The sequence below is a fragment of the Helianthus annuus genome, chromosome 12, assembly GCF_002127325.2.
Source record: "Helianthus annuus cultivar XRQ/B chromosome 12, HanXRQr2.0-SUNRISE, whole genome shotgun sequence".
Lineage (NCBI taxonomy): Eukaryota > Viridiplantae > Streptophyta > Magnoliopsida > Asterales > Asteraceae > Helianthus > Helianthus annuus.
The window spans coordinates 58,823,269-58,895,357 of record NC_035444.2 but is presented as its reverse complement, the minus strand read 5'-3'; the positions used below and the strand labels follow the sequence as shown (position 1 = coordinate 58,895,357).

The 72,089-nt window shown below is 36.7% G+C and overlaps 3 protein-coding genes, 1 long non-coding RNA gene and 1 pseudogene across 10 annotated transcripts; 3 read left to right on the top strand and 2 right to left on the bottom strand.

Moving 5' to 3' along the window:
- The first annotated feature begins 2,151 nt into the window (after window positions 1-2,151).
- Window positions 2,152-8,318, top strand: LOC110895043 (RNA-binding protein 48). 7 transcript variants are annotated; one of them, XR_002566876.2, is made up of 10 exons: window positions 2,158-2,494; window positions 3,040-3,222; window positions 3,323-3,406; window positions 5,463-5,543; window positions 5,742-5,881; window positions 5,980-6,070; window positions 6,906-6,978; window positions 7,501-7,563; window positions 7,645-7,871; window positions 7,964-8,318. XR_002566876.2 is itself a non-coding variant. In XM_022142302.2 (9 exons), exons 2-9 carry the CDS (start codon window positions 3,161-3,163, stop codon window positions 7,717-7,719), a joined length of 669 nt encoding a protein of 222 aa, XP_021997994.1. In that variant the 5' UTR covers window positions 2,155-2,494; window positions 3,122-3,160; the 3' UTR covers window positions 7,720-8,293. The 7 variants fall into 7 exon arrangements, 4 of the variants coding, with proteins under 4 accessions (XP_035836475.1, XP_021997994.1, XP_021997995.1 ...); XM_022142302.2 differs by having other exon boundaries at window positions 2,155-2,494; window positions 3,122-3,222; window positions 7,645-8,293; XR_004874142.1 differs by lacking the exon at window positions 5,463-5,543 and having other exon boundaries at window positions 2,157-2,494.
- A 96-nt stretch (window positions 8,319-8,414) lies between these two features.
- Window positions 8,415-9,278, bottom strand: LOC110895045. Its single transcript, XM_022142304.2, has one exon. The coding sequence runs from the start codon at window positions 9,144-9,146 to the stop codon at window positions 8,574-8,576; it is 573 nt and encodes a 190-aa protein (XP_021997996.1). The 5' UTR covers window positions 9,147-9,278; the 3' UTR covers window positions 8,415-8,573.
- A 12,252-nt stretch (window positions 9,279-21,530) lies between these two features.
- On the top strand, window positions 21,531-23,238 carry LOC110896739. Its single transcript, XR_002568129.2, has 3 exons — window positions 21,531-21,670; window positions 22,196-22,262; window positions 22,982-23,238. It is a non-coding gene; the product is annotated as an uncharacterized LOC110896739 (long non-coding RNA).
- A 12,013-nt stretch (window positions 23,239-35,251) lies between these two features.
- Window positions 35,252-36,941, top strand: LOC110892939. The gene is made up of 3 exons (XM_022140069.2): window positions 35,252-35,701; window positions 35,782-36,031; window positions 36,103-36,941. The coding sequence occupies exons 1-3, from the start codon at window positions 35,252-35,254 to the stop codon at window positions 36,939-36,941; spliced, it is 1,539 nt and encodes a 512-aa protein (XP_021995761.2).
- A 19,361-nt stretch (window positions 36,942-56,302) lies between these two features.
- Window positions 56,303-70,664, bottom strand: LOC110892938 (annotated as a pseudogene).
- Window positions 70,665-72,089: the final 1,425 nt, after the last annotated feature.

Below are 72,089 nucleotides of genomic sequence, written 5' to 3'. Positions count from 1 at the left end.
AGTGTTGAGTTAAGTTCACGTACAAAGTGTCTTATCGTACAAAATGTATGAAAGGCATGAAAAAAGCCAACAAAAAAAAAAAAAAAACGCGGTGGTATTTTCGTAATTATTTACTCGTAGAGTAATTATCAAAATTATCCTACCAATGATCCTGTAGAGTAATTTTGTAAAATGTTCTTGTAGGGTAATTTTGATCTTGTATAGTATCATAATTACTTTACAAATGATCTTGTATGGTAATTTTGATCTTGTAAGGTAATTTTGTAGAGTATCATAATTACTTTAAAATGATTTTGTAGAGTAATTTTGAATTATATGTTGTTTGAAAAATTGCAGAGTAATTTTGATACACTTTTAGAGTAATTTTGATGCAAAGTAATTTTGATAATTACCCTACAAAATCAAAATTATTCTACAAGATTATTTTACAAAATTACTCTAGAAGATCAAAATTACTCTACATGATCATTTGTAGAGTAATTTGATAATTACTAATAATTACGAAAATGCAATCACATTTTTTTAGCAAAACCTTCGGTTGGTACATTTTATACGTTAAAGTTAGTTGTATTTGATCTGTGTTTATGCCTTCTGTTGTTTACTCCCAATTCCAAATGCACACACACAAACGCGACCACTACACACAACACCCCTATCTTCCACTCCAGCCACCACGCACGTCGTTCTCCTCCATCCAGCTGCCGCTCGCCGGAGCTCGGAGCCTATCCAGCCCCTTCTCTCACAATTTACTCAGTCACTCTCTTCAGGTTTGTTGATTTTTCGATTTAATATGTTGATTTTTATATTCAATCAATGTTATATCTTAGAATTTATTGATGTCAATTCTTAAATTTTTGCATTGAAACTTAGAATTTAAGAATTAGCAAAGAGAAAACAAAAGATGGGAACCTGAATTATAAGACCAAAGTTCTGAATGGCTTCATTAAGAGGCAAGCCTCTGAATCGGTCAGAGGCTAGACTGTTTGGTTCACAAAACTTCACCTCTTAAGACTATCTCCAATGGGCCCTTGGAGACCAAGCCCTTAGAGGCCTTTGGATGCCCTTACCATTGGAACACATCCATCCTTAGAGGCCCTTAGGTGAGATGCCCTTGCACAAGGGCATGTGTTTGTCTTGGTTTATGTGATGAGGTGGGACCAAAGTAAAAAAAGAAAAGTTTTATTGAAATGTTGTGTGTAATGGGTAGTTGATGAGGTGGAAATTAAAGAAGATAAGAATATTTATAGGGTTGAAGATAAAATAAGGGTTTTAAGGATTTGTAAGGATATTATGTGGCAGATGACGTAGCAGCTAAAGACTCTTAAGGACGCCTTTAGCATTGGAGATAGTCTAATGAAACCATTCAGCTCTGAATGGTTGAGCTACTTTTCATATCTAAATGAAACGTTTGACACCCATACCTAGGGGTGAGTAGAAAACCGAAATAACTGAACCGTAACCGAAATAACCGAAAAATTCGGACCGAAACAAAAAGCGACGGTTCGGTTTTCGGATTTTTAATAACCAAAAATTTCGGTTCGGTTTTCGGATAATCATTTTCAATAACCGACAATAACCGAACCGAACCGATAAGTTTAAATAGTATACCAAATCTATATATTTTTATGTTTAAGTTGTTTAAGTGTTTACCCATGCTACTAAGAATTATTAATTTTATTCTTGTTTGTTAATATTTATAGTAAGAAAATTACCATGTTTATTTATCATTAAAATTATCCATTGTTTACAAGAAATAACAAAGTTTAATATAAAAATTAAATGCTTTTCAAAGTATTATAAAAAAAAACCGTCATAACAAAAACTTTGGAGAAACATTAAAATAGATTAGAAGGTTAGGTATATGTGAATAATATTAATTTAAAAGACTAAATATATTAACTTAAATGTAAACATTTAAGAAAGATTCTTAAACTTTGAATTATACTTTTAAGTTTTGAATCTTACATAATTCGTTTCAAAAACCGAAAAAACCGAACTGAACCGTTGCTAAAACCGAAATAACCGTAACCGAAAAAACCGAAACGGAACAATTTTTAAAAACCAAAAACCAAACTTTCAGTTACGGTTTTGATTTTACCCAAAAACTGAACTGAACCGAACCGAACCGAACCGAACCATGGACACCCCGTTCCCCTAACAAAACAAACATCTGCCTCTTCTCAATACATAGCGACACGATATTTCTCCTCCATAGCCACCATCATCTCCTCCTCTCCTCCACAACTCCGTCGCCTTCCATCACTCCGCCGCCCATCTCCTCTCCACAGCCCCATCTCCTCTCCACAGCCCCATCTCCTCGTCGACAGCCCCATCTCCTCCACAATCCGCCGTTACTCCTCCACAATCCGCCGGTCTCCTCCTCCACAGCCGCCCTCCACATCGTCGGCCTCCACCACAGCCCCATCTCCTCCACAATCCGCCACCACTCCTCCACGCTCTGTTTCATTTCAATCTCTGCCGACGACGACTACCTGTAAGTGTCTGACCTTATGTTCCATCTTTTACATTCAATTGATGCCCTAGGGTTTCATCGTATGTGCAAGTTGTAGGATACTGGATATCGTTGTTTATGGTTAGGTATGTGAAATCTGAAATTAGGTATGTGCGAGTTGTAGGATACTGGATACCGTTGTTTAGCACAGTAGTTCAGAGGGGTAAAAATGTCATTTTACACAGTCATTCAGGGGTGCAACCAAACAGCACTTTAGTGGTTCAGCACTTACAATAGCTCCTAGGATAGCAACCTTGGTCTCATGAATTTCGCTATATATGACTAGGTTTTATTTTTAATCACGTCTTGTATGATATTAACAGTGACAAATTAGAGAAATTTTGTAGACCCATGTTGGTATTACTATAATAGTTAACATCTGGTTAAGCTCTAATATTAGTTAATTAAAATTTGGGTTCTAAATCTTCTGATTATTACTTTTTGGATCTATTTTCGTGTTTTTATTATGTGATGAACCTTGCCTGACCTGAACCGTCAAACCGACTAGTATTTTTTTTTATGTTCAGACATATGATGTTGGAACATTTAAAAAAGTGAACCCCTTGGAAAATTTTTTGGATCCGCCACTGCTAATCTAGTTTCAATCAGATCAAAGAAACGAATTCCATAGTCGTTCTCGTTAACACAATGCGGCGCAACAAAGACGAGACGCCTGCGGTACGTGTATATACCGTTTGCGACGAATCAAAGTTCGTATACCTATCTATTTCCCTAACTATCACTCGAGTTTTCCTTTATTTGTTATCTGAGCCCTAAAAAATTCTCTTGTTAATTCCTGTTCTGAATTAGGTATTTGATCGTGAGGAACGTTCCGGCGTTAGGTTGTGGTGATGAATTGCGGAAATTGTTCGGCGGATACGGTGAAATTGACGAGTAAGATACTTTTTTCTCAACTGTGTTAATAGCAGACGACTTTAGTCGATAATTGTTTAAGCGAATTTCTGCTTGTTGGTTGATAATTGGCATTCCTTACCTTAGCAATGTGTCTCGATGAGTTAGTGGTATGAGCATAGGATGCAAAATGAGTGGGTTGGGTTGGGTTGGTTGCCGGGTTGGAATGGGTTTGGGTCAGGATAGGCTGATTAAAAAAAGGGTCAGGGTAGGTTTGGGTCAAGATGGGTTTAGGTCAGGATGGATTTGGGTCAAGATGAGCTAAAAATTAATTACTATGTTGGACATAATTTCTATTTAAAGCCAACAGCTTCTATGCAGTTGGATAACCTCAATTTTACACAACAGAACTAGGCCTGGCAAACGGGTCGTGTCGTGCGGGGTTGGGTTGCGGATCAAATCAAAACGGGTTTATTCAATAAAGGGTTTTTTGGTTTGGGTCGGAACAGGTTTCGGGTCGGAACAGGTTTCGGGTCGGGACGGGTTTGTTTAAAAATGGTTATTTTGAATATTAGTGTACCAACTTCTAAGTTCTGAGTTTCTGGTTTTCGGCACCTGTTACGTGCGATCATGCCTCGTTTTACACATGTTTAAATGCCGGTTACACGTACCAGGATCTGGAAGCCCGCGTCTGCCGCCAGGTTACTCGGCGTCGGTTACACGCGTTCAGGCATCAATTACCTGTTTTTACTCTGGTTACGCATACCCGATCTGGGACACACGCGTAACCCAGCCCTGGCAAGCGCTTAATGCAGCACTCGACACGAAACCAGTTTTGCACAAGTAACCGACGCCAGTTACGCGGGCGCCCTTAGTTACCCGTGTTAATGCCTGTTACGCGCATTCCGGTGTCGTTTCACACATTTAGGTGTCGGTTATGTGCGCGGTGTTGGTTATGCGTTACTAAATGCAGGTTACACACTTACGCGTACCGGGGCCAGAAATCACCCGTTCTACGTACGCCACGTAACGCGCGTAACCCAGCTTTAAACACGCTTAACCCAGCGTTCAACGCAACTAATCGTCCATGCACGAGTGACCGGCGCTGGGTTACACACGTACCAGGTTGCGACTTTAGATTTGTATGGATGTTGCTATCTTCTATCTCAACTTATTAATTGATGCGCACAGAATGAAATACACTGTTTTCCCCAGTTAGAAAAATGGAACCAAACCATGCTGACCTGTTTGAAAAATAGCACCAACCCATTCTGACCCATTTCATAAGAAAGGGTTGTCTCAATTAACCCATTCTGACCCGTTCAATAAGAAACTGCTACCCATATCAACCCAATTTTGGGATGGCAGGTCAAATTTGCCAGGCCTGGATATGAGGAAGACTATATGATGCAGAAACGCGTAGCAATCAAATGGCTAGAAACTATAACATTAAATTAAAAGCTTTAAGTCTAACCGAATGGTTTAAAGAGACCTCAAAGGTGTCTTTACAATAATCAAAACTCAAAAACTATCTTAAAAATAAACCCTAGACCCTAATTTATTTAAAATGTAGGAAATATAATTCAATTAGGAAACAAAATAACAAACTATGAAACTAAAAATCATATAAATGATAAAAGTAAAAGTCTAATTCAAACTTGCAAAACAGAACCGCTAGACTCGCCACAGGAGGTCTCTCTGTGACCACCATCTGGCGGGAGAATCAGTGATTTGTAGAAAGCGAAAGTAAGTATTAGAGTGATGGGATTAAGTCAAATTCTACCTTGTAGGAAAAATATAGGTATTAATTTACATTGTTGACCTTTGCTGGTTTGGACTTTGGACCCTTTTTTGATCCCATCCGAATGTCACATCGGTGGTCCCCAACTGATTTGTCCCGTTACATTTGTAGTTCGGTTTTGTACTCCGATTGTTTGTATTGGGATGGTTCTTAATGTTTGTGCTTACTATGAGTCATTTTCCTGTTTGTGGTTTGTATGGCCGAACCTTAGGTACGGCAATCGGCATAGGGTGGGTTGGCCTATCAGGTTGTTACCCCTTCATTCGCATAATATCATTTTGTGTTTCTCTTTTTTAGATTTGTACCGTTGGATGATGAAGATTGTGAACCATATACTGATGTTTATTGGATAAAGTTTCATCAAGTCCACAATGCTCGGTAGTTTAAACAATTTAATTCATTTTCTGTCATATGACATTAGAATATGTTATATATATACATGTTTTGCCCCTTTTCAAGAAATTCATATTACGCCTATTGTTCTATATACATTCACAAATCGCGAATACTCTTATTAGTTGATTAAACTTATCTGCAAAGCAAGCCTCTTATGTAATGAAAGCTTCTATTATGTAGGTTTGCCAAAAGGAAGTTGGATGAATCAATTTTTATTGGAAATCGGATTCAAGTTTCATATGCACCACAATACGAGAGCCTTGATGACACCAAGGAGAAATTAGAAGGAAGAAGAAAAGAAGTTGTGGCTAGACTTACTCGTAAGTCATTTAGCAACTAACATTATCCTATATTTATTAAAAAGAACATGTTTACTATATGAAAGGAGTGCCACTATGTTTTGTCTTGGTTGTTTCAGCCGGAAGATCGAAGGGTCCTTATGTTTCCAGTGCAGGTTCTACTCCATCCCACAATAATTTTGTTCCGCAGCCATTAAATATTCAACAAAGGTATACATCTAATATGTATTGTTTTCTCCTGAGTCATTGGGCGCTAGTCGAGGGGTGGGGTACTGACTAGTGATTAATAGGATTGGAATTTTATATGTTATTTTTCAAACTTATATATATATATATATATATATATATATATATATATATATATATATATATATATATAGGGAGGGGCTCATGCGAGAACCACCCTTATTGTGAGAACCTTGAGAACCAATGTGAACACAACCTAAAATAGCTAAAAAAACCTAAAAAAACCTAAAAAAACCTAAAACCTAAAAACTAAACCCCCAAAAAACCTAAAAAACTAAAAACTAAACCCCCAAAAAACCTAAAAAAAATTAATTTTTTTTAAATATTTTTTATGCTCAAATCGCTACTTTTAGTGGCCAAAAAAAAAATTTTTAATTTTTTTTTGCTTCGAAAAGTAGCGATTTTTATATAAAAATAAAAAAAAATTAAAAATTTTTTTTGTGTGATTTTTAGCTATTTTTAGGCATTTTTGGTGTGTTCACATTGGTTCTCGCAGTTCTCACAATAAGAGGTGGTTCTCGCATGATCTTCTCCCTATATATATATGACGAAATATTTTTTAAAATTTTGTACATAATCTTTCAAAGTTATTAATCAGACTGATTTTTCATTTACTTCAAAGATTTTGACCAATTTTGACCGACTTACTACCGATTACCATTTTTGGTTCTACTAGGTGAAGTTTAGTCGATGAACTACCGAGTTACCGATTATTGCTGATTAATCCCGATTTTTACAACACTGATTAAACATAATACTTAGTTCTTTTTGGAAACTTGATTATATGTTATTGTTACAGCGACCCAAGAGAGACGCAACGCCAACATACCGTCCATAGTCGAAATTTACCTTCAATGGTTTCTTCTAATCAGGTGCAAACCTTTAGATTATTATATTGACATATCATCAGAAAATATGAAATTCTCAACTCTCAAGTCTGATATGATATTGCATTGTATTTGCAATTTTCGAATGAACTGTGTCATGCTGATTGAATCTGTGCAGCATGTAATCCACTAAACATTTTTTTATATATGAAATGAAGACGCGTAATATTATACTATCCGAATTTCCTTACATTACGTCTAGATTGTAGTCAAAGTCGGGAGCCTAATATGCAATACTAAAAGTTTCTTCAATTTGTCAATGGGGTGGTGGTCCATTGACAAAGGCAAAGCCTTTAAACACTTTGGGAGGGGGAGGTCTTGGGTTCAAGTCCCACAGACAACAGGATTAAAAAGAAATTTGCCGTTGAAAAAAAATAAAAATAAAAAGTTTCTTCAATTTATGTGACTTAAAATCTATGTTTTATGCTTGTATCGCTGAGTTAGCTTATGTGTGCCACTGTGCTGAGTGCTGACTCACAAACATTTTTTTGTTAATTATAATATCAGGATTATTTTCCAGTAGAGTCGATGAATCAGACGGTTCGACTGGTCAGGGAAAAACTCAACAAGGTGTGTATCGCTAATCAACTGTTATCCTTTCACTCTGTCAGCGGTCTTTTATAATCTTTTTTCTTTTTTTGTATTTTCTAGATCGAGTCAGATGTGGACGCTTTGAAAGCAGGGTCTTCCAAGAGACCACGGAATGACAATAGACGAAGAATTTGACAGCCATTAGCTTGATTAATAAACTTCAGTCGTCAATATAGAGATATTAGCTGCTTATTTTCCCTGGTTCATAATTTTTTTAACCTGAAGCTGGGCATGCTTTTGGTTAAACCACAGCTTAGCCTCTTGTGCCTATGCAGAGCATTTTATTGGTGATATGAAAGAAAGGCCTTTTTTCTTTCTTTTTTAGTTTATTCAAGGATTTAAGTTCGAGATTTGTAATGTTATTTCGACTTTATTGAAGGTGTAGTGAAAGAAAAGCAAAATGGATGCAAACGGGAAGCTCATAGGAAGGCCAATTAGCCGATTTTAAAGTAATTGAGGCAAGGCTTTAAAATATAGTTTCATTTGGTATGAAAAATAGTTTTCTGAAGGGGTATTTTGAATGTGAATGGATTAAGGAGATACACTTCCATTAGAGGTGGCAAAAACACAAAATGGGTAGGTTGGGCTAAATTATTGGTACGGGTCGAAACAGGCCAGGAGAGATTTTGGGATACTTTGTTCCCAACTTTTTATGGTTTAAATGAGTATGAAACTTCTCAATAAATGTATAATCTTTTGAATGAAGTGATTTAGGAGCTTTTATATTTCAAAAATACACTTTATGTGACCTTATGTCACAAAAGCCAATCATCAGGTTTATATCTAGGAAAGAAATAAGCAAAGCTTGAGTAAAGAACACAAGGTACAACTTGAATTTAAACCTTCATTAAAGTGAAGATGTTAATTCCACAACCACTTCATAATTAATCATATAATAAGAAATAAGCATGAACACCACCACCACCATTAAAGAACATCTACTTGACCAAACTTTGGTCAAATCTATCATACAACGAGGTACTCTACATTCAATAAATTTGTGGTCCTTTACCAGATTTGAAATTCATTTCATGATCCTGATTACCACCGAACCGCACTTGATCATCTCTAAATTCACCCTTGCGAAATGAGTTAGGTCTTCCCATAGATGGTTCTCGGAACGAGTCGGGCCGGCCCATGTTTGGCCCCATGTTAGGTCGCCCCATGTTCGGGCCCATGTTAGGTCTCCCCATGTTTGGGCCCATGTTCGGCTCACGGAACGAATTAGGCCGACCCATGTTTGGATCACCATTTGCAGCCACCTTAGCGCTTGATAACCTCTTATCAAACCCGAACTCAATGTCCCCATCTTTAGTTTGGAACGCATTACGGCTAGGCTTCATATCCTTCTCTTTGGCCGGTCGACTATGCTTAGACGGTTTCATCTTGTTATGACGCTTATTACACAACCGCCCAAGAAAGCAAGCAACCGCTGATATGACCACGATCACAGCCAATACTATGAAAACCGACCCAAACGAGCCATTCGACTGGCGGTGTGTGGGCGGGTTTGTTTCAGAAACCGGGTAAACTAACGGCGTTTGGTCCGCAACAATAGACATTTCTAAAAACTGTTAAAAGAGAAAGATAGCAAGAATATGGGCAACGGGTATGGTTTAGAGGGGTTGTTTGAGTGTGAGCAAAGTTAAGAATATGAAGGAAACAAGCAAGAACAATAAGAATAAGTGTGTTGGGGTGGTTTTATGTTGTGAATTTAAAAGCAATGAGAATTGCTTTAATAAAGAGACAGCTAGTAAAGAAACATATTCTGACTGAGTGGTATTTATTTGCTTTGTTATAAGAGAAAGCAAATTTTTGGCTCCTTTGAACATTATCTCAAGGCCCCATTCTTCATTACATACACACTCTTGGGGTTAATGCACATCAATTATTGTCTCCATAAACCATATGTTTCTTATTATCATATCAACACTTTATTGCTACATTCGTCATTCTATTTTTTAGTTAAATAAATTTTGGTACTTAACAAATTTCATATATGTTTTCCCTTATATAATTCTAATTGTTTTAAAATTATAGCTAAAATCGTGTTTCTGGCCTTTCCCTGGGTCTCCTATCATTGCCCACTGGTGCCTCACTTTGCACCAAGTGGGATTGAACCTGCATCTCACAAGAGAAATGCAAGCCTTACACCACTTGATATAGAGATCATCGGCAACGTGTAGGCTAATGTAACAAAAAAAAAAAAAAATACATGGTAAAGCTTTAATGAAAACACCAATGGGATGGTGGTCCATTGGCAAAGGCAATGCCTTTAAACACCTTGGGAGGGGGAGGTCTTGGGTTCAAGTCTCACAGACGACAGGAGTAATGAAATTTGCCATTAAAAAAAAAAATGCTTTAATGAAAACATTAATTTAGTTTGAGAATGGCCAATGATCTCTAGATCAAGTGGTGGAAAGCTTGCATTTCTCTTGAAATATGCAGGTTCAACTCTCACTTGGTGCAGAGTGAGGCACTGGTGGACAAAGATAGGAGACCCAGGGAAACCTGGGTTGGATTCTTGAGCCAAACGGGTTTTACTGGTAATTTCATTGTCGTGTTTATGGGCGGATGAATTACTGGGTTTTCTCCGGAATTGGTGGTGGACTCAGGTTAGTCTCGGAGTGTTCCGTTTGTCTAGTGGGTACCCCAAAAATACTCAGGATTGATTATGTTGGCCGTTAAAAAAAAGTTTGAGAATGATAAGCAAGTTTGAAGGCATGTGGATTTGCGCTTGGGAACATGACAGTCAAATAAAATTTCTCGAACGAAGCTAAAGTTGATTAATCGGGGTCACTTTCAAACAGATATTTGTTGGAGATGCGATAAAAGGGAAAGCAAAAAACATGTCGGAATATAAGACATTATTGTTTCCAATCGGTCTCGACTTTCACTTTCACTTTTATTTATCATTTGTTTTTGAATGATGTTACTAAGGTTATCAAAGCAACCAGTCTGAAAGTAGTTTAAATCGTATTCAAATATATAAAGTCCTCAATGTCTTTTCTTTTCACTTATATTATTACAAGTACACATTAAATATTTATTAAAATTTAGTATACAAATAAAAAATACGTGCGCTGTGAACATGTAACAGACAAGTCCATAGTTGCACACCTAAATTTATGAAAATATCTAATAATTTATTAATGATTAAGCAAACTTGACATTTATTATAAATATGTAGAGTACAAGTCCATAGTTGCACACCTAAATTTATGAAAATATCTAATAATTTATTATTAATGATTAAGCAAACTTGACATTTACCTATATATTAATACTAGGTTATAACCCCGTGTATTACACGGGTCGAATAAATGAATTTTATATAGCTCATTATTCATTTATTTAATTAATATAAGAAAACTTTGAAAGTGTGGCAAGAAAATCATAAAATAAATGCGTACAACGAATGATAGGCGTCACACATTAATGTTTTATTATATAGTATAGTATAGATATATATTTAGATTGATATAAATAGATTATTCTATTGTAGTAAAATTTGTTAACGAAGTCTTAGTAAATTTAACCCTTTATTTAAAACTTGTAAATGTAACAAAGTCTCAATAAATTTAACCCTTTATTTAAAACTTGTAAACGTAGAAATGATAAATAATATTAGTTAATTTTATTTTGAGTTTCGTAAAATCTATTTGATACGCCATGTCTTATGGATAATTTTTTATTTTAGTTTAATCTCTTCTAATTAATTATAAATAATCCTCCTACTAAATATTATTTGGTCTAATTATTACTTTTATATTTATCAATGTACTTCAAATTCAAACTTAGTTATCTAATTTGGTATTAGAGTAAATTACGATTTTAGCCACTGTGGTTATATCACTTTTACTCTTTTACCCCAAAAAGGAATCTTTTAACATCTGAGCACTTAACGTCTTTTTTTTATAACCCCTTTGGATCTCAACGTATTTTTTCTAACCCTTTTGGCCCCTAAAAGTGAATGGATGGGATTAGTGTTAGGAGCCAAAAGGGTTAGAAAAAAGACGTTGAGGACCCATATGTTAAAAGATTATTTTTTTGCTAAAAGGGTAAAAGTAATATAATCATAGGGACCAAAATCGTAATTTACTCTTGATATTAATATTTATTATTTAGTGTATTCTCTTCTACTAAATATTATTGTGTAGTACACATGTATTAATATATATAATATATAAACAAAGAAACTTTGAAACAATAATATAGAAGTTTGAAATTTCAGAAATACGATTTGACAAAATAGAAATTACGTACCGATCATATTAATTAACTATAGATAAATATAAAAGTAATAATTAGAACAAATAATATTTAGTAGGAGGATTATTTATAATTAATTAGAAAAGATTAAATTAAAATAAAAATTATCTATAAGACATGGCCTAATATGATGACAAGTGTCCCCATAATGGTTTCTTTTATTATATAGTATAGATTAATGTTTAATATTTAATATTTAATATTTAATATTTAATATTTATTTAATATTTAATATTTAATATAATATTAATTAATTTTAGAATCAAATGAACAGTAATTAGTAATTTATCTATAGATGGACATAATGAACAATAACATCCTCAAGGGATTAGTAAATGGTATCGAGTATTGGGTACCAGTATCAAATATCAAACCGAGTATATTTTTTGTTCCGAATTGGTATCGACTTTTGACATTTTCCGTATCGGTTCGGCACCGGTATTCACCAGTTTTTACCCTCAAATACCGGTACCGTACCAGTACCAAACCGTACCATACCAGATATATTCGGTACCGGTACCCACTTTTTGGGATTTTCCTGTAGCAACGTAGCAATGCAAGTAAACTGCACCGTTTAGATTACTTTTCATACACACTGTAAGTAAACTATATTTCGTTTGAATAAGGTTCTATATACAAAACAACTTATTTTGTTTTCTTTTTTTGTCTTTTTTTTCGGTACCAGTTGGTACCGAGCTCATCAAATCCTGTAGCAACGTAGCAATGCAAGTAATTGCACCGTTTAGATTAATTTTCATACACACCGGAAGTAAACTATATTTCGTTTGAATGAGGTTTTATATACAAAACAACTTATTTTGTTTTTTTTTTGTTAACTTGGATATTTAGATTATTGATAAGCAAATTATATCAAATCCTGTAATCAAATCGATATCGTATCGGTACCAAATTTACTATACCAATCATTTTCGGTACCAATTTGGTACCCACCTTTTGGCGTTTTCAGAATCGTTACTTTCGGTTCGACACCGGTCTAGCACCATACCTGCATTTACTGATTTTTACCTTAAAATACCATACTGTATGGTACCTAGCATTTTCGGTGCCGGTACCTAATTTCGATGATTTTCCGGATCGGTACTTTCGGTGCCGTTACCGGTACCGAGCTCATCCATATTTTAACGTGTTAGCACCGTAATAACTAAACTGAAAACAACCGAATTTCCAACGTGTAGGACGTGTGGGTCCTATTATTATAATTAGATTATTTAAAATTGTTTTTTTAGGAAGAACTGACTATTGTTAACACGTCATTTTTTATATATGTTTTGATATTTGGTATCTACTTGCCGTTGCCGAAACGCGTTTTACAGACATTAGGTCCCCGCCGCAAAGCGAGGGCGGAAATTCTACTAGTTTATTATAAATATGTAGAGTTTTTATACGAGAAGTGAAAGGATTTTTTTTTTTTTTTTTGAATTTTTTTTCCCAATCTTGTCAACCACGTATTTTAGTCCCACAATCTAAAAAAAATCGTGTATTTACACTAGCATAATAATTATAATCACTCTAGAGTAATTACACATAATTACTCTACTAGAGTAAATACACGATTATTTTTACATTTTGCAACTAAAAATCATGTTTAGATGGAAAATAAAATTTTAAATAAATAAAAAAAAATTACTTTACTTCTCATGTTAAGACCTATTTGTATGTGAAGACCGGTCATTTCATTACACTAAATATATAAACATACTGAATTTGACATGTATTATAAATATGCAAACATATTTAATTCAGTAATTTTAAATGTGTCAAAACAGTTTAAGTTTATCATTTTATGCATTATCGGCATGAACAAAATATTATTTTCTGAAAAAAATAAAAATATTATTATTAATAAAATCAGTAATTTTATTTTTTGTAACATGTTTGTTTTACTTATTAGAACACCTATTGCACCTTGGCGCCCTCACCACTTAGGCATGGTAGTGCCTCGAAAACCGATACGTTGGCGCCAATGGAGGGCGCCAACAACCTCCCCGCCAACCTGCTAACGGGCGTTAAAAAAGTATATTTAAAAAAAAACTTACAAATTTTTACCTATAAGGTCATGTGTAGTCATAAAGCCTCTTTGGGGGGTGTTATGCGACAAATGACTAAATGCGTAAGAGAGGGGTTTTATGGGGCTTTATATCACGATAGGGTGTAGTGGTAAGAGGGTTATATAACCCTTCAATTATACATACATATGTATGTATATATATGTGTGTGTGGGGGGGGGGGGGGAGATGGCGCAAATGTTCACGCTGCTATCTCTATCGCGGCTCTAAGATTTTTCACCCCCATAGTGCCCCCTGTTTTGGTGTTGGGCGGCGCTATGGCCCTCTTCCCCGTTGTAAAACGCCCCATTACACATGCTCTAAATACCCCCCCCCCCCTTCATTTTTTACCTACAAATTTTTACAAATCTTTTTCAACCAATCTCACAGCAACATCAAAAAACCGAACATGGTGCATTGGACGGAGGAGGATGATATCGCACTTGTCACATCGATCGTCGATGCACAGCGTACGTTACAACGTGGTCAAACCGCGTATTGGGGACAAGCGTTCTAGCTATACCGACAACACGTTGGAAACGCTCGTCACAATTTAAACGCATGCCAACACAAGTGGCGTGAACTAAAACCAAAGCTGGATCGGTTTAAAGTTTGTTTCGACCGTGTCCCTGTGGGGGACCTGAGCCACGACGATCAAATGGAGATCACGAAGATTGAGTAGAGGCACGACAGGAATCCGGAATTTAAGTGGGTTCCCCACTTCAATATTTATCGAACTTTGTAATTTTTTAGGAATTATTAACTACTTTTTTTTTAATTTTTTACGATTTAATAAGTAGTTTTTTTTTTTTTAATTTTTAGGATGTTATGTAACTTTTTTTAAAATTAATATAAGTTTGTGTTTTATTTTATAAATCTCAAGTATATAAAAAATATAAAAAAACCAGCATGGACCACCAACGCCGCTAACCCACGCCGCTTCCACACCCCACTTTTTTGGGGGTGGTCTGGTGAAGCCCACAATCGCACGTGTTGAACAAAGCCCCCAATCCAATCCCCATACCCCATAGATTAAAGGTGTAAAGTGTGTCCCGATAACATCGACTAGTGCACTCACCTGAATACATGTATAAAGGTATATAATTTGGGAGTGGTGCGGTGGGTGGAGTTCCCAATCATGATTAGAGCAATGATAGTTGTTGGATCCTATTAATTTGTTAACTCTTTTTGGTAATTATAATTGAAATATTAATTATAACTAGGTTATAACCCCGTGTATTACACGGGATTGAATAAATAAAATTTTTATACTAAATAAAAAAAGAGTTAATTACACCGTTAGTCCCTGTGGTTTATGGAAAATAACAAAGTCAGGTAGTAATAGTTTAAAATCACATTCTGATGTTCTAACTTTTCATTTTGTAGCAACATGGGGTATTAACACTAACTTTAGTTAACTTTTCTGTTAAGTTTAAATGAAATTACTAAAATACATTTTTTTTCAACTACAAGGGCCATTTAAGTAATATTAAATAACATAATAAACTTGTTAAAAATTAAAAACTAACCACATCCATCTCCCCCACACAAACTTTCCAGCCACCGCCACCATCCCTTTCACTACCATCCAGTCCTAAACCCACCCCTTTCACCACCCTCCTATACCGACAACAACCTCCTCACCACCACCGTATATAGAAGGTGGAAGCATCTAGAAACAGATCTGGGACACTTTCGTCTCCTCCCAAAACAACCTCTGCAATAGCCACTGAACCAAAATCTGTCTCTGATATTCACCAGGTTGAACATGGAATGATTAATAATGGGGTTGAAGAATGGGATTTTGAATCTCTCATGAGAGAAATAGGGCTTTACACATCTGATAGGGTTGTGCTTTCAGATCTCTTTGGGGTTGTGGTGGTGGGCGGCAGGTGGTGGGAGCCGTAGGTGTCGACGGGTAAAGAAAGAGGTGATGGTGGTGCTTGTTGGTTGCGGTGGCAGGTGGTAGTGGAAGGTGGTGGCAGGTAGTGAGGGAGAGAGACGAAAGTAAGTGGTGAGAATTGCGACAGGGGTTTAAGGGGAATCAGTTTTAATGGTGGCAATGGTGTGTTATAATTGTTCTGACCGACCACCACACTAATGAGACTCCCACTCCTTTTAATTTGGTTCGTATTTTCCATAGAGGGGAAAAATATCATGGTGGTAGATCAAGAGGCAGTGGGGGTGTTGCGGTGGTCACCGAAAAAAATTCAAACGTTTCAGGTTGTGTTGGTGGTGGTGGCCGGATAATGGAGGTGGTGGTTATCTGAAATTAGAAGTGGGGGTGGTGATCTGAGAGAGATAAAGAAAGTTTTTAAATGTTATTTTTTGGTAAATTACAAAACAGTCCCTCATCAACCATATAGTTGCATAATTAGTCCATTAGATGTAAAATGACTTAACTGCCCATGAACCTAACAAAAAAACTAACATTGGTTAGTCTTAATACTCTAGGTTGTTACAAAATTGAAAGTTGATACCCCAAAATATGATTTTAAACTATTAGTACCTGATCTTGTTACTTCATATAAACCACAGGGACTAACCATGTAATTAACTCATAATAAAACAATATATCTTTAAAAACCTCATTTATTGTACGGGTTGAATAAATATAATTTTATATATTAAATAATAAAAAGTTATATATATAAGAACCATATTGTACGGGTTGAATAAATGTAATTTTATATACCAAATAAAAAAGTTATATCTTTAAAACCACGTGTATTATACGGGTTGAATAAATGTAATATTGTTTACCAAATAATAAAATAATACATCTTTAAAAACCTCATTTATTACACGGGTTGAATAAATGTAATTTTATATACCAAATAATAAAAAAAAATTACCTCTTTAAAAATATGTGCATTACACGGTTTGAATAAATATAATTTTCTATACTAAATAATAAAAAATATATATATCCTTAAAAAAACCCCGTGTATTATACGAATTAAATAAATCTAATTTTATATATCAAACAATAAAAAGTTATATATTAAAAAACCTCATGTATTACATGGGTCGAGTAAATGTAATTTTGTATAGTGAAAATAAAAATATTTAATATATTAATACAAAGTTCGGTTTTCGTGATAAAAATAGATTATTCTGTTGCAAAATTTGTTAACGAAGTCTCAATAAATTTAACCCTTTATTTAAAACTCCGTAAATGTATAAATGATAAACAATATTAGTTAATTTTATTTTAAGTTTCGTAAAATATATTTGATACCGAACTAAACAAAACGTTTAAATATAATTAATTCAAATAAATAATATTATAAATGAGAAGGAGATTAAACTAAATAATAAGTATCAATAAGATATTAAACTAATAATATTTAGTAGGAGGGTTATCTATAATATAAGATATTAAACTAAATAATATTTAGTAGGAGGATTATATATAATTAATTAAAAAAATTAAACTAAAATAATAATTATCTATAAGAGATGGTCTAATATGATGACAAGTGTCCCTAAATAGTATAGATTACATATTATCAAGATTGGTTTCAAAAGGAGATGCGATGAAGTGAAAGGATAAAGCTTCTTTTGCCGTTTAAAAAACAATTATTTGAGGAGGCCTGAGATGATCTCACTACCAATCTTAGGGGCTTTGATCAAAAGCAATATTTGGGTATATTCGCAATGGTGTGCATTGTTGGTGAGGTGACGAATCGATGGCGTGACAACATGTAAGTTCATGGTTCAAGGTTCAACAAATATTTGCCTTTTTCAGTGGTGTGGCAACATGTAAGTTTATGGTTCAAGGTTCAACAAATATTTGCCTTTTTCAGTAGTACGGGATTTGTTTGAGCTGCACAAGATGGTTAGAAAATATGAGAATAAAAAAGAAATATTTTATGGAATCATTATAACTGTATATTGGTGCATTTGAAAGTTGAGGAATGAGGTTCTCTGATGTAGTTATGTTGTAATATGTTGTATTCCGCTTGTTGATAAAATTTTGCCTTCTTAAAAATTGCTGGAATTGAATACTAATGAATATTTTATTTAAGGAATAATGTTAATTTCTTTTTAGTTAAATAAACCCTGATGAAAATAAGCTTGAATCTCCATAATGTGTTGGTAATTTTAGTATTATCAACGTATTTTCGTGATATGGGATTAACTTGTCGACCAAGTTAATCTTGTTAATAATTGGACAAGTTAGGAGATGCTGGAGTGCATGCTCGTGTGATATTAACAAGATATGGCGTATTATCGGTTTTGATTTTATTTATAAACTTGTAAATTAAATGTATATATATTTAATAACTAATCTTGGGCCTTTATATAATTAATTGGTTTTATTAATTTCCATGTGGGCCTTAGATTGCATGGATCAATCTGATGGGTTCTTAAAGACCAAAACAACAAACCGTTGGGCTTTGGTGGAAGGGTCCATGTCAATTTGATAAAAATGAAATATAATGAACCGATGTTTTTTGGTGTGCACACAATGTACACGAAAAGGAAGATACAATTTTTTTTTTCTTGGTTGAAACTTGAAAACTGGTTCGAACATACGAACAGAAAAGGTACGCGAGTCAGCAAATCAGATTATTTACAACAAAGATCAAACATTTTCGTGGTTGTGTTCGATTGAATTGATTTTCGGTTCGATTTGCTGGGTTTCGTAGTTGATTACGGATTTAGTTACTTTGGGTTCGGTTCTTCGGAAAGTTCAACATTCTTTGTTGGGTTTTCTGTTGATGGATTGGGTTCGATTAAGGGTGATGGTTCTGTTCTTTGGTCTATTAAACTAGTTCTATACCCGTCCGGTTTCACGTAATAATATGGAAAACTGACTTTCTTTGAGTTATAAACAAAGTCAAATAAGGTGTCAATTAAAAGCACAACTCATTAAGACAACAAAAAAAATAAGTGAGCGTAACAATAAAACCACAAGACGATAGCTTTCACAGCATTCTTTAATGTTTTTTTCACATCACTTTCAAGCTGAAACAGAGCATGTTTATTGCAATAGCATTTTCAGCCAGCAAAATATAATCAGAATAAAAAATAATGTAGAAATTGTCTTCAAACCAAACACATATCAAAGGAAAATTTTCACTCGCCTTAATACTTGAACTTCTTGCAACGTCGATAATACTCTTGTAATCCTCCATATACTACACACCAACATCAACAAAAACTGATAGATAAGATACTTACTTCTACACAACCTTAATTATGCAAAGCTGAGGGTTGAGACTTGTCCGTCGTTGCTGATAACAACAAGCTATGTTCCAACACCACTGATTTTGTGAACAAACGATATAAGCATCCAGGAGTTCTCGAACCTGAAACCATCGGCGATGCGACTGAGATGACGGCGGAATGATATGGAAAACTGACTTACTGATTTGAAGGGTATTTTGATGTGCATTTTGAAAGTGATTATGAGATTTTGAATGATTAGAATTCAGATTAGATAGCCAACCTGATCTAAATAAAAAATAAAATAAAAAAAGAAATGATCTAAATAACCAACCTGATCTCGATAACCATCACTTTTAGTGTTATTCAGCTGGTGCTTCCTCAGTTCCACAGGAGCATATGAGATCAGCAAATGGCAAAATCCTTTCTTTTCCTAAGCATGTGAGATCCACAATGTTGTTAGAACATAAAATGTGTCAAATTCCTTTTGTTATCGTAATACAAAAAGGACCTAAACATCATTCAAAACTTAGAACATATACAATTTATTTAACAAAATTGTAAGTAAGAGCTTATGTGTAAACATTTAGTTCAAAGACAAATGCCGTTACGGAACCCTAGATCAATCGGGCAGCGTATCTAATACGTAACCGGGGTTATGATACTTACAACGAGGCAGGGCTTCGCTAATTAAGGGGGTATTATGCCCGAGTATAATGTATACTACGTAGAAATTGAGAGAGAACGTGAAAGACTGAACGATTTGCAATTGAAATTGATCGACCCTATTTATAGTTGTGATCCGTCCATCTCTCGCGCCCCGCGTAGACCTAGAGGTGGTCTTACGCGGCCCGTGGCATAGGGTCCGTAGGGCCTAGCCTGGTCCGATCACCGTTCTAGCTTCGCCACGTGTTGACACGTGGCGGCTTCCGGGGTGTGCCTCTTGTCCTCTCGCTCGCGGCCCGCGTAGGATGAAGAACAAGTCTTCGCGGCCCGCGAGAGACTAATAAAATTGATTTTTATTTTATTTTTAATTATATAAAGGTGTTTGGGCTCGGTTTTCACATATGGGGTGTGTTTTAGGATGTATAGGGACATTTAAAATATACTAGGGGTGTAGGGATTATTTTGGAGGGTTGTTATATCCTCCCCACCTTGTTTTAGAACTCGTCCTCGAGGTCTACTTGTTGGTGTATACATCTGTCGACTTCGTCTTGTATCGAGTCTTGTACTAGATTGTTAGATCAGGGCACGTTGTTCGAGAAAATAGAAGATTTAAGTGTGAAATAGGTTGATTTCGCTTGAATGAGTTGATTCCGCTTGAATGTGTCATGTGCAGTTTCAAGCGAAATCAGCATAAGCTATTTCTCTTGAACTGATATCTGTCACACTGAAGCGAAATCACATCATCTATATATAGCATTCAAGCGAGATCATTTAAAAAAGGATTCCAGAATTTGATACCGAAGTGCTGCCGGTTTATTTTCTGATTGTAAACAGTGTTAGATTGATATAAAAGTGTTTTAAAGTGATTTGCAAGCTGTTTCGAAGTCTGTTTCTCTGTTTCCGCCTTTGAAATAGATTAAAACTCCTCTGAACGACTCGTTTGGGTCACAAACCGATCCTACAAGTGGTATCAGAGCTCAGGAAGAGGAGTTCTTACCGATTCAGCTCAAAATTTCTGTTTTCTACACCTTCTTTTCAAAATTAACAAATTTTTACGGTTAAAATCGGCTAATTTTCTCACATATTGTGCGAAACTACGTTTTAACAAACCCTTGAAAATTTCAGACTAAAATTCGGATTAAAAGTGACAAAAATGGACCTAAGTTGTGATTCCGCTTGAGCGAACATCCTGATTTCGCTTGAAATAGCCTTATTTCGCTTCAATGGGCTATTCCGCTTGAATAGTTTCAAACGAAATCAATGATTCCGCTTGAAATTGGTGTTTTCGCTTGAACTGATTTCGCTTGAGATAGTTATTCCGCTTGAACAGGGATTTTGTTTGAAAGCTTAATTTCGCTTGAGAGAGTATTCCGCTTGAATTGTTTTAGCTTGAAAAGTTTTGTGTTTGAAGTCTTGATAAACGTGAAACCATATCATGAGTGAAGAATTTTACAACGCGTTTGCCACATCCCCGACTACTCCGGCTTCCATTGCTCAAAACATGAATTTGGAAAATGAAACAGTAACAATGCAAAAATGTAACAACCCGAAAATATAAAACCTTATATTAAAATTTAAATTTACATAATCATTTAACTAGGAATTTATAACCTAGTTAAATACAAGACTTAAGGTGGCATATAATGAGGTTAAATCACTTTGATTGTAAGTTAAACAAGGTTTAGGGACCAATCTTGCCAAACTTGAAACTTAATTACTAATTAGTAAACAAAATCACCCAAACACACATTGGTGTGGGTGCTTGGATCGAACAGAAGGCAGGGGCGACAAAGGGTTTCCTTCAAACCCTAGTTTACACACAAAATCCTTAAATTGAAGCCTCAAATCTGCCCTAAATCAAGTCTTGAACATGAATTAGTGATCACCTCGTTGTAGGGATCAAAAAGGTATGTAAAATTTCAGTATTTTGTTCACCTTGAATTCTAGGTTAAATGTGAAAAACTAAAATTTAGCTTAAATGTGTGATGCATGAATGAATCTGAAGTAATTTGATGTCTAGAGTAAACCCTAGATGAATTCTTGTAAAAATCTTTGCATCATTCTTGAGAAGTTAATAATCACCATTGTTGGTGAATGATGAAATTGTAGAGATTTGATGAACACTAGGATTATGATTTCCATTCTAGTGAAAAACTGAAATTATATGATAAAATTCAGTAACTTGGGTGTTAAAAGTGTGTAAATTGCTTAATTGAAGTGGATATAGATGAAAATAACATGTTAAGAACCTAGCAATGATTTTGTAGAAATCTCACCCGCTAGGTGTTTGTAGAAACGCCTAAGTGAAAATCAAAGTATTGATAACCGGACAAAAAAAAAAAAAAAAAAAAAACGCAGATTTGATTACCGTAATAAATTGTCCGTTATTGATTGTAAAAGAGTTCTAAAGCATTTCAGATGGAACTCTTTAGGTAAAGAATCTGGGTCGTCAAGTGGACAAGCCGGAGGTGATACACGCTTAAAGGGTGCGCTTTGAAGGTACGCGACTTATAATTTCGCTACATTATGATTAGTTGTTGGTCTTACTTTGTTATATTGAAATTTGGTAAACAAGGAAAACCATTAAGTCACGAGAGTGACAAAGTGACTTAGACAAGTAACGGGTCAAACAAGTTGAGTTGTAAAAACATGAACCTTTGTAGAAGGATCAAAGTTCGGAATATTTGCTTGTCAAATGATTTCGAAAAGCATGGTTAAATCCTTGGAATTAAGCATGATAGTTATTACATAAGCTCCCTCGGGAGGGGAGCGAAAAGCCATAATTGGTAAACACGAAAACGGGTGAAGTGGCCTAAAACAAGAGATGTCAATAATGCAAGTGGTGAACTTGTAAACAAACGGGTCAAAATAAAGCAAAACGTAAACCCGGTAGCGGGAGCGTAAAATATATGAATAATGGATCCGGGTAATGATGATAGCTTAGACATGTTAAGAAACGAATCCCAAGCAATTAAAATGAGTTTGGATAGGTTTGGATGTAAATTTGATGAAAAATAAACGTGCAGAGTTGACACGGGCGGGTGACCTTTTGACACGGCCGGGTGACTGGGCTGTGAAAAATATATGTTAAGCTGACATGGCCGGGCTTTTGACACGGCCGGGTGAAGGGGCTGAAAACAAAATATATAATTTCTTGTATTTAATTATTTTGTTCAAATGCCTTGATTTCTAATCTTTTAAATGAAATTGTATGATAGGTAAAGATGCTCTTTAGACCCCGGAGGATGATCAAGCCATGTCAAGAACCGAACACACCGAACAAAGCTTCCGCATTTTGTCTATTTTGTTTTAGTGACATGTAAACACTTGAAATTATGTTTTGAAAGTTTATCTAGCATGATGTAGACTTGAATATTATGATCAAGTATGATCTTAAGACCATGAAGTTTTTTTGTAAACTCGAAAAACTTTTGTACTAAATGCATGATAAATGTCATAAATCCTGTTATTTTAAGTTTGGTCTTACAAGTTGGTAATCAGAGCGCCAGGTTATTAACAAGATGTGTTCGATTCAAGCTTGATCAAACATCCGGTAAGAGTTAATTGTTTTAAGAAGATTTAGAAAATATAGAAATGAAACATGAACTAATATGCACGAAAAGAGTGTGTAAGCTCACTCAAACAAGAGAAATGCATGAAACAAGAATGGTTGAATCAAGTTATGAACTTGATTAAACCAAAACATGTAAAACATATGTTATAAATGAAATGTTTAACGGTTGATGTAAACATTTCAGTATTAAAGATCGCGGACGGAGGTAATGATGATGATGCGGTGCCTAGAGTCACCGAACAAATAAGAGAAGTGATTGCCGAGGAGGTTGGAAAGGCAATCGAAAATAGTTTGTCTGGTTTTATTGATAAGATTCAAAACACGGTTCTATCGATAGTGGACGAGAGAATCAAGAAATTGGAAGATGATGCTAATTTAGCAAAAGAAAAGTCTGGAGGACGAAAGCCTTGTTCATACAAGGAATTCATGGCATGCAAACCGCCAGTATATAATGGGGAAGTGGACCCAATAGTATGCCAACGGTGGCTCAGTGATATCGAGGGAGTATTCGAGAGAACTCATTGTGATGAAAATGACTACGTAGCCTATGGTACGGGTCAATTAAGGGGTCAAGCGAAAGACTGGTGGGATAACAAAAAGAAAGAGATTGGAAGTGAAGCGGCTAAGGCCATGACATGGGAGGAGTTTAAGACGCCGTTTCTTAAACATCATAGTCCCAAAGCGGTCATTAATAGAATCAAGGAAGAGTTCATGCAACTCAGGCACAAGGGTGAGTCCATAGACAAGATCACGGGGATGTTTATGGATAAGATGAAGTTCTGTGATGAATTGGTGACGAATGAAGAACAGAAGATATATACTACTACCATAACATGTTGAGTGCAGAGTATAGAGAGTATAGAGAGTTCATAACCCCTTCAAAATACGAGACCCTTACCGAGATCATTAATGCTGCTCGGGAAAGGGAGATCGAACTGAAAAAGAGCATTGAACGGGGTGAACGGAGGGCACAAGAGGTAAATCCAAGCCCTACCAAGAAAGCACGAACAAATGAAACCGCGAAGAAATCGGATACGAAAGGTGGGTTGCCAAGTTGTAAAATTTGCGGGAAGGGTCACAAAGGCGAATGCCGTTTCAAGGATAAGCCTTGTCCCATATGCCGAAAAACGGGACATATGGCTATATCATGCCCGGAGAAAGTGACTGTTTGTTACAATTGTTACCGACCGGGTCACAAAAGATCGGAATGCCCTGAACTGGTTGGAAAGAAAGATGGGCAAGACTCAAAAAGTGAAGCCCCGAAAGCAAAAGCAAGATCTTTCCAATTGACCGCTGCAGAAGCAAAAGTCGAACCTGATGTGGTCTCAGGTATATTTACTATAAACTCGATTCCCGCACGTGTGTTATTTGATACGGGTGCGAATAAATCCTTTATTTCATATGGATTTATTCGGCATCCTTCATTTGTTCTAACAAAATTACCTATGCCTTTAGAAGTAGAGATAGGTAATAACAAGAGCTTTATTGTTTGTGATGTATGTGAAAACTTTAAATTGAGCATTGATGACGAAGAATATACGATAGATTTGATCCCGATGTCAATGGGAGAATTCCAAGTCATTGTAGGGATGGATTGGTTGTCCCGATTCCACGCAAAAGTAGTTTGTTTCCGGAAGGAAATAAAACTAACGACTCCTAGCAGAAAGCATGTTACAATATACGGTGAAAAGGGGGTAATCCGGCGGTGTGCTCGATATTAGAAGCCCACAAACTTATGAAGCACGGATGCAAGGCCTTCATGGTATACGCAAGCGAATCAGAGAAAGAGCCCCTTAAAATTAAAGACGTGCCGGTGGTACGGGATTATGAGGATGTGTTCCCGGAAGAACTACCGGGAATACCACCAGAACGGGAAGTGGAGTTCGGGATCGAATTGATTCTGGGCGCCAAACCCGTGGCCAAAGCACCGTATTGACTTGCGCCCTCAGAGTTACAAGAATTAATGTCTCAAATCCAAGAATTGCTCGATAAAGGGTTTATCCGTCCGAGTGTGTCCCCGTGGGGCGCACCAGTCCTATTTGTGAAAAAGAAGGACGGTAGTATGCGTATGTGTATCGATTACCGAGAGTTAAACAAACTCATGGTGAAGAATCGATACCCGCTTCCAAGAATAGATGACTTGTTTGACCAGCTACAGGGAGCAAGTTGGTTTTCCAAGATCGATCTCAGATCTGGTTATCATCAATTGAAAGTTAACGAGAAAGATATACCGAAGACGACCTTTCGTACGCAGTACGGGCATTATGAGTTCCTTGTAATGCCTTTGGGTTGACTAATGCACCCGCGGCTTTCATGGATCTCATGAATCGGGTTTGCAGACCCATGCTGGATAAGTCGGTAATTGTATTTATCGATGACATTTTAGTGTATTCGAAGAATGAAGCTGAGCATGTGCATCATTTGCAAGAAGTGTTAGAGACACTCAGACGAGAAAAGCTCTATGCAAAATTCACAAAGTGCGCCTTCTGGTTACGAGAGGTGCAGTTCCTTGGGCATATCATTAGTGTCGATGGAGTGTTAGTGGATCCGTCAAAAGTAGAAGCTGTGTCAAAATGGAACACTCCAAGGAATCCCTCAGAAATCCAAAGCTTTTTAGGGCTCGCGGGATATTACCGAAGATTCATACAAGATTTCTCCAAAATTGCTTTACCTTTGACTAAATTGACTCGCAAGGAGGAAAAGTTTGTATGGGGGTATCAAACAGGAGGAAGCTTTCCAAACGCTCAAAGAAAAATTAACTCATGCTCCGGTGTTGACATTACCGGAAGGAGTTGACGATATGGTGGTTTACACAGATGCGTCGCATTCGGGACTCGGGTGTGTTTTAATGCAACGAGGCAAGGTCATCGCCTATGCCTCGAGGCAATTGAAGATCCATGAAAAGAAATACCCGGTTCACGACTTGGAATTGGCGGCGGTGGTGTTTGCCTTAAAAATATGGAGGCATTACTTGTATGGGGTAACATGTATGATCTTTACCGACCATAAAAGTTTAAAGTATTTCTTCGATCAGAAAGAATTAAACATGAGACAAAGGCGGTGGTTGGAAACGGTCAAGGACTTCGATTGTGAAATACATTACCACCCCGGGAAAGCCAATGTAGTGGCTGATGCGTTGAGCCGAAAGGCAGATTATGCTCCATACGAGTACAATCGTTGCAGCTTATTGTGACCTCGGGCTTACTTGAACAAATCCGAGGAGCACAAGATGAAGCAGTAAATACGGAAAACTGGAGAAAGGAACAGATTGTTGGCCAAGTTAAAGATCTCGAGGTAGGCAACCACGGTTTGAAAACACGTTTCAATAGAATTTGGGTACCTAACACATGTGGAGTTAAAAAGCTTCTACTAGATGAAGCTCACAAGTCCCGTTATTCCATTCATCCGGGAGCGACCAAGATGTATAATGACTTAAAACAAAACTACTGGTAGCCCGGAATGAAAAGAGATGTCGTGAAATATGTGGAGAAATGCTTGACATGTTTACAAGTCAAAGCGGAGCACCAAAAGCCTTACGGTAAACTCCAACCGTTAGAAATCCCGGTTTGGAAATGGGAACATATTACGATGGATCTATTAACCAAACTACCAAGGACGAACCGCGGTTTCGATGCTATATGGGTGGTTGTTGACAGACTAACCAAGAGTGCTCATTTCATCCCGATACGTGAAACGCATACATCCGAAAAGATGTCTGAAGTTTACACTAATGAGATAGTAGCACGCCATGGAGTACCGGTGTCCATCGTGTCCGATAGAGATACCCGGTTCACTTCAAATTTCTGGCGGGATTTCCAAGAGCAAATGGGAACCAAATTGTTCATCAGCACTGCATACCATCCTCAGACGGATGGACAGAGTGAAAGAACAATACAAACATTGGAAGACATGCTTCGGGCATGTATAATCGACTTTGGAGGCAGTTGGGATGTCTATCTACCATTAGTCGAGTTTTCTTATAATAACAGCTACCATACTAGTATTGGGATGGCACCGTACGAAATGCTTTATGGTAGGAAATGCCGAACCCCGGTATGTTGGGGTGAAGTGGGTCCACGTGAACTCGCCCACCAAGATATAGTTCAAGCCACTAATGAAAAGATTGATGTGGTTCGGGCACACTTGAAAGCGGCACAATATAGACAAAAGTCGTATGCAGACAAAAGGAGGAGACCAATCGAGTTTCAGGTTGGCGACAAAGTCATGCTTAAGGCATCCCCATGGAAAGGGGTTATCCGGTTTAGAAAGAAAGGAAAATTAAGCCCTAGATTTATTGGACCGTTTACGATTGTTGAACGGGTAGGAAAGGTAGCTTACCGCCTTGAACTACCGGAGGATCTAAGCGGAATTCATAGCACCTTTCATGTGTCACATCTTCGGAAATGTCTAGCGGACGAGACAACTTATATCCACTATGACGACATTGAGGTGGATGACCAACTAAACTACGTGGTAAAGTCCATTGCGATTTTGGATCGTAAGGTAAAAACCTTAAGAAACAAGGAGATCAATCAAGTCAAGGTCAAGTGGGAACATAGAAAGGGTTCGGATACCACATGGGAATCCGAGGAAGAAATGCAATGGCTCTAGCCTACATTATTTGGTACGTAATACGGTTTCGAGGACGAAACCCTCTTTAAGGGGGGTGGACTTGTACCAACCCGAAAATATAAAACCTTATATTAAAATTTAAATTTACATAATCATTTAACTAGGAATTTATAACCTAGTTAAATACAAGACTTAAGGTGGCATATAATGAGGTTAAATCACTTTGATTGTAAGTTAAACAAGGTTTAGGGACCAATCTTGCCAAACTTGAAACTTAATTACTAATTAGTAAACAAAATCACCCAAACACACATTGGTGTGGGTGCTTGGATCGAACAGAAGGCAGGGGCGACAAAGGGTTTCCTTCAAACCCTAGTTTACACACAAAATCCTTAAATTGAAGCCTCAAATCTGCCCTAAATCAAGTCTTGAACATGAATTAGTGATCACCTCGTTGTAGGGATAAAAAAAGTATGTAAAATTTCAGTATTTTGTTCACCTTGAATTCTAGGTTAAATGTGAAAAACTGAAATTTAGCTTAAATATGTGATGCATGAATGAATCTGAAGTAATATGATGTCTAGAGTAAACCCTAGATGAATTCTTGTAAAAATCTTTGCATGATTCTTGAGATGTTAATAATCACCATTGTTGGTGAATGATGAAATTGTAGAGATTTGATAAACACTAGGATTATGATTTCCATTCTAGTGAAAAACTGAAATTATATGATAAAATTCAGTAACTTGGGTGTTAAAAGTGTGTAAATTGCTTAATTGAAGTGGATATAGATGAAAATAACATGTTAAGAACCTAGCAATGATTTTGTAGAAATCTCACCCGCTAGGTGTTTGTAGAAACGCCTAAGTGAAAATCAAAGTATTGATAATCGGACAAAAAAACGCAGATTTGATTACCGTAATAAATTGTCCGTTATTGATTGTAAAAGAGTTCTAAAGCATTTCAGATGGAACTCTTTAGGTAAAGAATCTGGGTCGTCAAGTGGACAAGCCGGAGGTGATACACGCTTAAAGGGTGCGCTTTGAAGGTACGCGACTTATAATTTCGCTACATTATGATTAGTTGTTGGTCATACTTTGTTATATTGAAATTTGGTAAACAAGGAAAACCATTAAGTCACGAGAGTGACAAAGTGACTTAGACAAGTAACGGGTCAAACAAGTTGAGTTGTAAAAACATGAACCTTTGTAGAAGAATCAAAGTTCGGAATATTTGCTTGTCAAATGATTTCGAAAAGCATGGTTAAATCCTTGGAATTAAGCATGATAGTTATTACATAAGCTCCCTCGGGAGGGGAGCGAAAAGCCATAATTGGTAAACACGAAAACGGGTGAAGTGGCCTAAAACAAGAGATGTCAATAATGCAAGTGGTGAACTTGTAAACAAACGGGTCAAAATAAAGCAAAACGTAAACCCGGTAGCGGGAGCGTAAAATATATGAATAATGGATCCGGGTAATGGATGATAGCTTAGACATGTTAAGAAACGAATCCCAAGCAATTAAAATGAGTTTGGATAGGTTTGGATGTAAATTTGATGAAAAATAAATGTGCAGAGTTGACACGGGCGGGTGGCCTTTTGACACGGCCGGGTGACTGGGCTGTGAAAAATATATGTTAAGCTGACACGGCCGGGTGACCCTTTTGACACGGCCGGGTGAAGGGGCTGAAAACAAAATATATAATTTCTTGTATTTAGTTATTTTGTTCAAATGCCTTGATTTCTAATCTTTTAAATGAAATTGTATGATAGGTAAAGATGCTCTTTAGACCCCGGAGGATGATCAAGCCATGTCAAGTGTAACGACTCACCTAAAAATGTCCTAAAACACTCCGTAAGTGGAAACCCGAACCCCTTAAACCCTAACGTACATGAGAAATCAAGAAATCAAGAATTTAGAGTTTCAGGCGGGCCGCGTAAAGGTTAAGCATCACCTTACGTGGGGCGCGTCAATTTAAATTATTCCGGATGAGCATAAAGGCTTCACACGGGCCGCGTAGGAGTTTCTCCAAGTTCACGCGGGCCGCAACAGCTCAATGATAAGCTAAAGTCTGGTGCCGCCACGTGTCGATGACTCAGCAACCCTTAGCCGCCTTTATGGCCCTCGCGGGCCGCGTAAGATATATCAAAGGGTTTACGCGGGCCGCGTAAAACCCATATTTTTGCTATAAATAGCCTGGACATCGAGCTTTCATTCTGTGTCGAAATCTCATTCCTAAAACGCCCTTATTCTGCTAAAATCGAATTTCCGGGTAGTGAAACGCTGCTACGGATACAGGGTATTAACTCGATCACTGTTCAATTCTTTTCTTTCCGTCAGCTTTTATTTTTGTAAATAATAGCTCGGGATTATACCTTCTAAATCCCGAAACTCTGCCCGTTATTAGGGTACTAACTCTAATCACTGGTACGATACTTTATCCGATCGATTGAAACTATCCGATGGATGTTTAAGTGCTGCTCAAACTCGGGTTATACTTTGTCATTCGTCGTGAATTCGATGGATGTTTAAGTATCGCACTTTGTCATTCATTGTGAGGATTTCTATCTCGTGATTATCGTTAAAGTTGAATTGAGTTAATACACTAATACGAGTTCCATTGTATCTAGAAATTAGAACTCGTAAGCAGGTAGCTGCTAGAATACTTAATAGCTAAGTAAACTTAATAGTTAAATAAACTTAGCAGTTAAGTTAGCTGAGTAGATTAATTAATCTGTTAATTAAGTTAAGTATGATTAATTAATCAGTTAATCAAGATTAATTAAGTTAATCAAGATTAATTAAGTTAATCAAGATTAATTAAGCTAAGCGAGATTAATTAAGCTAAGCAAGATTAATTAAGCTAAGTAAGATTAATTAAACAACTAAGTAAGTTATTTAGTTAAATGGATAAGGAAACTTAATGGTTAAGGAAACTTAATGGTTAAGGAAACTTAATGGTTAAGGAAACTTAATAGTTAAGGAAACTTAATAGGTAAGGAAACTTAATAGTTAAGGAAACTTAATGGTTAAGGAAACTCAATGGTTAAGGAAACTTCCTAGCTAAGGAATAAATCTACCTTACCTATAAATAGGAAGCTTAGGATTCATTTTCCTTCGTTCATTTCTTCTATTCTTCTCTCTATACGTTGGTGTTCTAACCAATAATCACCAAAGCGATGTTCTGTCCGATCGATTCAGGAACCAACTAACGAATGCCAAAGTGTTGTACTTTGTGAATTTCGGTAAACGGAATCCAAAGTGTTATACTTTGTGAGTTCATTAAATGGATACCAAAGTACTGTCTGAATAAGACTATACTTTGTGAAATTCGTTAAGGTTCGAATCTCGTGATCATCGTTAGGTTTGATATGGTTTTACACAAATACGTATTCCATTCTGTTAAACTATATGTTTAACCATCCGAATACTCTCAACTATACGCTTACAATCAAAATGGATGCTTAATCATCAAAAGATCCAAAATAATAAAGTATATGCTTAATTATCAGAAGGAGTAGAATCAAGAAGCTTGTTAAATCAATACCGCATGCTTATACTGTGAGTCATTCTCTTTTTATCAAATTTGTTTACAAAATCATGTATATTTTCAAAGTTATAATTACAGGGATTAAGTTTATGTAATCACCAAATTACAGCCGGTATGTGGGGTATTGTGCACATTACTGCTGTTTTATCACTTTAGGTGGGCGAGCCTAAAATTTGTGATACTCGTCACTATTGGGTGACAGGACCCAATAGTGGTATGACCATAGTCACAGATCCGGTCGAGTGACAAATACTGTGGGTAATTGGTTGATAGAAACATTGTAATCTCCCTTAATACTGTAAATTATAACAACGTGTCATTTTATTTAAAATGAATGATTCACTCAGTATTTCCCTGCTGACAAAACCTTTTTAAAACGCGTTTCAGGTAATTACAGTAGATTGGAGTAAGAGTTGGATACGGCACCGACAAGACTTACAGAAGTGGCTCATTTTTATCAATTAAATTAAATTAAGAAAAATTGTTTTATATAATCAGGTTTATCTCTTATTAAAGCTACCATTGTAAAACATGGGTTTTATCCCATCTATTTAATAAATAAAATCCGGTGTTTCTAAACTCTGATATTTTTCCTAACTCACGGTCCTGATGCTGCAATGTTTTTAAAATAACCACCGGTACCACTTGGCTGCTTGCGGCACCCGATTCCATCCAGGGTGGGGTCGGGGGTCGTGACAGAAGGTGGTATCAGAGCCACTGACTTAAGCCAATAGGTGTTGTGATAATAATACCAAAGCTTAAATAAAAGAGTTAGGAGATTGCTATTAACTGGTAGCACACATAATAGCATTTAGACTTGAACATAAGAAAAGATGTCTTAGTATAAGCTAAGCCACTTGTTTAAGCAATTAGGTGTTGTAATAATACCTAAGTTTAAACGGAGAGTTAGGAACTTAATATTATCTGGTAACACTCAGAATGATATTTAGACTTGAACTTAAGAAATTTGCCTTAATATAAGTTTCAAGATAAATTACTTATATAAGTATAAGGTAATGAATATTGATATACCATAAGAATGGTAATTAGAATATTGCAAGATATGATAAATAAGCAATAACCCTTAATTACTATTAATTCTTGTTTATTGATATTACTTGGTCTAGAACAAAGATATGTATGGAAATACAAATTTCCTTGATTCTGGATAAAAGCCCTAATAAAAGAGGCACTTTTAAAATCTTGAAAAGATACTATTTATGGGAAATAGAAAATTTTCTCCGGCAAAACTGGGTATAGAGTAGCAGACTCTCCAGTTTGTCCGGATATACTGAGATTACCTCTCCGACGTGAACCGGATAAGACGGGGTATATAGTATGTCAAACAAGTGACAAGATTTCCCCAAATAATATCATGACCTGATATCTGACTTGTTTTTGGAAATAAGAATCTGTTAAATACATTAACCTTATAAAGGGTATGTATATTACAACAAATGAAATATATATAGATATGTATATCTATAAGGAATTCCAAAAGTCAATTAAGAATAAAGCACAAGCATATGTGTCAATAATAAATCTAGATTTCTTTATCAAGAATCTCTTGCATATATCGATATCAAACATTATTTCGTTTGATCATCTACCTCGTAACTCGAGCAACAATAATAAAGGAGACCCATTAAGTTGGTACGCCATCAAAAGTATAAGAATTTCCAAATGCGTTACCATAAACTAGAGTAAATTGCCATTTTAGTCCCTGTGGTTTGGCCCATTTTGCCAGTATAGTCCAAAGGTTTCATTTTTAACATCTGGATCCAAAAAGGTTTCATCGTTGCCATTTTGGTCCAACTGACTTAACTCTATCCATATATGTTAAAACTGCTAAGGGCATTTTTGTCATTTCATTATTCCTTTTATTAACCCCTTTTTTCTTATTTCCTTTTCTTTTAATTAAAGCCTTTATAAAAGCTCTTTAATCATCATATCTGCTTCATTCCTCGATCACAACACACACAGTTCCCCCAATTTAAAAACCCTAACAACGAAACGAAGACGATCGATCAAAGGAAACTGAGCTGTGAACGAGCATTGTGCGGTGGTTTCTGAACGATGAATGAACCTTGGTGTGTTCGTGAACCTAGTGAAGTATTCAATCCAGAAGAGGCATATGGTAAGTTCTGTTTAATACTCAACATTTTGTTTAAATTTTGCCTTTTTAAAGTGGATTGATCACTTATTTGAAGTTTATATGTTCATTGATGCAGTAAACTACCCTGAAAACTTTTCAATCGAAATACACCATGGGGGTGAATTTACAGAGTATCCTGGAATGACATATGCAAAGGGTAAGGTTTCTTATGTTGACAAGGTTAACTCAGACTACTTTTCAGTCATTGTACTGAAGGATATGATGTTGGATATTGGGTATAGAGAGGAGGATGATATGAGATTTATGTATAAATTGCCAGGAGAGGATCTGGATTTAGGGCTAAGACCACTGTTAAATGATGGCTATATTCTTGATCTTTTAAAGCTATCTAGAACTACTAAACTGATAGATGTGTTTGTAGAACATATTAGACCTGATTATGAAGGTTTGCAGTTAAGAAACAATGCAGAGCATGATGAGCATGATATCAATGAAAATGTAGATGATGTGGATGGCAGTAGTGCAGCTGATGGGGAGCACATTGTTGAAGAGATTGTAAGTAGTGATGGATCTGAAAATAGTGGTAGTGATGGATCAGAAAATAGTGGTAGTGATGGATCAGATGATAGCAATTTTGAACCTTAGGCAGGTGATTTTGAGCAGGGTGATAGTAGTGATATAGATGAGGTTTTTAAAGGAAAGGCCAAAGTAGATGAGGTTTCTAAAGGAAAGGCCAAAGTAGATGAGGTTTCTAAAGGAAAGGCCAAAGTAGCTGAGGGTAATTATGTATCTGATGAAGACTCAGACTATATTATGGATGTTGATAACATTGTTGAGGAGTATGATGTTGATATGGATGATTTAGGGCTGTTGTAGATTTTGAATTAAGTGATGATGGGGCAGACTTAGATATTGGAGATGATGTGAACATGGATGTTGAGATTGACTTAGAAGAATTTGATAGCTTGAGTGATGATGAGAATGACACAAAGATGCAAAAGAGCATGAGGGCTCATAGGAGGAAGCATAAAAAAACCAAAAGAACTTATGGTTGTCCTTTTTATCTTGGTCAAACATTTAGTAATAAGGAACAAATCAAAAGGTTACTTAAAAAACATGCAGTGGAAAGTAGGAGGCAACTGATGATAGTAAGAAATGATACATCTAGGTTTCGTGTAGTTTGTAAGGGGTTCAATCCTAAACTGGTCAGGGCTGAAACAGAGGCAAAAGATGGGGCTGTTGCTGAAGATGTAACAAACATTAGGGGTAAAACAAAAGAAAAAGGGCTGGAAGTTGAAGATGTGACAGTTGGGGGTATATCTGGAAGTAAATTAAATGCTGGGGGTATATCTGGAAGTTCATTAAATGCTGGGGGTACATCTGTAAATTCAGTAAAAAGTGCAAGTGGGCCTAAAGTTAAACCTAAACCTAAAAAAGGGATATAAACCCTACATGTCCTTGGCTGCTGCACATATCAAAGAGCAAGAGTGTCGGCTCTTGGGTAGTTAAAACCTTCTTGAAAGAGCACATATGTTTAAACACAAGGGATGTTAGGCTCTGCACAGTGGGTTGGTTGGCTAGGGAGATAGAAGGTACTATTCGGATTAATCCTACTATTCCACTCAAATCCTTACAAGATATGATACAAAAGAAGTTCCAGGTAGAAGTTACTATAATGCAGATGTTTAGGGCTAGGTCTCAGGCAACAAAGAGAGTTCAAGGTGATTATAATGTTCAATATACAATGCTTAGAGATTACTGTGAAGAATTGCTTAGGGCTAATCCTGGTACAACAATAAAAATTGAGGTTGAGAAGGAGCCTAACCCACATTCTCCAACAAGGCAGTTTAAAAGGATATACATTTGTTTAGCTGGTTTAAAAAGGGGATTTCAGATAGCTGGTAGAAATTTGTTGGGTCTAGATGGATGTTTCATGAAGGGGCCTTATCCAGGGCAGGTCTTAACTACAGTTGGTATAGATGCAAACAATGGCATCTACCCGGTAGCCTATGCATTGGTTGAGTCAGAATCTAAAGCTTCATGGACATGGTTTTTGATGTGCTTGGGAGATGATCTAGGGCTGGATCCCAACTCATATTTCACCTTTATAAGTGATAGGCAGAAGGTATGTATCTGATTTAATTGTTTACTTATGTAACTGATTTAATTGTTTACTTATGTATCATAAACTGTTTGCTTATGTAGGGTATAATACCAGCAATAGAAAAGGTGTATCCAAAGGCTGAACATAGGTTCTGCCTAAGGCATATACATGAGAATATGAAACCAAGATGGAAGGGTGATGTCTACAAAGATTTGTTATGGAGCTGTGCTAGTGTCCTTACACCAAGAGGTTGGGAAAATGCAATGAAGGCAGTTGAGGAAGAAGATAAAGACTTACATGACTGGTTGAAAGAAATTCCTCCAAGGCATTGGTCTAGATCTCATTTCAGTGGTATGACATATATAGCATAAACTTCTTTATTGTAGTGTACACATTAATAACATAAAGTTATGCATGTACAGGTAGGGAAAAGTGTGATGTACTCCTGAACAATCCGTGTGAGGTCTTCAATAGGCAACTGGTGTATGGTAGGGACAAACCTATCATCACTTGTCTTGAATTCATTAGGGAATACCTAATGAAAAATATTGTGGTTGTCAAAAAGCTAATTGCCAAGTGTAATGGTCCTTTAACACCTGCTGCTACTAGGATCTTTGATGCAATCAAGTCTGAAGCCTCACAGTACACTTGCATTTGGACTGGAGGAGCAAAGTATCAGGTCAGTCAAGGGTTAGATCAAAGGGTTGTTAATCTTGGTGAAAGGACATGCTCATGCAGGAAATGGGACCTTACTGGTATGCCTTGCAAGCACGCAGTGGCTGCAATCTGGAATCAGGGTCTACATGGAGGTGGGGAACCCATACTAGAAAGGTGGGTTGATCAAGCATACTGGTATGAAACATGGAAGCTGGTTTATGAGTGTACCATTGAACCAATCAATGGTATGGATGAATGGCCAAAGTCGAGATGCCCCACCACTTTGTTACCTCCTAAACATCATAACCAGATAGGCAGACCAAAGAAAAAAAGGAAGAAGTCAGTAGAGGAATTAAGTCAAACACAGACCCAAACACAGAATACTGAAGCATCCATTCCAGAAGCGGGAAAGTTGACCAGAAAGGGAAACACTGTAACCTGTGAGATTTGCAAGGCAAGAGGCCACAACAAGAGGACATGCAAGAAAAGACAGAAAAAACAAGATGTAGATGCAAGTCAAGATGGTGCAAGTCAGGTTGGTGCAAGTCAAAGTGGTGCAGGTCCAAGTGAAAATGTTGGTGCAAGTCAAAGTGGTGCAGTTTAGGTCTTTTGGTACTTGCAGTTTAGGTCTTTGATATGTATTTTGGTAAAACAATTAATGGTTATGTATTTTGGTACTTGTCATGGGTTATGGTTATGTATTTTGGTAAAACAGTTTAGGTCTTTTGGTACTTGTAACTATTATGGTAATGGGTCAGTTAGTCTTTTGGTATGTAATCGTCAACTGCAGTTTAGTTCAGTAATGGGTCAGTTTGTATTTTAGCAGTTTAGTTCAGGTTTGTAATGGCTGCAGTTTACTTCAATATAATGCAGGTTTGTAATGGGTCAGTTTCTTTTAATGGCCAGTTTGTATTTTGGCAGTTTACTTCAATATAATGCAGGTTTGTAATGGCCGCTTTGTACGATACAATCTATCGGCAAATTTACATCATTCATACCATTAACATAGTTCAATATAATGCAGGTTTGTAATGGCCGCTTTGTACGATAAAAACTATCGGCAAATTTACATCATTCATACCATTAACACCATCAACAATCTTACAACATTCATACCATCAAGAATCATTCAAATATCATTCATATAACACCATTAACATAGTTCCATTAACTAAACCAAAAATCTTACAACATTCATACAATAGCCACTTCAATCTCCTGTTCTCTTATTCATGAACTACAAACACTCGAAATAACCTAAATACGCATCATTTAACTACACACATAGTACAACATCAATTGCGTATTTAACTATACACATAGTACAACATCAATAAACCCCAAGTAACACACAATAGGCACTTCAATCTCCTGTTCTCTTCTTCAAGCCTGCGGATGGAGTTCAACTGCCCTCTTATGATTCCTGCACATATTTGACACAACTCAGCCTCAGCCCAAGCAACGAATCCACATCCCCTTCCCCCTGTTAACAAAAAAATGACAAAAATATGAACAAATCGCAACTGATTATGAAGATGATGAAAGAAACCTAAATACCTGTCTATTGCAACAATAAAAACGTCTGCCGGGGTTCAAAGAGGTCCACGAAGTTCGAATTACAGTATGGGCACCACATGGACATTGCACCATTGTTGAAGATTGAAGGTAGGGAGGAGAGATGGTTTCCTTTGCTCAACTTAATTAGGATTTTAGGGTTTCTATGGATTTGGTTATATACAGGGTGAAAAGGGCGCCAAATGAGAGAGGGAAAGGAAATAAGAAAAAAGGGTTAATAAAAGGAATAATGAAATGACAAAAATGCCCTTGGCAGTTTTAACATATATGGATGGAGTTAAGTCAGTTGGACCAAAATGGCAACGATGAAACCTTTTTGGATCCAGATGTTAAAAATGAAACCTTTGGACTATACTGGCAAAATGGGCCAAACCACAGGGACTAAAATGGCAATTAACTCCATAAACTATTAACGCAAGTAAGAAACATGTAAAGTTGTGCTAGTGCACAAGAAAACACGTGAAACTTAAATTATACGTCCACAGACGTTAAAGTATATCACACACGACTTTCGAGGCAAGACCTTTGGAAAATATGGTTGGGCACGACGACACCAATACTAACTCCGTCAGTGGAAGAACTACTAATCAAAAAGCGGCACTCTGCCACATGATCCTACAAACGATATGAATATCGCTGAGGTACGTTGGGACAAGATTTCACAACCATCGGTGCACAGTCTAATCAGAGTCATTATTATTATTACTGAAAAAGGAATCACATACCTTTGCAACTCCCTCTATTTCATTTTAGTCGACATTCCATGATAACATCACTCAACAACGGTTATCACACGAAATTCCAGATAAAGTTCTTATATTTCTTTCATTGAAATCTTGACTTCTGCATATAATGAATTGACCTTCGCGTTTCTACTTCCCCTAATGGTCATCATACCATGAGGATTTCTTTTATAGTAACAAATATTGATCTATTTCATTTCTTGGTAAATCCACACATTACACATGCACTGTTTGTTGCGCATGTGGTTCGTTTGATTCATGAAGACCTCTGGAGGGCTTCATTCCAATTTGTTGTTTTATCCAAACTCAAATATCATGTCGCTATACTTGATCTTTGCATTGTAAACCGCGTTTTGAAAAATGATTACCTTTTGATATCGAATCGATGAATTTCTTGAAAAACTCGAATTTCTTTTGGTAAACATAGTTTTTGTTGTAACCATGTCAGAACTTTCTTGTTGATACATGAACTCGTTTTGTTTTAACCAAGTTCAATTGTTTGAACTTGCTCGCATTACGTATTCAATTCAAGATCCCATATGATGGATTGCAGCTATCATATTCAAAATAATCCCAACAAGCACTTCATTTATTTTGAACCATAACAGGCTTGTTTGGTATTTGACTTCATTAAATTGTTTCTTTGATCACGATCACCTTGTGGTGACGTTTCCACAAATTTGAAGCTTGCGCTAATCTCGTTGCTCACACCATGCTCGTATTTAATTATTTAATTATTTATTGTGCATTGATATTAAATCCGCTTGTTCGATCTATGTATTATCAGTCTTAATGCAATTGTGTGTTAAGATAATGGTACCCCAGTTCATGTTAAATATTCCGGTGTACCTCTTAACGGTTCTTTCACCATTGAGCAAACATTTCATGATATTCATTCCCTTTCCTCTTCGCTCAAAAAAAAAATACTATTTATTCGTTCTATTTTCAGTTATAGATCCTATGAAAATTATTTGAAATAAATATTCAGATTTACTTTGTGAACCCTTCGCTTAAATTCAAAACACGGTGATACTTGTTTGATCACTTCTATTATTGCCTTGTTTCAATCACTACGACACCTTGTGGTGTTGGTATGAACTTGCAACTTGTGCTAAATTACTATCAGTCGTTTCATGCGAAACTATTAATACTTTTCGTTTGCACACATTATATACGGATTTAATTTGTACTGAATCCGCTTTGTTGGTTTATCCTATAAAAAGCAATCTTTACACAATCGTGTGCTAAGATAATGATACACAAATTCATTTCATATTTCAGTGTATCTGTTAATGATTCTTACAACATCAATCGAGCGGTTAGTAATCTTTATTGCCTTTTCATCTTTGATCGAAAAACATTATTCAAATGTTTCATTTCCAATCAAAAATCCTACTAGATTTTCTGAATCAAACATTCGGATTTATTTCGTTGAACTTTCAATTGATTTCATGAACTCATTCAGTCACCGCTATTATTATTTCAATCACTACGACACCTTGGGGTGGCGTTTTCTTTAATATTGAAAATTGAGATAATCTCCTTTTTCTTACCGGATGTACGGATTTATTTATTTATTTCCTGTTGATTCATTATCTTAAACAGTCAATTATGTGTTAAGATAAGAGTACACAAATTCATATCATATTCCGGTGTATCTCTAAAGTTTCTTTCATCATTGATCGAAAATTCTATGATATTCATTTGGTCTTATCTTCCTCAATTGAAAATCCTATTCGAAATGAATATCTAAAATTTTACTTCATTAAAGATTTCAGTTGATTACAAAAACGGTGAATCGTTCGGTCACCGCAATTATTGAATCATTTCAATCATTACGACACCTTGTGGCGTCGGTATAGACTTGTAGCTTGAGCTAATCTATATATACCTTTCGCTTGACTCATCCTTGAAAGTGGTCTTAATACAACTATGTGTTAAGACAAAAATACACTAAACTCTATTATATTCCGGTGTATCCTTGTAATTCAATAAATGTCAACCCATTGATTTTTCCTAGTTGACAAATCATTTTCGTACTTTTATTCAAGCTTGTTGATTCTGATTATTTCTCAGTTGACAATCGAAATAAGTTTCCTTTGGCAAATCATTCACAACTTGTAAACATTCACATCCATTGATCATATATCTTTTGGCTTGAACCTAATCACCTTGGAAACTATATCATTTCATCTCATTCATTTGAACATCTCATCTTTTGAAATATCCAGATTCATTTCTTTGAAACTCTCAGTTAATTTTGAAAATGGTGAATTTATTCGGTCACCATAATTATTGAATTCTTTCAATCATTACAACACTTTGTAGTATCCATATAAATTTGTAGCCTGTGCTAATACTAAACCCTATTCATACGTCATTCGTTTGATTCGTCATTTTAATAGTCTTGAAACAGTTATGTATTCAGACCATGATACACTAAATTCTATTGTAGTGTCCAGTGTATCCTTACCATTTAAGTAAGCGATATTAACTTTCGGGTTAATCATTGATAAATCATTTTTCGTACTTCCATTCACAAAATAAGAAATTTATCAATTCAGAATCTCCCTCAATTGATTGAAATAAGTTCTTTTCTGACATTGAATTCTATTTCAGAATTCATGCCTATCAAATATCTTTTGATTCATGAAACTTAGTCAAACTTGTTAATGGTATTATTTCATCTCATTTAGTTAACATCAATTCCTGAAACTAAAACTTTAAAACCATTGAATTCCAAATATCTTAAGATATTGATCTTTTGATTCCATCCCAGACACCATGATATATTGTTTTATTTAAAAGAAGTGACGTAACCCTAAGAAGATATCATAGTCCAAATCTCGAGGACGGGATTTAAAACAAGGTGGGGAGGATGTAACGACTCACATAAAAATGTCCTAAAACACTCCGTAAGTGGAAACCCGAACCCCTGAAACCCTAACGTACATGAGAAATCAAGAAATCAAGAATTTAGAGTTTCAGGCGGGCCGTGTAAAGGTTAAGCATAACCTTACGCGGAGCGCGTCAACTTAAATTATTCCGGATGAGCATAAAGGCTTCACACGGGCCGCGTAGGAGTTTCTCCAAGTTCACGCGGGCCGCGACAACTCAATGATAAGCGAAAGTCTGGTGCCGCCACGTGTCGATGACTCAGCAACCCTTAGCCGCCTTTATGGCCCTCGCGGGCCGCGTAAGATATATCAAAGGGTTTACGCGGGCCGCGTAAAACCCATATTTTTGCTATAAATAGTCTGGACATCGAGCTTTCATTCTGTGTCGAAATCTCATTCTTAAAACGCCCCTATTCTGCTAAAATCGAATTTCCGGGTAGTGAAACGCTGCTACGGATACAGGGTATTAACTCGATCACTGTTCAATTCTTTTCTTTCCGTCAGCTTTTATTTTTGTAAATAATAGCTCGGGATTATACCTTCTAAATCCCAAAACTCTGCCCGTTATTAGGGTACTAACTCTAATCACTGGTACGATACTTTATCCGATCGATTGAAACTATCCGATGGATGTTTAAGTGCTGCTCAAACTCGGGTTATACTTTGTCATTCGTCGTGAATTCGATGGATGTTTAAGTATCGCACTTTGTCATTCATTGTGAGGATTTCTATCTCGTGATTATCGTTAAAGTTGAATTGAGTTAATACACTAATACGAGTTCCATTGTATCTAGAAATTAGAACTCGTAAGCAGGTAGCTGCTAGAATACTTAATAGCTAAGTAAACTTAATAGTTAAATAAACTTAGCAGTTAAGTTAGCTGAGTAGATTAATTAATCTGTTAATTAAGTTAAGTATGATTAATTAATCAGTTAATCAAGATTAATTAAGTTAATCAAGATTAATTAAGTTAATCAAGATTAATTAAGCTAAGCGAGATTAATTAAGCTAAGCAAGATTAATTAAGCTAAGTAAGATTAATTAAACAACTAAGTAAGTTATTTAGTTAAATGGATAAGGAAACTTAATGGTTAAGGAAACTTAATGGTTAAGGAAACTTAATGGTTAAGGAAACTTAATAGTTAAGGAAACTTAATAGGTAAGGAAACTTAATAGTTAAGGAAACTTAATGGTTAAGGAAACTCAATGGTTAAGGAAACTTCCTAGCTAAGGAATAAATCTACCTTACCTATAAATAGGAAGCTTAGGATTCATTTTCCTTCGTTCATTTCTTCTATTCTTCTCTCTATACGTTGGTGTTCTAACCAATAATCACCAAAGCGATGTTCTGTCCGATCGATTCAGGAACCAACTAACGAATGCCAAAGTGTTGTACTTTGTGAATTTCGGTAAACGGAATCCAAAGTGTTATACTTTGTGAGTTCATTAAATGGATACCAAAGTACTGTCTGAATAAGACTATACTTTGTGAAATTCGTTAAGGTTCGAATCTCGTGATCATCGTTAGGTTTGATATGGTTTTACACAAATACGTATTCCATTCTGTTAAACTATATGTTTAACCATCCGAATACTCTCAACTATACGCTTACAATCAAAATGGATGCTTAATCATCAAAAGATCCAAAATAATAAAGTATATGCTTAATTATCAGAAGGAGTAGAATCAAGAAGCTTGTTAAATCAATACCGCATGCTTATACTGTGAGTCATTCTCTTTTTATCAAATTTGTTTACAAAATCATGTATATTTTCAAAGTTATAATTACAGGGATTAAGTTTATGTAATCACCAAATTACAGCCGGTATGTGGGGTATTGTGCACATTACTGCTGTTTTATCACTTTAGGTGGGCGAGCCTAAAATTTGTGATACTCCTCACTATTGGGTGACAGGACCCAATAGTGGTATGACCATAGTCACAGATCCGGTCGAGTGACAAATACTGTGGGTAATTGGTTGATAAAAACATTGTAATCTCCCTTAATACTGTAAATTATAACAACGTGTCATTTTATTTAAAATGAATGATTCACTCAGTATTTCCCTGCTGACAAAACCTTTTTAAAACGCGTTTCAGGTAATTACAGTAGATTGGAGTAAGAGTTGGATACGGCACCAACAAGACTTACAGAAGTGGCTCATTTTTATCAATTAAATTAAATTAAGAAAAATTGTTTTATATAATCAGGTTTATCTCTTATTAAAGCTACCATTGTAAAACATGGGTTTTATCCCATCTATTTAATAAATAAAATCCGGTGTTTCTAAACTCTGATATTTTTCCTAACTCACGGTCCTGATGAAATTTCCGCTACAATGTTTTTAAAATAACCACTGGTACCACTTGGCTGCTTGCGGCACCCGATTCCATCCAGGGTGGGGTCAGGGGTCGTGACATCAAGAACCGAACACACCGAACAAAGCTTCCGCATTTTGTCTGTTATGTTTTAGTGACATGTAAACACTTGGAATTATGTTTTGAAAGTTTATCTAGCATGATGTAGACTTGAATATTATGATCAAGTATGATTTTAAGACCATGAAGTTTTTTTGTAAACTCGAAAAACTTTTGTACTAAATGCATGATAAATGTCATAAATCCTGTTATTTTAAGTTTGGTCTTACAAAAAACCCCCGAAGCTAATGAGCATTGAGGAGTATTACGGATGGAAAGATAGGTTTGAAAACTGGGTTCAAGCTAACCATCTGAGATCTTGGGAGTGTATTTTGAAGAAGTATGTTCTACCACGTACAGATCTGCAAGTTGAAAAAGAAATCTCGGAATTCAATGACAAAGAACGTGACATGTACAAAGCTGAAAAGATGATGATTAGTCTACTTCAGCAAACCATTAAAGAAGACATCTTTGTATTGCTTCAACATGACGAAACTTCAAAATCAATTTGGGATGCTCTTAAAATCGAATTTGAGGGAAGTGAAAAGATGATTAAGAGCAAAAAGGCACTGCCTAAAAAGGAATTTGATATTTTCACAAGTTTTCCAGGGGAAGATACAAAGAAACTAATTGAAAGATATTGCCATTTAGTGCGATCCATGTCAATGTTAAGCATAACCAAAGATCGAGAGGAATGGGTCGACAAGTTAAATGACGCTTTACCTCAAAAGGAGTGGGGTACTTACTTGATGATCTTAAAGAACACTGGAGTATATGATGGTTTGACGATTTCTCAGTTTATTGAGAAGATTGAGGGTCAAGATCTTGAACAGCAAAAGATTGCAAGGATGAATAATCCGAGTGGTCAACAAGACGTAAAAATGTATTACAAAGGCAGTGTTCAAGAGGTTGAAAGAAGTCCGAAGATTCAAACTGCGTTTAGTGCTGGAAATTCATCTGAAAATGTTGATCAAGGTTCAAACAACAGCAGTGGATTTTCTTCATATCCGAGTGTTAATCCCAAGAGTTCATCATCAAGTTTCCATTCTCAAAGTACAAAAAGTGGTGGTTGTGTGATACAGTGCAATATAGCTTTGAATCTTCCAGAGGGTCAAAGTTTCTCTGAAGAAATTGCAAACGATCACATGTCATTACTAGCAATTGTGCTGCAATCCTATGAAGGTTTGGTTGCAGGAAGAATCGAGAATCCTATGCTAACGAAAGAGGATTACGATCAGATAGACGCTGAAGAAATGGAGCTCATGGATATCAAATGGTGTCTAGCTAGTGTCTTAAGAAGAGCTGAAAAATTCAAAATGATAACAGGAAGAAATGATTTTCTGGATGCACATGTTTCTACTTTAGGTTTTGATAAATCTAAAGTTACTTGTTTTCGATGCAGGGAGAAAGGTCATTTCAAGAGGGAATGCAAAAATCGAGAAGCAAGTGAAACAAAGAATCCATTCGGAAAAGATGACTACTACCGGAAAGCCATATATCAACAAGTTGGTCAACAACAACAACAAGAACCACAAGTGGCTCATGGTAGAAAAGTAATAGAGGATTCTTCAAAGAGAGTGTGTTTAGTCAATCAAGAAAATTTCAGCTGGGATAAATACATTTCATCCGACAGCAAAGCTTGCCTAATCAATCAAGATGATGAAAGATTACCTGAAAGTTTTAGCTGGGATATGTTTGTGGATGAGAAAGGAGAGTTTAAAGCTTTCATTGCTAAAATTGTGAAAGAACCAGATATGTTTACCGAGTGGATGAAAGCTATTGGTGTTAGTGTGAAGAATGAAGAAGAAAAGTCTGTTTCATCAGATGAAAGTTCACAAAGTTCAGATGAAAGCTCAGAAAGAGCAACTGTTTTTGATCAAACACCATCTGATTCTAGTTCTTCAGATGATAGTTCTGAAAAGTCAATTGAGTTTGATCTATCACCAACTGATGACAGTGATGATGATGAAGAAGAAAAACATATTAATGTTGCAAAAAATCATCTATCTCCTGAAAGTTTTCAATTTTATTTTGCAGATCGCTTGGAGAAGCTAAGGAGAGACGAGCTGCAAAAGAACAAAAGAAAATGAAGTCTGAAAGTGTTGCTCAAAAAGATGAGACTGTTCAAAATGAAGAAGTTAAAATTGTTGCTGAGGAGATTGTTGAAACTGAGAAGGTGATTGAAAGTGAAAAAGTTGTTGAAGCTGAGAAATCAGTGAAGCAGAAAAAATTGTGGAAGTCATCAAGCCTTGCTCAAAGTGTCTAGAATCTTGCAAGGAATGTGTAGCTAAAGATGAAAAGTTGGCTGAGTTTGAGAAGATGAAGGAACAATTACTGTTCAATCTCAATTATGTGAAGGAATCTTATGATGTATTGAATAGAACAGTAACTGGTCTTCAAAAGACAAATTCTGAGAGAGAAGACGCTTTGACAATGATGAATGCAACGATGATAACGAAACAAAAAGCTATAAATTATTACATTGAGGAATGTGCCAAGCTGAAACAAGAGTTGGAGACTGAGAAAATTGAGAATGAGAGAATCAGACGATTATTACAGAGTTATTCTAGTTCTGATTATCTTATTGATCGAATTTATCCAACTGTTGCAGGTTTCGAAGCATTTCAGGATGAGAAGACAAAGAAGAAGGATACTGGTAAGAAACCGAGTGTTAGCTATAACAAGTGTCCGCCTCCGATCTGGGAAGGTTATTCTCCCAGAAAACCAAATGAGGAGCAAGTTCAAAAGGCAGTCAATATAAAACTGAAGTCTGATATAACCAATAAATTACCAGAAAACATTGACGTCACTTTCACGTCGTCTGACACTGATCATGAGTCTGAGTTAATAAAAAAGGTGGTCGATCAGGTGTTGGATACGGATGAGGAGTCTGAGTCAAAGTCTGAGTCCGGAGGTTCAAGTTCGTCAGTCAACAGTCCAAAATCGTCGGTTAAAAGGGTTTATAGTAAAGAATTTTTGCTATCAAAATCTAATTTGAATGAGGAAACATTTGAAGTTGCATACACTTTGAATGATTCTGACAAATTATATTCTGATAAAGAATTTCCAAAAAGAAGTGTTAGAATTGAAATGATTAAAAAGGTTTTCAAAATGACAGAAATTAATATTTCTGAAATAAAAGATTTAAATCTTACTGAAAAACCTAAAAAATACACTTCTAGAGTTCAACAGCGATTAAACAAGAAAAAGGGTTACAATTCTGGTTCTGGTTTTCAAAAGAAACCAAACCATAATGGTAATTTCAAAAAGAAAGGTCTTGGTTTTATTCCACCTGAAAATTATAAAAATGAGAAAATTTCTAAAACAAACACAAAATTTGTTCAAGAGGAAGTGCTGAAGAAGAACAGAAGAAACCTTTCTGGAGACAATCAAACCAGGAGTTTCTTGCTGAGAAGAAAGGGACTGGAGTTTTTCATAGAAAAGAGACTAGAACCTGTTACAAGTGCAATGAAGTTGGTCACATTGCATGGAACTATTCTCAAGCTACTAAGACAAAGCAGGGAGTCTCTGAAAAACTTAAAGAAAAAGTTGTTGATGTTGAACCACCAACTGAAAAGTTCAAAATTTTTAAAAATTCAACTTATGAAGTTGGTGAATGTTCAAAGAAAATTTTTTACAAAAAGAGAGCCAAAGACAACCAAATGTAGGTTGTTAAGAAGTTTGATGAAAAAATTGGCGATGATTCTGGTTCCACAAAGCCAGAAGAGCCACAAGTTGAGGTTAAAGAAGAGAAATCAGTACCTTCAGTGAATGATGATAATTTTCCATCATTGAAGGATGGAAAGTTTAAGAAGAAAATTGGTAAAGTTGAGATCTCGAATCAATTCTATTCTGAGAAGAAAGAATTTGATGTTGAGAAAGCATTCAAATGGAAGTGTGAAAACGATTTTTGAGAAAATGGTCGAGGGAAAGGCCAAAGGGGTTAAAGATTTTTATGCAACAAAGAAGGCAACTTATAACCTAACTAAATCAGAGTTAAAATCACCCAAGGTTGGTCAGACTTGGATGGAAATTCTTTTCGCTTAAAAATCTGACATGCCGGAGCTCCCAAGTTTGTAATCGTGGAGCAGGAATCGGCACCATTCTTGATAAAATTGTTTTTGTGAATGAATCTTTAAACTTGTTAACATTGTACAGGTTAAGGACTTGCCGGAACTCCCAGGTTGGTAAGTGTGGAGTAGGAATCGACATCTTTCTTGAGAAATTCATGGAAAGTGATTTCGTCTTTCAAGTGGTACAGAGGTTTGATTGGTTTGATTTACAAGTGAATCATCAAGGTCATTAGGTTGAACTTGATGTAATTCTCATAAGAAGTGCTTAAAGAACAATATGATGAACCCCTAACCTACAAATGGTTTAAAATCAACGAAACTTATTTTCCGGAAAAATCATTTTGATTAAAACAAAATTAAGTGTTTTGAAATCAAAATGAGAAAATAGTTTGTTGTCAGGGGGAGTTCTGATTGTTTATGCCAAATGGATGGAGATTTGAAGCTTGATACATCAGTTTGTCAATTTTTGTATAGTTTGTTTTCAAATTTCTTTAAATGTTTTTGCATTTTAGGGGGAGTAAGAATTTTCAGAAAATCCAAAAACATTAGAACATTTAAAAAACCAAAAACATTGATAAAATTCAAAAATGTGTTTTGTTGTGTAAAAGAGGAAATGATAGTACATCAGTGGACTATCACAACACGCTAAAGATGTGGATTGTTTAAAATGTGATAAATGATTTCACTGATGATGTGTCAGTAGGTTTTTACTCATTTAGTATATTGTGTTCGAGATATAAACCTAAATTTCAAACTTGCTTACATCATGGGGAACATTTCTTGGATATATAGGTAACCTCTGAAATCTTGTTTGAAAGGTCCCTCTTTCTGAGATACTAGGTCTTTATACTCAGTGATATCTGGGGTATTATCCCGGGACTTCTGATTTTGCGGAAGCAATGGCCTAGTCCCTGTATAATACTTTGCAAATTGCTTGAATTATAGCGCCGCCCTCAGCATAAAAATGATAAAACATTGCAAAATGCTAAATCATATGCTGTTGAAGAAAAGATCCTCTAAAGGGGACACACCTAAAGTCGAGTAGTCATCTCTCTGCTGAACGGAAGTTCTGACCTGAGCTCTCACGGTTTCGCATTTAACCCTTTACAGATATCATCTAGGTATACTCACCTGTAAGACTGAATATTGGGATCTGGATACGGGGGTATATTCAAGATGTGGGACACACGGATAAGTTTGAGTGCTTAAAACATTAATATCATATCTCGAAATAGTTGAACTTTGTGTGAAAATTTAAGTGGACTAGTATACTGACAATCTAAGTAAATCGTTTAGAACTTAAGATGTTTAAAGCTTAACGGTGTTAGTGATTTGTTTTCTGATATGATCCTCTTACACAAACTCGCAAAAATAGTGTCTGTAAATATTTCATTACTGCTTTGCATTTCATATACAAAAATTCCAAAAAGAGTTTCAGTGTGTTTTAGCATAAATTTTTGAAAAATTTAAAAAGATTTTCGACATCTGATATTGGAAAGCTGACTTTCAAAATTCCGTGTGCTGAATATGACGAACTGGTTTGGGAAATGTGTTATAAGAGAAAGTTGTTTTTGCAAGTGGTCATCAGAACTATTAAAATGATAAATCTTTTTAAAATTTGATTCTACAAATGGTAAGATAAGATTAAAGTTTGTCAAATTGTGAAATTTGTAAATCTTATGTTTTGGGTAGAGGATGTGCAGGATAGCCTGGATTCTGATTAAGAGTATAGAGCCAGGTTGCGATCCTGTTTCTGTAAAAGCCAGTCTACGATCCCAATACATTTTGAAGAGGAGTCTATTGGTGCTGACAAAAGGATAGAGGATTTGAAAAAAGCCCAAAGACTGATAAAGATTGAAGATGAGAAGACTCGACACCGAAGACTCGTCAACATCTGAGGGGGAGTCTGTTGGTGCATACATCTGTCGACTTCGTCTTGTATCGAGTCTTGTACTAGATTGTTAGATCATGGCACGTTGTTCGAGAAAATAGAAGATTTAAGTGTGAAATAGGTTGATTCCGCTTGAATGAGTTGATTCCGCTTGAATGTGTCATGTGCAGTTTCAAGCGAAATCAGCATAAGCTATTTCGCTTGAACTGATATCTGTCACATTGAAGCGAAATCACATCAACTATATATAGCATTCAAGCGAGATCATTTAAAAAAAGGATTCCAGAATTTGATACCGAAGTGCTGTCGGTTAATTTTCTGATTGTAAACAATGTTAGATTGATATAAAAGAGTTTTAAAGTGATTTGCAAGCTGTTTCGAAGTCTGTTTCTCTGTTTCCGCCTTTGAAATAGATTAAAACTCCTCTGAACGACTCGTTTGGGTCACAAACCGATCCTACACTACTGGAATAGGTGTGGATATTTCCTTTGCATTTCGGATTCAAGCTCCCAAGTGTACTCTGGTCCTCTTTTAGAATCCCATTTTACTTTGACTAGAACTAATCTCTTGTGTTTGAGATTCTTGACTTTCCTGTCTTCAATCTGTAGCGGTCTTTCCACAAACTTGAGCTTTTCATTTACCTCTATATCCTTAAGAGGTATTACCAACGATTCATCTGCTAAGCATTTCTTGAGATTAGATACATGAAATATATCATGTATTCCTGCCATTTCCTCTGGCAGTTGTAGCTGATAGGCTACAGGTCCTATTCTTCTAATAATCTCAAAAGGTCCAACATATCTGGGGCTTAGCTTTCCCCTCTTGATGAATCTTACTACTCCTTTCCAGGGAGAAACTTTTAACAACACCTTGTCTCATACTTGAAACTCCAACGGTTTTCGCCTGTTGTCAGCATAACTTTTCTGTCGATCACATGATGCTTTTAGTCTTTCCTTGACTTGAATAATCTTGTCGGTCATTTCTTGTACTATCCCAGGTCCTGATAGTTGCTTTTCTCCAATTTCTGCCCAACAGACTAGAGTTCGGCACTTTCGTCCATAAAGTGATTCGAATAGTGTAGCATTGATACTGGTATGATAGCTGTTATTGTAAGAAGATTCTATTAATGGTAAGTGATCGTCCCAACTACCTCCGAAATCAATTACACAAGCTCTAAGCATATCTTCCATTGTCTGAATTGTCCTTTCACTTTGTCCGTCCGTTTGAGGATGATAAGCGGTGCTTAGATTCAACTTGGTTTCCATTGCCTTTTGGAAACTTGCCCAAAAATAAGAGGTAAAACGGCTATCTCTATCAGAAATAATTGATAAAGGAATTCCATGTAATGAAACTATTTCATTCACATACAATTTAGCTAGTTGTTCCATACTGAATGTTTCCTTCATTGGTAGGAAATGAGCTGACTTGGTTAGCCTATCTACAATCACCCAGATTGTATCATTACCGTTCCTTGTCTTGGGTAATTTGGTAACAAAATCCATTGTTATCAATTCCCATTTCCAAACTGACATTTCTAATTGCTGTAACAAACCTGAAGGTTTCTGATGTTCAGCTTTGACTTGTGAACAGGTTAGACACTTAGAAACATAGGCTGCTATATCTTTCTTCATTCCTATCCACCAAAAATTCTTTCTTAAATCTTGATACATCTTATCACTTCCAGGATGCATCGTATATTTAGACTTATGGGCTTCTTCTAATATACGGTGGCGTAGGTTTTCTAATTTAGGTATCCACATCCTTTTCTTATGGAATCTCCAAATTCCACATGTTCCTTGCTCTAATTCCTTAATCATCCCTTTTAACTTTTCAGTATCATCCTTGATTACTGATTCTTGTGCTTCTTTAATCTGGTCATTTAAATCTACTTGTAGGTTTAATTTAAGAGAACATACTCTTTTTGGCTTTTCGTGATACGTTCGACTTAAGGCATCAGCTACTACATTTGCCTTTCCTGCATGATACTGGATATTGCAATCATAATCGCTAAGAATTTCCATCCAACGTCTTTGTCTCATATTCAACTCCTTTTGCTCGAAGACATATCTTAAACTCTTATGGTCGGTGAAAATGGTAAACTTACTACCATAAAGGTAATGTCTCCAAATCTTAAGGGCAAAAATTATAGCTCCTAATTCCAAATCATGGGTTGAATAATTTTCTTCATGATTCTTAAGTTGTCTAGATGCACAGGCTATAACCTTTTGACGTTGCATCAACACACATCCCTAACCTAACTTAGAAGCGTCATAATAGACTAAAAATCTCCAGTTCCTTCTGGTAACGCTAGTATGGGTGCGTTGGTTAATCTTTGCTTAAGAATTCTGAAGGCTTCTTCTTGTTTTGGTCCCCATTCAAACTTAACAGATTTACAGGTTAGCTTAGTTAAGGGAATGGCTATTCTAGAAAAATCTCAAATAAATCTTCTATAATAACCGGCCAATCATAGGAAACTTCTAACCTCGATTGGTGATTCAGGGGTTTTCCATTTGGTAATTGCCTCAATCTTTGTAGGATCCACATGAATTCCTTCATGATTGACTAAATGTCCAAGAAACTGCACTTCTTCTAACCAAAACTCGCACTTTGAAAATTTTGCATAAAGCTTTTCCTTTCTCAATAAACTTAGAAGTGTGTGTAAATGCTTTGCATGTTCCTCCTTACTCTTAGAGTAAATAAGAATATCATCTATAAAGACAATTATGAATTTAACCAAATATAGCTTACATATTCGGTTCATCATGTCCATAAATGCAGCTGGGGCATTGGTTAGACCAAATGGCATGACAGTAAATTCATAATGGCCATACCTTGCTCTGAAAGCGGTCTTAGGAATGTCTTCTTCCTGTACCTTTAATTGATGATATCCTGATTGTAAATCAATTTTAGAGAAAAATCGAGCTCCTTGCAACTGATCAAACAAATCATCGATTCTCGGTAATGGGTAGCGATTTTTAATCGTGATTCTGTTCAATTCACGGTAATCAATGCACATCCGCATTGGACCGTCTTTCTTTTTGATGAATAAGATTGGCGCTCCCCATGGCGATGAGCTTGGCTGTATGAATCCTTTCTCCAACAGTTCGTCTAACTGTTTCTTCAACTCTTGCATTTAGGATGGTGCCAAGCGGTAAGGTGCTTTGGCAATTGGTGCTGTTCCTGGTAGCAGATGGATTCGAAATTTAACTTCTCTGTCCGGCGGTAATCCTGGTAATTCTTCTGGAAACACATCTGGAAACTGAGATACTACTGGAAATAAAATACACTAATGATCCTTGTTCTACACAGTTGTAGCATATCCTGTTGTTAGGTTTCTTCCTGCAGTCTTCTTCCTTATGTCTAGATATTTTGCAGAAATTATAGTATATGGAGCATCTCCCAGAATGCTTCCTTTTGCAATACTTGCAATAAAGTGCAGAAGTAGAACCTACATTTTTCCCACGGTTGGAATTTCCAGAGCGAAATTCCTGGGTAAGCCTTTGAGTTAGGTTCCTCATCTGGTCTTCTTCCCGTGTACGCACTAATTCATCACTCAAGGTGTTTGCTAGTTTTACAGCTTCTTCTATAGTTTGGGGTTTAGCTGCCTTGACTACATGCCTACTCTCACTGATTAATCCCCAGATGTAACGAGAGATTAATACTGGTTCTGGTGATGCAAGGGTTGGCACTATTCTAGCATATTCAAAGAATGTAGTAGTATATCCCTTACTATCCACTCCAGTCACTCTAAGGTTCAAGAACTTATTTGCTATCTGTTCTTTTTCATTGGGAGGGCAGAATTTCCTTTCTACCATATTCTTAAATTCCTCCCATTCCATATTGTAAACCCTGTCACTTCCCCTCGACTGGAGGATAGTGTTCCACCATTCTAAGGCTGAGTTCTTAAACAGATTGGAAGTAAACATTATCTTATCCTCTTCTGCACACTTGCTTATTTTTAAGACTGCCTCAGTCTTTTCTATCCAGCGTAGAGCTGCAATGGATCCTTCATTGCCTGAGAATTCTATTGGTTTACAGGACCAAAATTCTTTATAAGAACAACCATAAGACATGGTTCTTCTTCTTTTGGGGATGGGCACTTTAAGTATTGGTCCATTGTTCACGCTGTGATCCGGTTCAGTAGGTCGTTTACTGCCGTTGTTACTTTTATTATCTGCTTCCTTAACCGTTTTGATAATATATGGCATTGCGTCTATAATTCCTTGTGCCACTATGTGTTGGATGACACTATTATCCACTTGGTTTCCATTATTATTGTTGTTGGGGTTATCGTTTTCATCATGATTATCGTTATTCTGGTTTTCCTGGTTCACTTCGTTGTCCATCTGAATTTTAAACACTACAAGTAATTTGGTGCTTTACCAACACAAAGTATGTGTGGGAAAAAGCATATAGTGTGTTGGTAGTTGTCTTTACCTACACATAAATTAAGTGTAATGATGTGTAGACTCGTGACTGTGGATATAGACCACTACTCACACGTAAGTTATGTGTAGGTATATAGCAAGCTATACCTACACATATATGTGTGGCTAAAAGCCATTTATATGTGTAGTTAAAAGTACAACAATTTGTTTAGAAGGCATCTGACATGGCAGGTGACATGGCATCTGACGTGGCATCCGACATGGCAGGTGACGTGGCATCCGACGTGGCGAATGACGTGGCATGAATTATATGTAGGTAAAAGTAATATTATGTGTAGGTAAATGTTGAAGATGTGTTGGTATTGATCTTAATATGTGTTGAAACAAATGTAAACTAAAAGGCAATAAAATCATACATAATGTCACAAACGTCACCATTGATTAATACATGAAACAAAGTGCCAATTTGATTAATACATGAAACAAATGTAAACTACAAGGCAGTAAAATCATAAATAATCAAAAGGCTTGTCAACTTAACAAGAGAACCAAGAGTTGGATCTTGACCATTGATATGACCATGGAAATATAAATGTTACGATAGGTCCATAATACATCGTAAAACCATTTTATCTAACTTGTGATAGCATGAGCAAGCACTTCATTTTGAAATGTCTGCAAAAAAAAAAAAACATCTTGAAACATAAGATGCTCATTTAAACTATCATTAATTAATGTAAAAGAAAACCACCTGCATGAGTGTGTTGAGAGCATACAAGACCTCGAAGATGCACACACAAGCTAATGTCGAAGTCCTTGCAACAAAAAAAGCCATAAAAATCAAATCAAAGTATGAAAGATATATAATATAAGTAGAGCATAGATTACCTTAGCTGCCAAACAAGATGCAAGCCTTTTAGCATATACTACAAGAAATCAGAGCAATAGCGGCGACTTTTGTCGTCGCTAAAGGTATATGACCTGCACAAAACAAACATCGATAATAACATGTAGTTCTGCTCTTTTTATGGTACCTTACATACTTACATTCATAACAGTGTCAGTGGACCATCATCAATGAAATTATATTCGAACTATAACGTGTCGCTAGTACTATTAAAAAATATTACTCAATGTCTAATATATATACCTCCTCCAACATCCCAAAATGCCTTGATATCCTTAAGACAAGCTCAATATCTGCATGTTTACATTTAATTAGTGTACTATTAGATGTAATGGGACACTTAAAAACCATATCATGAATGAAAAATATAAGGTGATGCAACACATCCGAGAAACAATTACACAACCAGGGCTGAACCCAACCCAGTTTGAAAAACACGTATTTGCATATTCAAAAATTAATATCACATTCTTAAATCAGATTCATTTTTCGTTCAGGGAATCCAGAACTGTTTGAAAACTATGACGATAGATATGAACTTCAAAATCAAAATTAATTGATGCAAACAACAGTAGTCAGATGAACATACTACCAGATGATTCATGGAGTTAACTAAATCTCACAGTTTGATATGCATCAAATTTTAAATCATCGGCTAAAATTGCATAAACAACCAAAAAATAAATTATATAAGTTAACTTACAGCTACAGCTGCAGCATCAGCCAAAAAATACATGAAATCACCATCAACTTTTAGCTGAAATAATATTTTACCGACTCAAAAAGTAAGTTCATGGATCTGAACAAACTGAAATATGAAAAAGTATTAAAAAACTGTATATTTTTATACCAAAATAGCACCAAATTCGTTTCTCAAAGCTTCACCATTTGACGCAAGCCGATTTTCGGCAAGTTGAGTAACTTCTTGTAATATAGCTTTACATTCAGGCCCTGTAGACTCACCAATCTGCCACAAGTAAAGTAATAAAAAATGTGAAATAAATATAAAATACTAAACCGAAATAAAAGTGGTATTAACCTGTTGATCATATTGATATAAGTCGAGAACGTTAACTACACCGGAACTTACAGGACGTCCACTTGTTAAATGAGGAAATTTAAGACGAAACCACGCGCTAAGAGCTCCAGCATATGATATACCAAAAACGAACCATGGGTTCTCAACATCTGTTCTATTAAGCTTCAAGTTTAAAGATTCCTACTAAATCATTGAAGGTAATACATTAGGAGATGATAAACAACCGTTAAATTTTTGGGGTGTGAATTGTGTCGGACTGGTGGGGATGGATTGATGAACCTGAACAACCCCACACACACTTAAGATTGTGTAACATGAACATGACCAGTGTAACCCAAACAAGTTGATGGGATGTACATATCATAGTTATTAATGGCGCGAGGGGCACTCAGGGCGATTTGTTCGGCCCGGGGCTTTATTTGCGCCTGGGAACTTGCTTTAACAACTATGGTACATAATGGGTAAATCTTGACTAATTCATAATGGGTTAACTGGATGCGGGTTATGGAGCTGGTTGGATTGGGTCGAATCAAACAGGTCAGCAACAGTTTCTCATTTTAGTCACATTTATTTTATGTTTTATTGGGTTTAATTAATGGGTCTTAAATCATGGATCTGTTTTGTTTAGTTGAGTCAAAATGTGGCATCATGGGCTTAGTTGATAGAGCTGTTTTTACGTTGTTTTCTTCACAGAAGGTGTGGTCTTGTTCTTCCGATTTTAATTAATAGAAAAAAGTCTGAACGTTGTTGTTCAATTATTGTGTATGTGGTTGATGAATTCAGGGCCTGAACCAAGAGTACATGGGTTGCAATAAAGGTGTAAACGGGTCAAAAAGACTCAGGGGTTATAATAAATGGTTAACGGGGTTGGCGGATTGTAATATAAGGTTAAAGAGGTTGAAAGATCGATGTTATTAAAGATATTTTTTTAATTTTTATTGTAAATGAATTGGTGGGTTGAAAATTGAAATGATGAACAAGAACACGAACCAATGATCTATGAACTTATTCACGCCAAGGAGTACAACCCTATCAGACACTTATAATCATGTAATCCAAATGGCCACCATGTAGCCCATTTATGTAAACGAATCAACGGGTTGATGGGTTGTGAATAAGTTGTAAAGGGGTCCAAAATGGGTTGGCAGATTGTAACAAATGGATTAAACTCCTTAGAAACTTACAAATTTTTTTTTATTTTTATCTAAATTTAAACAGGCCGAAATGGTCAGCCTGTTCACTTATCAACCAGGACACGACCTATTTATTAAAACAGATTAAAACTAACAATACAAAACCTAATTATTTCCGTGTCATGCCATCACTACCCACCCTAGTAAAACATCAAAAATCTACCTGATAAAATCGACGAAAAGTAGCCAAGTCATACAACGCCTGTTTCGACAAAAGAAACCTAAGATTCGCCGTCGTAAACGATTCAAACGGGGAGCCCTTCCCATAATATCTATGCTCTAAAGTCACCACAACAGCTCCAAACTTCTTGGCCAAAACCTGCACAACATTCAAACATTATCCAACATTCGTTTTTAACAAAATCTAACTACAACTTCAAAACAATTATAATACATAGAGTTATATAATCATTCGATATCCCACCACATGCGGATTCACCACATATCACCAAAATCCGGTCCATCAGTCCTAAAATTGTCACACCCCGGCCGCGTGTAACATGCAACCGCGGCGGAAACGCCGGGGAGTGTCGTGGACAGAATTAAATTGTTTCATAACCATGGCATACAAGTTGTATTTTATTTATAAACAAAGGAGTTACATTGTCTTGGAAATAGAGTACGGAAATCAAAACATAATTAAGCTAGTTCAAACTTCATTTTTAGGCTCTAAGGCACAGGTCCGCCCTAGAATCATGATCATCGTCCTATGGAATAGCCCCTGAAAACACATGTGAAAGTAGGTACGTCAGCATAAAAATGCCTGTGAGATACATAGTTTTTGTGAAAATGGGATTCATGACTTGAGTTTTAAAGAATGTTTAATAACAGTCAGTCATGAACCTTGTAATTTGTTTTGCTTTGTAAATCATTTGAAAAACGATAACATCAAACGATAAGTATAGATAAGTGCAAGGTTAAATGAATAACCAAGTAAAATGAGTTGAATAAGATAAGTTGTTTGTGAAAATAATGTCTTGTGAAGAATATGTTACTTATGTAAAGTGTAATGTGTCTAAACTGAAATGACTTAGATAACGCCACAATATGTAACATCATACAAACATTTATATATAGGAAGTACCAGCGGCGTATCCTCCATGTTTGTATCATATTACATATGCCACGTTACTTAAATCATTCACCCAAACCAATCCACCATGTAAGTTCATGTGTAAACCAAATGTCCAGTGTTATTGTAAACCATGTCAAATGTTTATGTTCAAATGTAAACCACCAAATGTGTATGTCAATGTCGACGTGTTTATGTTCAATGTAAATCATGTAATGTGCATCCCAAAATGTATCATGTATGGTAAGTGAAATGTATCAACTTAAACCATATGCACAAAACAAGTCGTTGAAGTAAAACGTGGTTTAAATCAACGTTATGTTCTGCGGAAAATGCATGCTCTATTGATATTAACATTTATGCGGTATTGTAAACTATGCATACATCCAAGCCTTGAGACTGCGGCGATAAACCCTTAAACAAATTAAAGGTTTATCTAAGTTATGTATATCGAATTCGGTCATTCCTTCCAGTCCTATCAAACCCAGGACTTCAGGAATGGGAGTTGTCAATTCCTATGGTACCACTACCTACTAACGAACGGCGTGATCAATGTTAATGAATGTATTGTCCCATGTTAAACAAACCAAATGTCATAACAAAATGAAGGCATGTGATGTAAACAATTGTACTAAGTATGCTAAGTAAACATACGAAGCAGAAATGTTCATGTAAATCAATGTGCCCATATGCTGAGTAAACATATGCAGCAGAAATGTTCATGTAAATCAATGTGTCCATATGCTGAGTAAACATATGCAGCAGAAATGTTCATGTAAATCAATGTGTCCATATGCTGAGTAAACATATGCAACAGAAATGTTCATGTAAATCAATGTGTCCATATGCTGAGTAAACATATGCAACAGAAATGTAATGTAAATCAATGTACTAAGTATGCACACAATGGGCATACGTAGCATAAAATGTAATGAAATCATGTACTATAATGTACTAATGAGCATAGCAGATATACGATGTGAAAACATGGAAAGCATGAAAGTAACAGATAGGCACATGTGTTTCACCCCAAAACAGTTTAGAAAACAGTAAAAGAGGGGTTCAATGTACTCACCTGAGGTTGCTTTGTTGTTCTTGTGAAATAACTAGGTAATGCGAGAGGTCACGGAATATCAACGGCACCTAATAGGTAGCTATGTTAATATACCGGACCAAATCGGAAGATCGGATAGTGCGCGGGTTCGTAAACCAAACGAGTATGGAGACTCGTGTAATATGGTTCAACAAAGCCTACATACTAAAATGAAACTTAACCTAAGTGCTTACGGTCCATCACGACCCGTTTAGGTAGCTTACGCTACCCTAACGCGTCGTTCGCGTAGAACGCGCCTGGAACGCCTAACATCGTGACCACAAGGTATAACCTCGGAAGGTTATAGCTATGGTCACCTAATGTGTTTGGTCAGGTCCTAATGACCGACCAAATGGGTCGGGTTCGAAAGTATAAGCGATGGTTTAAATCGCTTACCTTACGACCCTATATAAGCACTAAACTAAAAGTGACGAGCTAAGCATGTTAGAACATGCTTAACTAAGTTTAGAAACAGGTTTGGCATCAAAACAAACGGCTTTGATGCCCTCGAGTAGTTTGGTTACAAAATACGCAAGAATGCGCATTTTGGCCGAAACTACGACTCGTCACTGAGCCTAGATAACGTGGTAATCAGTAGGTATGGTCACTATGGACCATAACCATCGTGATCACGCTCACGTTATGAAGTTCCATGAACTTCACATTGACCAAAAGCTGGTCAATGCAGAAAGTCAACAAAACGTTGACTTTCGGACTCGAAAAGCGAATAAAAGAGCGAAAGAATACTTACGGAGGGTCCCCGAATGCTAATCTAGATCACAATAGCTCAGGTATGAAACAAAGGTTCCAACTTAGAGCTTAGATCAGATTTTTGTGGGTTTTTGCAATCAAGGGGGGGGGGGTATTTATAGGAAAAGCATAACCGTTAGGATCGTTTATCGAATAACGTGATCGAATCTCGTGCGTACACTTGTCGTAAAGTTGTGGTTACTGGAAACACCCTTTAGAGAGCTGAAAGGGCAAGTTTAAACATGTGGTTGTGGTTGAATCTGCTGAATAATCGCTGACTAAACGTTCTTATCTGTTCTGCAAGTCTGACGCGCCCCGCGTAAGGATTTGGTAAATCCTTACGCGCCCCGCCTAAGGTTCCCAGATCAGAATTTTCAATTTTAGTCCCTGCACTTCAGAAACACGTAATTTGGCCCATTTTTGGCACTTTTAAGCCCCGTTAACCTCATTTCAAGGCTCTAGGATGAAGTTAAAGTGTAGGGGACTTGAAATATGTTCAAAAATATTCCGGATGTCGGTTCGTTTGGCCGTACGATTGCGATGTTCGCTTAATTACGACGGAATGCGCATAAGCGCGAAAGACGATCCAAATGACGCGACGAATGGATTTTTCTCATGCCAAACACTAAGGCATAATATAAGGATGCTTATATAAATATTTGGATGTCCGGATGTATTCAGAACGTAAGTTATGCGCGAAAGTGCAAACTTATGCACTTTTTGACACTTTTAGTCCCTGAATGATCCAAAAGTTTATTTTAGCATACCAAACCTCTCAAAGCCTATTTCTAAGCTATGTAAAGGATATTTATGGTATGTTTAACTTATGGACATGTTCCGGAATGTTCGTTACAGTTCAAATTGGCATACTTTCGCAGTTTGTCAAGTTTAGTCCCTGTAAGCGAATTAACTTGTTTTTGCTATACCAAAGCCTTCAAAACTTATTTCTAAGTTATGTAAAGGTTATCTAAGGTATGTTGAGTATATGTTGATGTTCCGGAGTATTTGTCGCACTAAACTGAGTACGTTTACGCACCAGTTAGCGTATAACTCTCCAGAAAGCGATGTAGAGTTTGGAATTGAATAAAAGTCAAAACATGAAAAATGTAAAACACAATGAAACAAACATTGGGATCAAATAACATTATTTTATTGATAATTGAACTGTTCATGATGATTACAGGCACAAATGTTACAGTCTCCCCTACTTGTGGAAATTTCGTCCCGAAATTTATTTAGAGGAAACTGATTGAAAAAGATGCGGATATTTTGCCTTCATTTGGTCTTCACGTTCCCAAGTAAACTCGGGTCCACGCTTAGATTCCCAACGAACCTTGACCAAAGGAATGCGCTTGCGTTTAAGCCACTTGACTTCACGTTCCATGATTTCCACTGGTTTCTCGACAAATTTCAGTGTTTTATCAACACGAATCTCGTCAAGCGGTATGTGGAGGTTCTCATCAGCTAAACACCTCTTGAGATTGGACACGTGAAAAGTTGGATGAACATTTCCAAGTTCAGGAGGTAACTCAAGTCTGTAGGCTACCTTGCCGATTCTTTCGACGATCTTAAATGGTCCAACGTATCTAGGTGCAAGTTTTCCTTTCTTTCCAAATCTGATCACACCTTTCCAAGGTGAGACCTTAAGTAATACACGATCACCGACTTGAAAATCCAAGGGTTTGCGTTTTAGGTCCGCGTAACTCTTCTGACGGCTTCTAGCTGTCTGAAGGTTATCACGTACTCTCTTTACCTTTTCTGTTGTCTCTAGAATGATGGCAGGTCCAGTAAGTTGAGCCTCGCCAATCTCATTCCAGCAGACTGGTGAACGACATTTTCGACCATAGAGAGCCTCGAAAGGAGCCATGTTGATGCTGGAGTGATAACTGTTGTTGTAGGAGAATTCAATCAACGGAAGATGTGAATCCCAACTACCACCAAAGTCTATCACACAAGCTCTAAGCATATCCTCCAGTGTCTGGATTGTTCTCTCAGATTGACCATCCGTTTGCGGATGATAAGCTGTGCTCAGATTAAGTTGGGACCCCATAGCGGATTGCATGGTTCTCCAAAAATGAGAAGTGAAACGAGCATCTCTGTCAGAAATGATGCTCAAAGGAACACCATGTCTAGCTACAATTTCATCTACGTAGATTTGAGCAAGTCTGTCAGCTGAATAATCCTCACGGATTGGCAAGAAATGTGCTGACTTGGTAAGACGATCAACGACTACCCAGATGGCATCGTGACCTTTCTTTGTGCGCGGGAGTTTAGTAATGAGATCCATAGTAATGTTTTCCCATTTCCAAACTGGGATCTCTGGTTGTTCCAATAAGCCAGAAGGACGCTGATGTTCAGCCTTAACCTTAAGACAAGTAAGGCATTTTGATACGTATAAGGCAATGTCTTTCTTCATACCAGGCCACCAATACTGAATACGAAGATCCTTATACATCTTATCTGAGCCAGGATGAATGGAATAACGAGACTTATGGGCTTCATCCATAAGCAAGGTACGAAGATCATCTTGGCTTGGGACCCACAAACGGTCCATGAAATAGTACGATCCATTGTCTTTCAATTCAAGAGCAGGTGTTATGTGATAAGGGAATTCCTTATCCATTAAACCTTGTGAAACACAAGCTTGTTGAGCCTGAGAAATACGTGCTTGGATGTCGGTTTGAATAACAGATTGGACACGTACACAATGAAGCTTAGTACGTTCCTTGCGACTCAATGCATCGGCTACGACATTCGCCTTACCAGGATGGTAGCGAATCTCGCAGTCGTAGTCGTTTAGAAGTTCAACCCAACGTCGTTGTCTCATGTTGAGTTCTTTCTGATTGAAGATATGCTGAAGACTTTTGTGGTCTGTGAAAACCACACATTTTGTACCGTACAAATAGTGTCTCCAGATTTTGAGAGCGAAGACAACTGCACCCAACTCCAGATCATGAGTGGTGTAGTTCTTCTCATGAATCTTTAACTGCCTTGATGCGTATGCTATGACTTTGTTTCTTTGCATCAGGACGCAGCCAAGGCCTAATTTAGATGCGTCGCAATAAACGACGAAATCATCATTGCCCTCAGGCAATGTTAGGACAGGCGCGTCGCAAAGCTTTTGTTTCAAAGTCTGAAACGCTTCCTCTTGTTTGACTCCCCAATCAAATGGCTTGTTCTTCTGAGTTAGAGCAGTTAGAGGAACTGCAATCTTCGAGAAATTTTCTATGAAGCGGCGGTAATAACCCGCTAGACCAAGAAAAGAACGAACTTCAGTAGGGGTAGTAGGTGTATCCCAATCCTTAATCGCACTGATCTTGGAGGGATCTACATGAATACCTTGTTCGTTGACAATATGTCCTAAGAATTGAACCTCTTTAAGCCAGAATTCGCACTTGGAGAATTTGGCGAAAAGTTGTTCTTTCTTTAGGAGTTCCAATGTAAGACGAAGATGTTGCTCATGATCAGCTCGCGTCTTAGAATATATCAAAATGTCGTCAATGAAAACGATGATGAACTTATCTAAATAAGGCTTGCAGACCCTATTCATTAAGTCCATGAAAACAGCAGGAGCATTAGTCAAACCGAATGGCATGACTGTGAACTCGTAATGTCCATAACGAGTACGGAACGCTGTCTTTGGAATATCTTCTTCATGCACACGGAGCTGATGATATCCAGATCGTAGATCAATCTTTGAAAAGTATGAAGCGCCTTGTAATTGATCGAAGAGATCATCAATGCGAGGTAGGGGATATCGATTTTTGATGGTAAGCTTGTTAAGCTCACGATAATCGATACACATCCTAAAAGATCCATCCTTCTTCTTTACAAAGAGAACGGGAGCACCCCAGGGTGAAAAGCTAGGACGGATAAAACCTTTGTCGGAGAGTTCCTGCAGCTGTTTAGATAATTCTTGCATCTCTGACGGTGCAAGACGGTATGGAGCTTTAGCAACGGGATTTGCACCAGGTACGAGATCAATACGGAACTCGACTTGGCGTGCTGGAGGTAGACCAGGTAAGTCTTCAGGGAATACTTCGGAATAATCCCGAACGACAGGAATATCTGAAATAGACTTACCCTTGCCCTTATCTGCTGTAACATGTGCTAAAAAGGCTACATAGTGCTTTCGCAGATACTTCCGTGCTTTAAAACAGGACATGAGTTTGAGACCACCGGCAGGCTTCTCACCATGGACCTGTAGGATCTCACCTGTCGATAGCGGTACACGAACAATCTTCTCAGAACAAACTATCTCTGCGCGATGCTTGGATAACCAATCCATTCCCACAATAACGTCGAAGCTTCCAAGTTGCATTGGCGTGAGGTCAATAGGAAAAATATGGTCGTTAAGGTTCAACTGGCAGTTGCGTAGAACAGAATTAAGAACAATGGGTTCGCCACTGGCAACCTCTACTGTCAAAGGTTTACCTAGTTTCGTTCTAGACACGCGAAGCATTGTCTCAAAAGACAATGACACAAAGCTCTTGTCGGCACCCGAATCAAAAAGAACAGATGCTGGCTGATTATTAATAAAGAACGTACCGTTCACCACCTCGTTGTCTGCTTGTGCTTCTTGTGCGTTCATGTTAAAGACTCGACCTCGAGCCGGTGCCGGATTCTGGTTTGCATTCTGGTTCTGGTTGACTAGTCTTGGACACCGATTTCTGTAGTGGGTCAGATCCCCACAATTATAACATGCACCTGGTGGGTAGTTTGGTCGTGCAGCCTGACCCTGTTGTTGAGCAACCTGTTGAGCAGGGTTCTGGACTGCGTGATTCTGAGCAAACCGACAAACATCGGCAAGATGACCCGATTTCCCACAGTTAGTACAGAAACGGCACTGATATTGTGGCTGGTGGTGACTGTTGCATCGATTGCACAAAGGTGCACTTCCTGAATATGGTTTCTTTGCTGGAGGCTGGTTGGGAGCTGCCTGGTTAGCATGGGCAGTGACAGCATAGTTTTGGGAAGCCTTACGCTTCTTTGACCTCTTTGACGAACCAGAATCTTTTCCATTCTTGTTCTGACCTTTCTTACTATCCTCTTTGTCAGCCGACTGCTTTTTGCCTTTGTCACTCTTCCTGTGTAACTTGTTCTTTTGAATCTGCGACTCAGTCAACGTCGCTGATAACTCGATCGCCTGACGTAGTGTGGTAGGGTTGCTACCAGTAAGAATGTCTTGTACTGAGTCAGGTAGGCCGTCGATGTACCTTTCGATGGCCTTATCGAGTGGGGTAACCATGGTTGGGCAAAGCAGACTCAACTCTTCAAACCTATCAGTGTAAGCCCTGTGCTCACCACTATCTTGCTTCAACACATCAAATTCTTTCTCCAACGCTCGTTGCTCATGACGAGGACAAAACTCCCTCATCATAAGAGCTCTCAGTTGAGCCCATGTCTGAGCTAGAGCAACTTCTGCACCTTGATCTCTCATAACCCCATTCCACCATGTAAGAGCCCTCTTCTGAAACACGCTTGAAGAAAACTCGACTTTGCGATTGTCAGGACACTGCACATGACGGAAGGTGTTCTCGATGCTCTCGAACCACTGAAGAAGCCCAGTTGCTCCCTCAGAACCACTAAACTTGAGTGGCTTAGCCTGGTTAAAATCCTTGTATTTGCATGTACCATTGTTGTTGTTGGCCTGGTTCCATTGAGCAAAGAGATTCGGAAATTGAGCAGCCATCTGCTGCGCAATAATCTCCGCCAGCTCAGCAGTAGCTATCTGGTTGTCGCGTCGAGGAGGCATTCTAGAAGAGAAAAACATGAAATGAAACGAGTGAGATGATTGGATGAAGAGAATGAGATGAAGCAAAATCAACAAAAGCAAAGATGGCGGTTATGCATCGCAAAGCAAATAAGCGATATGAAATGTCTAGTCAAAGTAAATGGGTCAGGATTAGTGTATCGCGAAGACATGCTCGCCTATAAGTGAACACTCACCCCAAGAGTTCCCAGGTAAGAGTGACTGGTCCGATTATGTGGATTTGTACGAACACTCTAGCCTTAGACAAAAAACCCAGGGTACAGGCATTCACTCTTCCAGTTCGCACGTGTTCACACTATTAACCCAAAACTTTGACGGGATTTTTGAAATCCAAAGAGGTTCAAAACCATATAACAGAGGGTTCAAAACCTAGTAATCAATCATCCTAGAACAGATGATTAATTTTCAAAGCGGATTCGGAACCGAAGTTCCCGTTGTGGTTATCACCTAAGGATAGGTGATGTGCATGTTTTAAACTCTAAACACAAGATAACTTGTGTTAGGGTCCTAGAAAGTTATAGTCTAGGTCAAAGCATTACTAATAACCTAATTCCCTATAACCATTGGCTCTGATACCAACTCTTCTGTCACACCCCGGCCGCGTGTAACATGCAACCGCGGCGGAAACGCCGGGGAGTGTCGTGGACAGAATTAAATTGTTTCATAACCATGGCATACAAGTTGTATTTTATTTATAAACAAAGGAGTTACATTGTCTTGGAAATAGAGTACGGAAATCAAAACATAATTAAGCTAGTTCAAACTTCATTTTTAGGCTCTAAGGCACAGGTCCGCCCTAGAATCATGATCATCGTCCTATGGAATAGCCCCTGAAAACACATGTGAAAGTAGGTACGTCAGCATAAAAATGCCTGTGAGATACATAGTTTTTGTGAAAATGGGATTCATGACTTGAGTTTTAAAGAATGTTTAATAACAGTCAGTCATGAACCTTGTAATTTGTTTTGCTTTGTAAATCATTTGAAAAACGATAACATCAAACGATAAGTATAGATAAGTGCAAGGTTAAATGAATAACCAAGTAAAATGAGTTGAATAAGATAAGTTGTTTGTGAAAATAATGTCTTGTGAAGAATATGTTACTTATGTAAAGTGTAATGTGTCTAAACTGAAATGACTTAGATAACGCCACAATATGTAACATCATACAAACATTTATATATAGGAAGTACCAGCGGCGTATCCTCCATGTTTGTATCATATTACATATGCCACGTTACTTAAATCATTCACCCAAACCAATCCACCATGTAAGTTGTTCATGTGTAAACCAAATGTCCAGTGTTATTGTAAACCATGTCAAATGTTTATGTTCAAATGTAAACCACCAAATGTGTATGTCAATGTCGACGTGTTTATGTTCAATGTAAATCATGTAATGTGCATCCCAAAATGTATCATGTATGGTAAGTGAAATGTATCAACTTAAACCATATGCACAAAACAAGTCGTTGAAGTAAAACGTGGTTTAAATCAACGTTATGTTCTGCGGAAAATGCATGCTCTATTGATATTAACATTTATGCGGTATTGTAAACTATGCATACATCCAAGCCTTGAGACTGCGGCGATAAACCCTTAAACAAATTAAAGGTTTATCTAAGTTATGTATATCGAATTTGGTCATTCCTTCCAGTCCTATCAAACCCAGGACTTCAGGAATGGGAGTTGTCAATTCCTATGGTACCACTACCTACTAACGAACGGCGTGATCAATGTTAATGAATGTATTGTCCCATGTTAAACAAACCAAATGTCATAACAAAATGAAGGCATGTGATGTAAACAATTGTACTAAGTATGCTAAGTAAACATACGAGGCAGAAATGTTCATGTAAATCAATGTGCCCATATGCTGAGTAAACATATGCAGCAGAAATGTTCATGTAAATCAATGTGTCCATATGCTGAGTAAACATATGCAGCAGAAATGTTCATGTAAATCAATGTGTCCATATGCTGAGTAAACATATGCAACAGAAATGTTCATGTAAATCAATGTGTCCATATGCTGAGTAAACATATGCAACAGAAATGTAATGTAAATCAATGTACTAAGTACGCACACAATGGGCATACGTAGCATAAAATGTAATGAAATCATGTACTATAATGTACTAATGAGCATAGCAGATATACGATGTGAAAACATGGAAAGCATGAAAGTAACAGATAGGCACATGTGTTTCACCCCAAAACAGTTTAGAAAACAGTAAAAGAGGGGTTCAATGTACTCACCTGAGGTTGCTTTGTTGTTCTTGTGAAATAACTAGGTAATGCGAGAGGTCACGGAATATCAACGGCACCTAATAGGTAGCTATGTTAATATACCGGACCAAATCGGAAGATCGGATAGTGCGCGGGTTCGTAAACCAAACGAGTATGGAGACTCGTGTAATATGGTTCAACAAAGCCTACATACTAAAATGAAACTTAACCTAAGTGCTTACGGTCCATCACGACCCGTTTAGGTAGCTTACGCTACCCTAACGCGTCGTTCGCGTAGAACGCGCCTGGAACGCCTAACATCGTGACCACAAGGTATAACCTCGGAAGGTTATAGCTATGGTCACCTAATGTGTTTGGTCAGGTCCTAATGACCGACCAAATGGGTCGGGTTCGAAAGTATAAGCGATGGTTTAAATCGCTTACCTTACGACCCTATATAAGCACTAAACTAAAAGTGACGAGCTAAGCATGTTAGAACATGCTTAACTAAGTTTAGAAACAGGTTTGGCATCAAAACAAACGGCTTTGATGCCCTCGAGTAGTTTGGTTACAAAATACGCAAGAATGCGCATTTTGGCCGAAACTACGACTCGTCACTGAGCCTAGATAACGTGGTAATCAGTAGGTATGGTCACTATGGACCATAACCATCGTGATCACGCTCACGTTATGAAGTTCCATGAACTTCACATTGACCAAAAGCTGGTCAATGCAGAAAGTCAACAAAACGTTGACTTTCGGACTCGAAAAGCGAATAAAAGAGCGAAAGAATACTTACGGAGGGTCCCCGAATGCTAATCTAGATCACAATAGCTCAGGTATGAAACAAAGGTTCCAACTTAGAGCTTAGATCAGATTTTTGTGGGTTTTTGCAATCAAGGGGGGGGGGTATTTATAGGAAAAGCATAACCGTTAGGATCGTTTATCGAATAACGTGATCGAATCTCGTGCGTACACTTGTCGTAAAGTTGTGGTTACTGGAAACACCCTTTAGAGAGCTGAAAGGGCAAGTTTAAACATGTGGTTGTGGTTGAATCTGCTGAATAATCGCTGACTAAACGTTCTTATCTGTTCTGCAAGTCTGACGCGCCCCGCGTAAGGATTTGGTAAATCCTTACGCGCCCCGCCTAAGGTTCCCAGATCAGAATTTTCAATTTTAGTCCCTGCACTTCAGAAACACGTAATTTGGCCCATTTTTGGCACTTTTAAGCCCCGTTAACCTCATTTCAAGGCTCTAGGATGAAGTTAAAGTGTAGGGGACTTGAAATATGTTCAAAAATATTCCGGATGTCGGTTCGTTTGGCCGTACGATTGCGATGTTCGCTTAATTACGACGGAATGCGCATAAGCGCGAAAGACGATCCAAATGACGCGACGAATGGATTTTTCTCATGCCAAACACTAAGGCATAATATAAGGATGCTTATATAAATATTTGGATGTCCGGATGTATTCAGAACGTAAGTTATGCGCGAAAGTGCAAACTTATGCACTTTTTGACACTTTTAGTCCCTGAATGATCCAAAAGTTTATTTTAGCATACCAAACCTCTCAAAGCCTATTTCTAAGCTATGTAAAGGATATTTATGGTATGTTTAACTTATGGACATGTTCCGGAATGTTCGTTACAGTTCAAATTGGCATACTTTCGCAGTTTGTCAAGTTTAGTCCCTGTAAGCGAATTAACTTGTTTTTGCTATACCAAAGCCTTCAAAACTTATTTCTAAGTTATGTAAAGGTTATCTAAGGTATGTTGAGTATATGTTGATGTTCCGGAGTATTTGTCGCACTAAACTGAGTACGTTTACGCACCAGTTAGCGTATAACTCTCCAGAAAGCGATGTAGAGTTTGGAATTGAATAAAAGTCAAAACATGAAAAATGTAAAACACAATGAAACAAACATTGGGATCAAATAACATTATTTTATTGATAATTGAACTGTTCATGATGATTACAGGCACAAATGTTACAAAAATCATCCAAATATTCGTAGTATTTCTGCTGAAATGTTCTATGATCCTGTGAACACCGGACCCATTTCAATTAGTTGCAAAATTTAAAAAAAAAATTATAAATTTTAAGAGGGAAAAGAGTTCATACATAAGGGGAAAAGTGATCAACTGTTTGATTGAACCAAAACGCGTCTTTGGTTATGTAATTGCTGCTACTCATAAGATTGATTCGAGAAGTTAGTAACCCATTCCAAAACTGCTTCAAACTTGAACTAAAGACATGAAGAATATTCCCAATATTTGTGAGCATATAATTTGCATAAAGACATGCTTAATATGCAAACAAAACAACAAAAACTGATTATATGTGATAGTTCGTTCTAATCGGTAACGATTTTTGGATGAACTGAACTTACCGGGTGGTCGGAACCCTAGTCGCCGCCTGTTGTTGATGTCAAGCCACCCATGTTCATCGAGTCTCCACACAAGTAGCCTGTGTCGGGGAAGATAACCTGAAACCCTAGCCGCCAATTGGGTTCTCTCTCTAACTCTTCATTTTTCTCTAGTTTTCTCCTGCAAATGAGAAGGACAATGAGAGTTTGGGAATGAGAAGCACTGATTTGAATTTTGAAAATGCTTTAGGGTTTTCAAATGAAAAAACAGAATGATGTACGGGGAAGTGGGGATGCGCGGGAAGTGAAAAAATTGGAACCTACATTCGGCCGCCCAAAATTGGTGAGTTTGTACTGGCCTTTGAAGTTGAGGGTATAATGGGAAAGGTATATGAATATTGTGCTTTAAGCCTCCTTCTGAGCTTGCATTGTTACTGTAATAAAACCATAAATTTAACAAAAAAATATACCAATAATAATAACTTAATAATCTTGACGTCTTCGATAGTTTGGAAATTGTTATAAACAAGATCCGAATAATTAACAATAATTGTAGAGCCTAACGAACATGTTTTCGACCAAGGTCAGTAATTTACTTAATTGTAAGTATTTTAAAAAGCATTCTGTGTGAAAAACACTTGAGTGACTTGGTAGCACTTAATAACCGATACATAAATTAAGTAGACGCTTAAAACAGCATATTAGGTGATTAATAGCTTAAAGCCTTAAACCCAATTAGGGGGTGTTTGGAATTTTGTTTATTAGGATTACTTTTATGCATTTTGCAATAAGTACCTTCAAACTAATTATCTAAATTGCCTTTGTCACTCACATATAATCAAACAGTTGTAAGGGTGTTTTAAGAGAAGTGGCAAATTATCTTAAGTAGTTCTTCCTATATGCTTTATAATATCGTATATATATAGATATGTTATATATAAAAGTTTGAAAAATATATAATTATATTATAATTAATATAAATTAATAAATCAAATAAGAGCTAAGTCGGAGCCTAGCTTGAAAAATTACCAACAAACCAAGCTTAAGCTTTAGATAGAGCTTGGAGCCCTCATAAGTTATTTTATATGTATCCAATATCTATACATATTGTACATTTCTAAATATGTGTAGGTATTTGTTTCGCCACATCACCTTATAAAAAAGATTTAAATAAGTATTTTATATGCATTCAATATCTACACATATTGTACATTTCTAAATATGTGTAGGTATTTGTTTTGCCACGTCATCAACAAAATATATTGACTTATTTTATATATATCTAATATCTACACATATTGTACATTTAAACATGTGTAGGCATTTAATTTGTCACGTTATTT

Coding starts and splice junctions, on each gene's coding strand:
- LOC110895043 (XM_022142302.2), top strand. CDS start 3,161: ATGCGGCGCAACAAAGACGAGACGCCTGCGGTACGTGTATATACCGTT. Junction 5,544..5,741: donor CATCAAGTCCACAATGCTCG/GTAGTTTAAACA, acceptor TCTATTATGTAG/GTTTGCCAAAAGGAAGTTGG. Junction 6,071..6,905: donor CCATTAAATATTCAACAAAG/GTATACATCTAA, acceptor TTATTGTTACAG/CGACCCAAGAGAGACGCAAC.
- LOC110895045 (XM_022142304.2), bottom strand. CDS start 9,146: ATGTCTATTGTTGCGGACCAAACGCCGTTAGTTTACCCGGTTTCTGAA.
- LOC110892939 (XM_022140069.2), top strand. CDS start 35,252: ATGCAGATGTTTAGGGCTAGGTCTCAGGCAACAAAGAGAGTTCAAGGT. Junction 35,702..35,781: donor TTATAAGTGATAGGCAGAAG/GTATGTATCTGA, acceptor TTGCTTATGTAG/GGTATAATACCAGCAATAGA. Junction 36,032..36,102: donor GTCTAGATCTCATTTCAGTG/GTATGACATATA, acceptor ATGCATGTACAG/GTAGGGAAAAGTGTGATGTA.